At 34.6% G+C, this 60,948-nt stretch overlaps 10 protein-coding genes and 1 non-coding gene across 12 annotated transcripts; 6 read left to right on the forward strand and 5 right to left on the reverse strand.

The window, feature by feature from the left end:
• The first annotated feature begins 5,254 nt into the window (after positions 1–5,254).
• Positions 5,255–6,133, forward strand: LOC7461707 (auxin-responsive protein SAUR36). Its single transcript, XM_002301236.4, has one exon. The coding sequence runs from the start codon at positions 5,400–5,402 to the stop codon at positions 5,916–5,918; it is 519 nt and encodes a 172-aa protein (XP_002301272.2). The 5' UTR covers positions 5,255–5,399; the 3' UTR covers positions 5,919–6,133.
• A 5,784-nt stretch (positions 6,134–11,917) lies between these two features.
• Positions 11,918–15,970, forward strand: LOC7453959 (plasmodesmata-located protein 8). The gene is made up of 3 exons (XM_002301237.4): positions 11,918–12,831; positions 15,605–15,712; positions 15,800–15,970. Exons 1-3 carry the CDS (start codon positions 12,081–12,083, stop codon positions 15,802–15,804), a joined length of 864 nt encoding a protein of 287 aa, XP_002301273.2. The 5' UTR covers positions 11,918–12,080; the 3' UTR covers positions 15,805–15,970.
• Positions 15,971–16,648: 678 nt separating this feature from the next.
• On the reverse strand, positions 16,649–19,959 carry LOC7453960 (pectinesterase 2). The gene is made up of 2 exons (XM_002302490.4): positions 19,024–19,959; positions 16,649–17,565 (listed from the first exon to the last, which is right to left on the reverse strand). Exons 1-2 carry the CDS (start codon positions 19,877–19,879, stop codon positions 16,877–16,879), a joined length of 1,545 nt encoding a protein of 514 aa, XP_002302526.1. The 5' UTR covers positions 19,880–19,959; the 3' UTR covers positions 16,649–16,876.
• Positions 19,960–27,199: 7,240 nt separating this feature from the next.
• Positions 27,200–30,946, forward strand: LOC7453961 (probable pectinesterase/pectinesterase inhibitor 36). The gene is made up of 3 exons (XM_002301239.4): positions 27,200–29,417; positions 29,636–29,950; positions 30,112–30,946. Exons 1-3 carry the CDS (start codon positions 29,252–29,254, stop codon positions 30,798–30,800), a joined length of 1,170 nt encoding a protein of 389 aa, XP_002301275.3. The 5' UTR covers positions 27,200–29,251; the 3' UTR covers positions 30,801–30,946.
• Positions 30,947–31,774: 828 nt separating this feature from the next.
• On the reverse strand, positions 31,775–31,847 carry TRNAE-CUC (transfer RNA glutamic acid (anticodon CUC)). The gene has a single exon. It is a non-coding gene; the product is annotated as a tRNA-Glu (tRNA).
• A 1,734-nt stretch (positions 31,848–33,581) lies between these two features.
• On the reverse strand, positions 33,582–35,387 carry LOC7453962 (21 kDa protein). Its single transcript, XM_052450363.1, has 2 exons — positions 34,670–35,387; positions 33,582–34,378 (listed from the first exon to the last, which is right to left on the reverse strand). Exon 2 carries the CDS (start codon positions 34,365–34,367, stop codon positions 33,753–33,755), a length of 615 nt encoding a protein of 204 aa, XP_052306323.1. The 5' UTR covers positions 34,368–34,378; positions 34,670–35,387; the 3' UTR covers positions 33,582–33,752.
• A 147-nt stretch (positions 35,388–35,534) lies between these two features.
• On the reverse strand, positions 35,535–39,190 carry LOC7461709 (protein GRAVITROPIC IN THE LIGHT 1). Its single transcript, XM_002302492.4, has 3 exons — positions 39,025–39,190; positions 38,808–38,864; positions 35,535–37,017 (listed from the first exon to the last, which is right to left on the reverse strand). The coding sequence occupies exon 3, from the start codon at positions 36,950–36,952 to the stop codon at positions 35,684–35,686; it is 1,269 nt and encodes a 422-aa protein (XP_002302528.1). The 5' UTR covers positions 36,953–37,017; positions 38,808–38,864; positions 39,025–39,190; the 3' UTR covers positions 35,535–35,683.
• A 2,676-nt stretch (positions 39,191–41,866) lies between these two features.
• On the forward strand, positions 41,867–43,800 carry LOC7461710 (ycf20-like protein). 2 transcript variants are annotated; one of them, XM_002301240.4, is made up of 3 exons: positions 41,867–42,054; positions 42,264–42,471; positions 42,972–43,800. In XM_002301240.4, exons 2-3 carry the CDS (start codon positions 42,302–42,304, stop codon positions 43,444–43,446), a joined length of 645 nt encoding a protein of 214 aa, XP_002301276.2. In that variant the 5' UTR covers positions 41,867–42,054; positions 42,264–42,301; the 3' UTR covers positions 43,447–43,800. The 2 variants fall into 2 exon arrangements, with proteins under 2 accessions (XP_002301276.2, XP_024451536.1); XM_024595768.2 differs by having other exon boundaries at positions 41,868–42,054; positions 42,975–43,800.
• Positions 43,801–44,560: 760 nt separating this feature from the next.
• LOC7453963 (uncharacterized) lies at positions 44,561–47,925 on the reverse strand. The gene is made up of 3 exons (XM_002302493.4): positions 46,201–47,925; positions 45,436–45,625; positions 44,561–45,040 (listed from the first exon to the last, which is right to left on the reverse strand). The coding sequence occupies exons 1-3, from the start codon at positions 47,776–47,778 to the stop codon at positions 44,913–44,915; spliced, it is 1,896 nt and encodes a 631-aa protein (XP_002302529.2). The 5' UTR covers positions 47,779–47,925; the 3' UTR covers positions 44,561–44,912.
• Positions 47,926–50,138: 2,213 nt separating this feature from the next.
• Positions 50,139–52,679, forward strand: LOC7461711 (arginase 1, mitochondrial). The gene is made up of 7 exons (XM_002301241.4): positions 50,139–50,385; positions 50,469–50,611; positions 50,679–50,838; positions 51,035–51,168; positions 51,362–51,571; positions 51,938–52,048; positions 52,162–52,679. The coding sequence occupies exons 2-7, from the start codon at positions 50,471–50,473 to the stop codon at positions 52,420–52,422; spliced, it is 1,017 nt and encodes a 338-aa protein (XP_002301277.3). The 5' UTR covers positions 50,139–50,385; positions 50,469–50,470; the 3' UTR covers positions 52,423–52,679.
• Positions 52,680–56,573: 3,894 nt separating this feature from the next.
• On the forward strand, positions 56,574–60,377 carry LOC7453964 (transketolase, chloroplastic). Its single transcript, XM_002301242.4, has 7 exons — positions 56,574–57,131; positions 57,471–57,561; positions 57,667–57,772; positions 57,876–58,158; positions 58,378–58,526; positions 58,613–58,766; positions 59,055–60,377. The coding sequence occupies exons 1-7, from the start codon at positions 56,640–56,642 to the stop codon at positions 60,012–60,014; spliced, it is 2,235 nt and encodes a 744-aa protein (XP_002301278.2). The 5' UTR covers positions 56,574–56,639; the 3' UTR covers positions 60,015–60,377.
• The last annotated feature ends 571 nt before the right edge of the window (positions 60,378–60,948 follow it).

The following is a 60,948-nucleotide window of genomic DNA, read 5'->3' on the forward strand; positions in this document are numbered from 1 at the left end:
AAGATTAGTTGCGTATGCATTTTTTTAAAATAAAAATATTAATTATGTACCTACATATCAAATATATAGTACTAATCTTTTTTTTTTTTTCTTTTTTCTTAAGGGTGCGACATATTCAAATGAAAACTCTAATGAAAGCAATAGAGCTTGACCAAACAACATGTGATGAGTTTTAAAATCTAATATAATATGTATTGGACTAACATAAAATATAGATAGATTTGTGTGGAATTCGTGAAAAATCTTTGACGAGTATTGGATTTTGATCTATTAAAAATAAAAAGTAAATCTAGATATGTTGTCTGAATTGAAGTATATTGAACTCAAGGAAGGCATGATGGAGGTGCTAAAGTGAATGCTTAGCATCAAATGTGTCGAGTATGCATCTAATTGGATGTATTGAACATGTCAGAGCTCAATAAATGTTTTTATTAGCATATTTTGAATGTATTATTTTTATTTTTTTAAGGTGTTTTAAATCTATCTTATTTGAATTAATCTACTAAACAATGTCAATTTAGCGCAAGCCAATAATCTTTCTAATACATGCCTGCTCACAAATTAAGGATTGAGTATTTAATACTGCAAGGGATCGGAAGGGTAGTCGGACCATAAAAAAACAGCGATACATGTCTATTAGCAAGCCTGATCTTCTAGAAGGTAGGTTGACGTGGTCAAAAGTCAAGGCAGCAATCATTTAACTAAGATCGAAGAACGGTGGTCAGTGGGAAAGAACAAGTTTTGTATTGTACGATTATGGGATGCTCCTTAATTTAATATAAACACGAGAGGAAAGGACCCGTTAAAACATTAATTAATTAGCTAGCTGCTAATCAATAATAACATATGATTTCTTTTAACGAATCAGAATATGACGTTTCCATCTCTCTTTAGGGAAGAACGACACGAGTTTTTATTGAAAAAAGAATGAAATCTTTAAGCAAAATAGGATGGATGAATTAAATTGATTTGGGCGTAAGTAAATCTAATGTTCCTCCTCTATTTTATTTTTTTAAATAATGCTGCCTAGTTTTTCAATAATAATGCTCGTATTTTTTAAGCATATACATTAAAAAAATGTATCATGAGGCTCGTGGATAGGATTGGAGAAACCAAATTCTTCATGCTCACACCGAGTTCCGTACACAACCCTTTCAAATGCAACGTAATTGTTTGGTCTACATTGATTGTTCTGATAATCTGAAAGTTTAAATTCTTTCATGTACTTTATAAAATTAATCTTGGCTAAATATATCAAATTAAAAAGATATCAAAGACTGGCATTAAATTAAGCTCTCTAATCTGGTCAAACATAAATTATTTATATTGAAATTTTGAATTTTACTTCATGAGGATTAATTGCTTATAAAATAAAGAACGTTTGAGTCTTTTATTTTGAATTAAATAATTTGATATTTAAATTTTGGTGGTTGGGTAGGCATAGAATAACGACCCCTCAACTATATATATATATATATATATATATATAGACAGCCACTCGATTGCTAATATTACCAACCATGTACGTGGTTGTAATTTTTTTTTTCGACTACGCGTGGGGTTGGAAAAAAAAATCATGCACAACTAATTAATCAATTAATAATATAATTAACTAACTAATTAACAACATAAATAAAAATTTAATATTAATTTAAACCTAAATCATACACAACTAAACATATATACCAATATTTTGACACAAACTACAACTTAGTTTAAAACAATAATCACAACAGCTACACATACATTTTAAGTACTAAACATAACACATATTATAAATTTAATATTAAAAAAATACCTTAGAAATTTGAAAACAAAGTTGCTCTTTTTTTTTTGTCCTCCAAATTCTAGCATAAAAAATTATTTAAAACTGGCCAAAAAAATATTAAAATCCATAATAATAATAATAATAATAAATACATGTCATACACATAACACGTACGTCTAATTTTTTATTTTTTTTAAGTTACAGAAACGTGTATATGCAAGTGGAGAGCTCGAAGAAGATTAGGGAGGGAAAAAAAAAAAGAAGGAGAGAGGGCACACGTGTGGGGGTATAAAATCCAATTTCTTTTTATCACCAATGCCTCTCTCCTGGGTAAGCCATCGCCAATTCTGAATTTGCAACGGTTACCAACCGCATGAATACCAACAACAAAAGGCGGTTAGTAATTGGTTGGCGTAAAAAAACATCATTTTCTTTCTTGTCGACACTTTTACCAACCCCTTTGCAATAGAAATTTGTTCTTGCTAATCACTTTATTATTTTTTAATAAAAAATATATTAAAATAATATTTTTTTATTTTATATATCAATATACCACAATCATAAAAAAAAATTTAAAAATTTTAATTTAATATTTTAAAGTAAAAGACAGTATAAAAATCGCTTTCAAAAGACATTTCAACCAAAAAAACAAATACATCATGTCCACAACTTTTAAAGCACTTGCGATCATAGTTTTTAAATCCGGATTTCGGGTTTTGACCGGATCACCGAGTTTTGACTAGGTTGGCCGGGTCAATTTCTATTTTAAAAAAAATTCAAAACGGCGTCGTTTTAGCAAAAAAACAAAAGTCAAAGGGTTGCAATCAGGTTTTTGACCGGGTTTTGCCGGGTCATCGGTTCAATTTTCTGGGTCGGCCGGGTCACACCGGGTCATGACTTTTCTTATTTTTTTATCAACTCGATTCGGTTTCAGTTCTGGATCAGCCAGATTCTAGGTTAACCTGTCAGGCTGAACCGGGTTTCAAAACTATCATAGGGAAGATGAGGCCACCATTTTGAGAGTTTTTTTTTTTTTTTTAAGTTAACACAATAAGTTAAAATTCTTGAGAGAATAAAAATCATTTAAAATAGCACATAGGGGTAGCGTGTGGCAATTGCCCCATGTTCCCATCAGCTTTTGCTGTGGTTCGAGGAAGTACATACAGTGTACGGTGTACGGAGTTGTGGGCCTTTCAGCTTGACTGCTTCAAAGTTCAAACATACTACAAGTACCCTCCATGCACTGTTGTGGATTTTTCTCAAGCGGATAAGATTAGGGTGTGGCAGTTATGGACCTCAGTATATATATATATATATATATATATATATATGTAAATTTACGAAGGAGACTCGTGCCCGCTACAGCACTGTCTTACATCGTGAGTTAAACCTTCGATGGAGTGGTGCATGGTACTCCTGTGTTTTTTGTTTTTTTTTTAAGGATGTTTATGATTGTTTTTTAAATTATTTTTTATTTAAAATATATTAAAATAATTTTTTTAATTTTTAAAATTTATTTTTGATATTGAAACATTAAAATAAATTTAAAAAAAATCATGAAATACAAATTGCATAGTAACTCTAAAAAATCTCTCTAATGTAAAGAATGAATTGCCCTCTCTCCTCATTTTGCGGGTTGCCTGTACAACTCAGGTGATTCATTATATATGTATCCATAATTTATTTGATTTACACTTGAAGAATGTGAGATCCAATTCTCTACGAAAAAAAATCACTCGAGAAGGATCAATTCGATTAATATTATTTGTTCTTAATCGACATGCTAGCTTGAATGAGATTATTTATGCCTCCATGACTTGGATGTATTTGTAATAAATTTTTATAAACTAATTATTACATGGATTAGTCGTAGTTAGCTAAACCAATCAACTTAATAAATTCACTGCATTAAACAATATGTTTTTTCCTTACGTGTAGGTTTATTATTGGGTCATATATTTCAATGAATATATATATTTGAATTCTAAGCACCGAACAGACGTATCTTTTAATTAGTTTGATCATTTTTTAATAGAACTGGAAATTAATAAAAAATATCCTTGATCGTCAAGGACAAATCACGTCGCAGAATCCAACAATTTCTTGGAAGGAACCCCGGTAAACAATCCCACGGCTTAAAATGTCTGGACAAGTACAAATCAACGACCCACATCACCATTAATTGTTTCTTTATTTTCTAACGACTTTTTGTGTAAATCTAACCGAAGCCATCTCATCTGACCGTTCGTTTATCTGACCCTTGACTTCTCTCTCTCTCTAAATTTCAACACATATTGTTTTATGAATTTCTTCCAGGAATTCAGAATCGCGTGGCTGACCATTTCTCTTTGCTCCACTTTTGACTTGTTACAATTTTATGGCGGAAAAAAGAAAGAATGAAAAGAAGATCACTCCATATCCGTCCATATGAGTATGATTATTAGCAAATAAGTCCTCAATATTCAAACCTTTTGCCCTTCCTTTCTTGATTTAACTTTCCTACCTCTTGTTAATGTTTGTACGTTTCTTTTGTTAATGACAATGGGTAAAACACGTGCAACCGACCAAGAACAATCCACATTTTATAGAATCAAATTTTGTTGTTAGATCATTAAATTAGTTTTTAGATTTATTTGAGTTTTTATTTTAAGATTCGGTTTGTCAATCAATTAGGTGAGTCTTATATTAGGTATGAAGTAAGAGATTTCGAGCATGTTTGTGAGTATGATAAATATTATTTTTCAAAGTGTTTTTCGCCTGAAAATACATTAAAGTAATACTTTTTTATGGTATAAATTTTATTTTTGATATTAATATACAAATGATCTAAAAAATCTAATTTGAAACTAAAAAAATTCAAAAATGCGGTTGGACCAAATATCAGACGAGATCTTCATCTCAAATAATAAATAAATCATATTTTAAAGGATAATTGTCTCCATATATATAAGCAACAAACACATACATTTATAATTTGCAAATTTCCTTTTACACTAGAATCAAAGCAGGGCTAGGGGAAAAGCTAAAAAGATTTTAAGGTTAGTGGCTGAATCGAAACGTTGGCTCTCTTTCTTTATTTATATAAAGGGAGAGGGCTGCTTTGTAATTTACTGGAAAATAAAAGTCCCATGTCCTTTGCTTTGTACCTATGTATTTGTCTTTTCTAGTGGTAGATTCTTCTGTTGCATCCCTTTATATACAACCTCTCTTTAGTTCCCAATAGCTCTAGACCTGATCACCTCCACCTCCTCACAAGAATAACCAGAACCACCACAAAAATCACCACCTTCGTCCACCACCACGACCACCACCACAAGATTTGGCATCAAAGGCAATAACTGATACTTGAGGGCGAGGAGAAACGGTTCAGACAGGCAAGTGTTGCTACTCTTTGGAATGAAAGTCTCATTTTGTAGCATAATTTGAGATGTCCAACGTACCAACTTCTCTTTCTGAAGAGTGCCTTACCCTCTTCGGCTTAACCATGTCTGTAGCAGACCCATGGCCCTTTTCAATCCCCATCACACACTAACATAGCACCACGTTTACATCCTCAAAAAAATTCGTAAAACGCACACTTATACCCACAAAAACTCCTCTTTTGGTTTTTCTTGTACTCTTAATATATCAAATGATGAGAAAGAATAGAGGTTTCAAGATCGGCAAACGGTTTGTCCGGATCTCAACTTGGATCTTCAGTCGGACGCGGATCCACCCACCGGGTTGCAACTCCATAGGCCCATCAGAATCAACATGCAGTTCGAAGTCAAAGTCCTTATCGAAAATCATCAATTGGGGCCGTCGTTTAACAAAAGGAGCTAAATCAATTTGCAGTGCAAAACCCCGGTCGGGTTATATACCCGTGGGTCATGAACCGGTTTGTGATAAACCTGTTCCAGTACCAAAAGGGCATTTGGCTGTTTATGTGGGTCAAAAAGATGGTGAGTTTCATAGAGTTTTGGTGCCTTTGATTTATTTTAATCACCCTTTGTTTGGTGAATTATTAAGAGAAGCAGAAGAGGAATATGGTTTTAATCAACAAGGTGGGATTACCATTCCTTGCCGGTTTTCGGAGTTTGAGAGGGTCCAAACCCGGATTAAATCGGGGTCATGTGGAAGGAAGCTGACGTGGAAACGTAACCACCATTGAGGAAGGGTTTTTTTTTTCTTTAATGATGATGACGACGATGATATTGTTTAGATGGTGATTATGTTAGGAATTTTTATTTAGGCAGTGGTTTGCTCTTTTGTTTTTTCTTTTTCGTTTTTTACTATTGTTTTTTCTCTCTCTCTTTTTTCTTTCTTTTCTTACCAATACTTATTGTAATGGATATTTATACGTTTAAATTGATAGAGAGTTTGTCCTTCGATTGTTGCAATGAGTTGATGGAGATGATAACAATGGATAAAGTGATAGTAGAATGATGCTTGCTATTTTTGTTCCATTTGTTATGATTATTATATAATATAATATAATCCATCCACTTAAGAGTTAGTTTGGGCTGTGGGTAAACATGGTTTTTATAAAAATCTTGATTTTTTTAATTTTAAATTAATAGTTTTTAGTGTTTTAAATTGTTTTAATGTGTTTTATTAAAAATAAATTTTAAAAATTAATATAAAAATTATTTTAATACATTTTAAAATAAATTTTTTTTTTAAAAACAATCTTCACACGCTTACAGTGATAGAACTTTCGATGTTGAGAAAATGCTATATATGTTCAAATGTTAGTTGTTCGTGCAATTACTAGATGATTTGATCAATTTCATGCTTCAGTTGTAGTTTTGTTTGTGTATATGCCACGCAAACACGGAAACGATATTTTCTTCGTTATCAACAAAGATTGATTAGTTCTATTTAGGGCGAGCTCAAGTCACCTGTCTGAAGAATGAGACAGAAGTGTTGGTTGATTAACAGGCTCACACTGATTGCTGCCTAGAATGAAGATTTCTTAGTTTCCGATAACCTTTTCTTGTACGAGACAATGTTATTCATAGGTTAATAAGATGGATTTTGGCTGATAGGGATGGCTCAGTGCATTGAAGTTATGGTATTCCCTTGGGGCCATGAAACCTCAACAAAGTGGACACAGTAACGTGCTCGACTTGGGTGGCATGATGGGTTCATTTAACTCTGCAAATCTTAAGTCTTGATTCCTAATATTGTAGTTAAGATTTTGCAGCCATGAAAATCTTGCTGGGATCTAGAATAGAAATGTAAAGTATGAGAGGCTAAAGAATGCAAGAGATTATTCTGTTATGCAGGGCCTTCAAAGGTTCGTTTTCAGGTAGAATTTAGGTAAGGATGAATACCTAAATGCTACATGACTGGACAAAAGATCCGAGCAATTCTGTTTTTCCAATTTGCACCTGAAAGTTTAGTTTTGATTAAAAGGGAAAAATAGCAGCAATAGATAATCTGCCGTCCCTTCATTAATCACCATTGGTGTGTAGTGGAGAATCTTATGATCCAAATCAACTTGAGCGCTACGCATCACCCACCACAACTTTATGGGAAAATACAAGTACTTTTCCTGTGTCAAGGTCCACAGCTTAAATGGACCAAATGGTGTATTTGCTGTATATTGAAGCTTCGCCAATGGATGTGATTGACCCTTAGGGTAAAATTTATCAATTAGCAAGGAACTGTATCACGTTTCCAGGATGATAGTCATGTCGCAGAATCAATAAAAGAAAGGAGAAGCAGCAAGTCTACGAGGGAAGAAGTAGCTTAGCAAATAATACCAGGGGACCAAAAAAAGCCAGGATTGGAAGATTTTACTCTCGCGTATCTGTGATATCCACAACAAAATATCCATGATGACCAAAAAACTTCCTTGTGGTTTGGTTTCAGAAGGAGTGGCTCTCAGTTGTGGCGTGGATGGCCAGCATCAAGGGTCATAGTTGTCGAGGTTGATGAAAAAACTAGAATATTCAGCTCCCACCACTTGAAACCATTCCTAAGCAATAAATATCTTCAGCATTGCGTCTAGTATTCACATGCAATATTAGAAAGGAAACTCACAAATCTTTTTGTTGCCATGCTCAAGATTTGCCAATATCCGTAGGATTTGGAGCAATAGAAATAAAAGCAGGTTGTGATCCAATCCTATTCTAAGGGTACGTCCAAGCTTGGAAAGGTCCCTGCTTTTTCATGGAAATAGCCGCAGAAAGAGAGGTTGTGCTGTCATCTCAATATGCATGGGAATGGGTCAATCTGTCCATTCCAATGAAGTTTCAGCCCAAGGTTCTAAACTTAAGCAAATGCGAGTGTGGCAAGAGAAAGGCCGCTTGGTCAAGTTGTTGAACTGGTCAAATGGGCCAAGCGGAATTTACGAGGCCCTATATAAAGTAAGTCGTCGTTCCAGCAGTGGTCAGGAGGAGTATGTACGGGGTCGTGTTGGAATGAATTAAAGATTCTGGAGGATGAACGACGACTCATTCAAAGCGTTACGTTTTCAATGATTTTTTGAAATATTGTGGTGATACTAAGTGTGAATCTCAGATTGTGAAATACTGTGATGTGAGGTGTTTTTGAAAATAAATTTTGTTTTAAATATATTACAATGATTTCTTATTAGATATTTTTTAATTTCAACAATATTTTTGACCTAAAAATTAGCTAAAATTAACACCATCTAATAGACCCAAATTCAATATTAGATGAATAAAAAAAATTATTTTAGTTATGATTTGCTTTATTAGAATGATTAAAGGATAAAATCATATTTATTGAACTCTTCTCTCTAAAAGAATTCATTGAAACCAATATTTTTTTAGTCAAAATATTGTTGACCGAAACCTTTCTTTTTCTTCTATTTTCCCCCCCAATAAATTTCTCTCTTTTTTTCTCTCTATATTCCAGATTGAAATATAATAAAAATAAATTTTAATATTAAAAAATAAATATATAAAACTATAGAGATAAAATAAGTAAAAAATATAAAATTGAGAGGCCGTGTTATAATTTGATATGTCTAGATTTTGCAACATTAACGGCCTCAAATCTTTTAGTTTTGTTTATAATATAATTGTAATTATTATACCTTTATGTAGAAAAATACTCAAGAATAAACAAAGATGAGTATTTTTTTTTTTTATAAAGTTTCAAAAATTATTTTGAAAGATAATTATAAAATGGAGGTTTTGAGACTTTTGAGCACTACCTGTCACCAAATACTTTCGATACCACAACCACAACTAGAACAATCGTAACTAATAGCCCCAATGATATCCAAAATCACAGAGGATGTTCCTGTTAGTTTACTGATAGAACAACGTGCCATTGAGGGCATAGGGAAAACAAAATGAATTATTCTTTAATCCCTAGGTTTTGGATATAATTGTAACTTACTCCTTCATATTTGAAAAGTTATAACATTAACGTCTCCTACTCCTTTATATTTCAAAAATTATACAAATTATAGTTTTGTATCTACTTGGGCTTTGTATTTATAGAGTGATGATTTATTTTGTATTTTTAAAGCTGTGTGTTTATTTATTTACGTATCTCTTAGATTTTATATTTTAAAATGATGAGTAAAATTATCTTATTATGTGATTTATATGTGATTTTTGAGATTCATATCATCCTAATATAAAATCATAACTACCTTCAAGATATATATCTTTTAGATTTTATATTTTAAAATGATGAGCAAAATATCTTTTCATGTGATTTATATATGATTTTTGAGATTCATATCATCATAATATCAAATTATAACTACCTTTAAGACCCAATAACTACATAATAATTCAGTTAAGAATATATTAAAAAACTAAAATAAAAAATAAATGAGCTCATCAATCCATTTTGGATTGTGAGATAATTTCTTAGGGGTCGTGTTAGTTTTTTTTTTAGTTATTAATTTTTTTTTATTTTCACTTTATTCTTTTAATGTTGTGATGAGTAAGATTTTAAATTGATTTTATATACCTTTTTATATATGGTTATTGAAGTCTAAAAAAACAAGCTCACGTGAAAAAGATTTGATTTGATTGTTTTCAAGGAATTAAAAGTGAGGGAAACGGAAAGGAAAAATAGATTCCATTTTATTTTTTATGAAAAAGTATCAATTCTAGTTCTTTTTCTTTTTTTAGCTCTCTTGTCATCAATTATTTTTTTAATAGGACCCTTTAATGTTGGTTGATTGAAATTTGATGTTGATTATTTTTTTTTAATTTGCTTTCTTTTGGTTATATTGATTATAAAATAATATATTTTTAAAAGCATTTTGCAAATACATTTTAGTGTGCAATAATTTTGAAAATAGTCCCTTTTAGCATAGCTCTAGTTCAGGAAAATTGCATCTCTTAGCATTTTGAAGCTGTTTGTACAAGTCAAAACAAAAAACAAAAGAGTTGTGCAATACATTCGGAGTTTTACTTCCTCTCTCGCATGTCAATGAAATGAGGTGGATGAACATTGCATTGTTATGTGAAAGAAGGGTACAGACAATTCGGGTGTATCCGTGTATATTTGTTTCATGCATGACACATGATCAGTTTGTGCAAAGTTTTAATTATGCCTTGTTTCCTTCGTAAATGATGTCCCTTTACTTCGAGGAAGAAACTGGCAAAGCGTCTGTTCGTCAGATTTAATAATTGCCTGTTACATGAAAATTGGGTTTTGTAGAAAATTGAAATGCATACGGGAGTGAACCAATCGCGGCGTGAGGTTAGGTATAAGAAGTTTGAGATGCCTATGACTCATTGTCTAAGCTTTTGGATTATAGATTGTGCTCTTATCAATTTGTGTAGGCCCTCAAGTGTAAGTGAGCAGGCCCATGAAAAATCCTCAGTACAGATCTCCCAATAAGTTCCATACGTGCTTAATTATCATTTCCTTTTCCCCAGGAACTCATAATTGTTAATGGCCTTTGCGCTGCACCAAACTAATTTTCCATGCGATGCTATGGCAAAAACTTCATGATTTCAATGCTTTTGAAGTGTTTAGTTAATGCTGCATACTGTCTGTGTCTGTGGTCTCAAGTGACTTTTGTTTCCAGTGTCCAGTGCCAATACTAAGACTAAGAGATCCTTTCCCCTCTTACGTGCATCAAGTTTGATTTTTTTGACCTTTTTTGCGTTAGTTTAAGCGGTGAAAGATTTGCTCTTGTGGTGTTGCATCAACTATATATTAGAACTCTTATCTTTTCACCAAATTCGACAACATTTCTGATATGCCGACAATTGAATTGTCTTCCTTGGTGTTTTAAGGTTGCTTGTTCCTTTTTGCAGATGCGGTGAAGGAAATTCTTATGTTGATCTTACAAAATTCTCACTGACTGCAAAACTGTTAACCAGTTTGTTGTCATGTAATGGCAAAGATATGATTCTGAAACTATATATCAAGATTGGTTTTTAAGGAATCGAAGTTCATCTCTTTCTTATCCCGATAATGATGAAGTAGAATGAGTAACACTACATTTTGAAATAGGATTGCAGTTTTAATTATAAAAAAAATCAATATGTTTGTTCTCTTGTGATAGTTTTAGGACGTGGGAATCGAACTCACTACTTGAGTAGGGATGGTGGCATGATTTCTAATGTTGTTCAGCTCCAATTCTGAAAGGTCACTAACGCAGGCTGTTTTAGAGTTTCCCCAGAGGACTTCCATTCTAAGAAAGTTCCAATTATTTTTCCAAAAGAAATGATCGAGACAGATCAAATAAATCTACTCTGGTGCACATGGCAAGTCGGAAGTAATTAGACAAGCACAAGAACAAGAAAAGCTTAACAGGTAAATAAATGTCACATTTCGAGATAAAAAATGTTGTTCCTGCATAGATTCCCCTAATTTGGTTTTCTGATTCATGTGGAACTGATCATCGGGTGAGGTAAATGTTTGAGCACATTTCTGATACTAAAATTTGTTGCAGTTTCCATAGTTCAGATCTCTGCTAAGGTGTTGTGCCGTTAGTTAATAGCTTATGTAGCTAAGCAGAGTGTTTCCCAAGTCTGTAAGAAGGCATCATTTCAACCCGACTGGCTGCAGCATCAACTTTCCCACTATCAAATTAGAATAATACTGTTTAGAAACTTCTTTTTTAGGTCTTGGCAAGAATTAAAAGCAATGGTATATGCTGATCTTTATTGAGGATGAAGTAAAAAGTTGAAGATGTCATCTTACAAAAATAAATCACGAAGAACAAATGGGCACTTTTCTTGGTGGGAAAATAAGAATTCAGGGAAATCCAAAAGGCAACCACATTCACACTCCCTCACCATCTGAGCAAAGCACATAACAAAAACAAAAACAAAAGGAAGGAAGGAAGGACAACATAGAAAAAAACAAGATAAAAGAAATGTTGAGAAGGCTTCACTTATACTCCACTCACAAAACAATCCCGGCTCCGAGACTCACTTCACTCTTCTTTCTCTTCCTTTCTCTCAGTAGCTATGACAACTTTGTCAAAGCTCATATCTTCATCTATGCAGACTGCTCTCAAGAAACGTATGTGCCCAACTCTCCATTTGAAGAAAACCATAACTCCCTTCTAGCTTCAATTGTCAGCTCATCTTCTCAAGCTTCTTACAATAGCTTTGCCATTGGAAATGGAAGCTCATCACCCCCTGAAGGAATTTGCTATGGCTTGTATCAGTGCAGGGGTGATTTAAAGACTACCGATTGTTCAAGATGCATTGAAAGTGCTGTTAACCAGATAAGTTTGGTTTGTCCATACTCTTATGGTGCTGCTTTGCAACTTGAAGCTTGCTATGTAAGATATGAGCATATTGATTTCTTGGGAAGGCTTGATACGAACCTGAAATACAAAAGGTGCAGTAAAAGTGTAGACAATGATGTTGAGTTCTTTAGGCGTAGAGATGATGTTCTTGCTGACTTGCCAACAGCTATGGGATTTAAAGTTAGCTGTTCAGGTCCAGTAGAAGGTTATGCACAGTGTTTAGGAGATTTGAGCTCTAGTGATTGCTCTTCTTGTCTCGCGGATGCTGTTGGGCAGTTGAAGAATCTATGTGGATCTGCAGCAGCAGATGTGTACCTGGGTCAGTGTTATGCTCGCTACTGGGCATCTGGTTACTATGATCTCACTTCAGGTTTGATTCATGCTTACTTTTTTTCTTCATTAACAAATGCTAATTGAGGAGGAATTATACGTGCATCTAAATGGTGCGGGGAAACTATCCAAAGTGCATTCCTCTCTTCTTCTTCTTTTCATGTTTTTTTTTTTTTTTTTCACTTTTCTTTGCTAATTTTACTTTTTAAATATTGAGTTGGTTATAAATTTTACTTTGTAATTTTTTTTTTAAAATACTATGAATTGCTACGGTGTTTTCTCATATAGTTTTTCTATTTTATTTTTTAATTTTTTAAAATTATATATGTCGATTTTATTTTTTTATATTGAGCTGATTGAGATTTAGTTTTGTAATTTTTTTTCTTTAAAACATTGTTGATTGCTACAGTGTTTCTCCGCATGGTTTTTTTTTGTTTTTGTTTTTTTTTATGATTTTTTTCGAAATTATCTTTTTTTATTTTATTTTTTAATATTGAGCTGATTAAAATTACAGTTACAATATGTGAGGAAAGCACTGTAACTTTCCTCGCAAATTACAATGGATTGCTACAGTGTTTTTTCCCACATGGTTTTTTTTCTGTTTTGTTATGTTTTTCTCTAAAATTGTCTTTGTCAATTTTATTTTTTAAATATTAAGTTGGTTAAGAATTACAATTACAAGTAAATACAAGTTTTTCCTTACAAAACACTATGGATTGATACAGTTTTTCCTCACATGGTTTTTTTTCAGTTTCTTTTGTGTTTTCTTTATTTGTAATATTTTTTTCTAAAATTATCTTCATCGAATTTTATTTTTTAATATTGAGTTGGTGAGAATTTAACTTTGTAATAAAGTTTAATCATGTGGGGAAAATATTGTAGCTTTCCTCACAAAATATTGTTGAGAATTACAATTACAAATTTACAAGTCATTACAAATAAGGCTAAATCATGTGGGGAAGCACTGTAACTTTCATCACAAAACACTGTGAATTACTACAGTGTTTCCAACATAATTTCTTTTCCTTTTTTTTGGTGTTTTTTTTGTTATTTTTTTTTCTAAAATTGTCGCTGTCGATTTGATTTTTTTAATATTGAACTGATTAAGAATTTAGCTTTGTAATTTTTTTTTCTTTAAAACACTGTGAATTGTTGCAGTATTTTCCTATATAATTTTTTTATGATTTTTTTCAAAATTATCTTTGTCGATTTTTTTTTAATATTGAGTTGGTTAAGAATTATAATTACAATAAAGCTAAATCATATAGGGAAAGCATTGTAGTTTTTCTCACACAACATTATGGATTGCTACAGTATTTCTCTAAATGGTTAACGCGGTAATTGACATTGTTTTTTTAAAACTTATTTTCTTTTTAGTTTTGTGATTTTTTAAATTTTCTTTTCTACTGAGTTATCTCAATCTCATGATCGAGGCCACGAGTTTGGCAGGTTAACTTGGGTTGGCTCACCCCTTATCCCTCAAGTTACAAGCTTGTCATGATAACTTAATTGACTCGAGCTATTTTTTTTACCCAATTTTATCATTAGGTATTTAATGGGTTAAGATTCGAGCTCCATCGTTTGTCCTCTTTTACAAAAATGTTTTGTTTTGTCGGGTCATCGTTATTATTATTTTTTTAATTTGGTTTATTTTGTTGTTATTACTTTTTTTATTATTTAATTAAAATAAAACCAACTTATTTTATTCAAGTAAGGGATTTGTTTTTTAAAAAATCATTGTTTAATGAGCTAAGATATGAGCTCCATTGTTTGTCCTCTTTTACAAAAATATTTTGTTTTGTCAGGTTATTGTTATTTTTTTTTTAATTTGATCTATTTTATTGTTATTATTATTTTTTATTTAATTAAAATAAAACCAACTTATTCAGTTAAGTCACAGAATCATTGTTTAAAAAATCATTATTGCAACATTATTTTTAATGCAACATAGCACTGCTACACAGCCAATGTTATTCCAAAAGTAGTAAGGTGCCATTTTTCAGTAAAAACAAAGAACAAGAGCTTTTGTTTTTTATTCGTCAATCGTAGATTCAGGCTGCCTTCTCCCATGCCTTCGGTGTAAACCAGATACACAGTCCCTCTGTTAAAAAAAACGAAAGAAAAAGGCATTCAACCATTTGCAATGGTAATGAAAATGAGGGCAAAATTTGTTTTGTAAAAGTTTCAACTGGATAGTAATATTTGCTTGAGACTTCGTCTGCATCAATCAAATATTTACAATATGATCACGTAAAATAGCACAAAATGATCTATATAGCCTACCCCAACTAATTAATTTGATATCTGGAATTTGCTGTTGTTACTGTCGTCTCCTATGGCGGCACCATGCCTCAATGCTTTGTACTAAAAGCACTGTAGAACTTGCGTATGGTGACAATGTATTCCATTCCTGCCTTTATGTCATTTTGTGATCCGACTGAACATTCGTTGTGACAATGAAGACCTTTTGAATTCTTCCACAAGCAAGAAGTCAGCAAATATTGCTTTAATAAAGTAAATCATCAAGGTGTATGGGCACCTTGGTTGCTTTCTTTTAGGCCCTTCCTCTCTTCTATCCATGGTTAAACAGTCTGATGGATAGGAAGAAAGAGTGTTTGTGTTCCATTATTTCTCAGTGATTAGGCCAACTCAACACTGTTGAGGTAGAATAGATTCCCTTTAAAGGAATCTATTACACATGGTAGAATAGATTCCTTTAAAGGGAACAATGTCATGAGGTAGTGGCAGCTTTATCTAGTCTCCTGCCAAGCCGTTTGCAGAGGACTAATTCTATTGCTTTTGGTTTCGTATAGATTCCTCCAACGAGGATGATGAGGGAAAAACAGTAGCCATTGTTGTTGGAATACTAGCAGGTGTAGCCATCCTAATCGTTCTCCTCTCTTTTTGCAGAAGAGTAATGGGTATTTTCTTCTCCGTCTTTCAAATTCATGTCGTTTTTATCTTCATTTTAAGTATAAATGATATTGGATATTGGATCTTTAATGCAGATTAAGAAGAACACGACATACGGTATCTTACAAACATTATTGAAGGGTGATCATGTGGTGGCTAAGTCCTTGTTGTTTGTTTTAATAAATCTGTGAGAGAGAGATTGGTTTTCTACTTTTCTCTATTTAAATAGACTGATTTTTTACACAAAAGGAGTTGGTGTTATCTTCTGGTAGCTAAGTCCTTCTGTGTTAGCTGCTGGATTCCCTTCTCTTCATGCTGTCCAACAAAAACCCACCAGTATTCCTCGACTACTTGCTTATTTACAAAGCCATGCATTTCTAGATCAGCTCTAGAAGATGTTGATGTGTGGAAACTGATCCAAATTAAGATCATCTCTAACCCTGACAGATTAATTATTTCAGTAAGACTGACTAAGATGGACCTGTTTTGACTATTCAGTTTGCATTTCTTCAAATTCTGAAACAATTTATCTTGAGGTTTTGGAAGCATGCATGAAAAAACAGAACAGAGTAATTTCGGAGTCTCTGTTCATTAACACCTTGATCTGTTTGATGCCTACGAGGCCTCAACAATGGAATCAAGAATAACGATCTCGAACATTTTGTGGGTATCCTTGCTCCTGAGTCAGAAGCCAACTCCACGCATGCCGCCATCCCATGTTGATAAAAATCTTGGATGATCGATGACAATTCAGTTTCTGCACGATGGGCCCAATATGGATCTCATTTGTTTTTTATAAAGTTTACTCTCAATCAATCCGTATTTGGGTCATTCTGACGGCCCACTTTCTATAAACATTTATAGCAAATCTGGATCACTTCTTCTGTTTTTTAATGCAACTTACTCTTAAAAAAGATTAAAAAAAGAAGAAGAAGACAACAGGATAAAATCCAAAACTCTGCAATACAGATTTACAATGATTACATGAATGAAAAATCATAATTATTTCTTTACTGAAATCTCCACAAAGAATGAAAACTAGAGGCTGAATATGAACCAGACACTGGCAATTTATTTTCTTTTGTACCAGAAGAAACTCAAATTAGTACGCCAAGAAACAACATATCTAAATAACAATCCCTATATAGATATATAATAATTCGAAAGAATAATTAAAGGCCGGCGGTGAATGGTACGTTGGTGGCCGGCAACCAATTATTCCCGGAAATGAAGCTGCCCACGGTGAATTGTGATGCTACGGTTGAACTAGTGATGACGCGGTAGCCTTTCCAATTAACTCTATTGGCAGTAGATGATCCAGGGCCAGTATTCATGTATTCTCCATAATATAGAGTATCGAGAGCAAAATTACCATTCCATGGCGACCAACCAGCTGGGTTAATCAAGCTATCAAGGAAGGTTTTCATAAAAACAGTCCTCGAGTACTGTTTCCACGGCCTACCAAGGTATGTCTTAACGGAGCCTTGGACCGGCTTTAGATCGGAAGCAGCAGTAACCCTACAGTTGTGAATCGAGATTCCTGTGTTTTGGTTAGGGTCAGTTCTACCTTGAGCAGTAATCGTAATTATCTTGTTTGGAGGGCTTCGAGCATAGATGTTACAGTTCTGGAAAACAACTGCAGCATTGCCAAATATGAAGTCAACGGTACCATAGATGTCACATTCTCTATAGAATTGTCTCTGAGAATAGACATAGAGAGTGTCCTGGTATCCTTCAAAGCTGCACTTGTAGAACACTGAGAAATCGGAGCCCGAACGCAAGGCAACTGCCTGGTGATTCTTGGCACCAGCTGTGTTTCTAAATGTCATGTCCCGAGCAATAAAATTATCTCCGACCACGGCTGAGAATATCCAAAATGATACTTAGAATGTTTCGTAGATTACTTTCATTAATATTGAAAACATACAAGGATGACTAAATCGTTCGTTATGATGGTCTAATTAGCATATTTGATGAGCAAATTATGGTTGCGAAATTGCAATTAAACTTTTTTAATTTTATTCTACCATGGAGATCAATATCATGACCAAGTAAAACCCACTACTTTCTTAAAAGCATCATGATGGTACGTAAACGTACATGCAATTTGTGCAAAGCTTAACTCAGGACACGTACATGAAGTGCTTGACTAACTCATAATTAGTGGAGTTAAATCACTGTGATTAAAATATATCATGAACCAAATTTTCTGGGCAATCTCTATCTGGGATTTCTAAAGAAAGTTTCCAAATCATTAAAAAATCGAGTAGCATTGAAGTTTCAGTATCAGTCTGAAGAAGCCAGCTCTAGCTCTATATTGTAAATTAATAAACAATCTTAAGATATGATGATTGATGGCAGAAGATAATGTTTGTTTTTTTTATATGGGCAATCTCTGCTGGCCCCTAGGCTTGCCCCTATCAAAAGCATAAGACTTTCCAAGTAGAGGAACCAGCTAGCTTAGACTTCGAGGATTTGATATTGCTTAAAATATTTGTGTTTCTTCCTCTCAAGCAATTCAGAGCCTATTGGCTACGTACCTCTTGGAATCAAGGACCATCCAAACCTATGTAGATACCTATGTATACGGTCCCTAGTATGATAGACAGGCTCCAAAAAGTTATCCATTTTGTCGCTTTCGAGATGACATCCGCAAGACTAAATATGTTTCAAAGGTCATGTTCTCTATATTCAAAAACTTTTCGAGGTATTTCATGGGTGTGAAATGTTAGTAAAATAATATTTTACTTGTGTGTTAGGTAACGACGAGGTAAGATTTTTTTAAAAAAATAATTTTTTAAAAATTTTTTATTTTGTTTTTTACATCAATACATAAAAAAAAATATTAAAAATAATATCAATTAAATATTTTTTTCAAGTTAAACAAACCCAAATACTTATTCAATCTAAAAATTTTATATTCCTCCATTTTGGTTTTTTCTTTTTATTTTTAGTCAAATGAGAGTTATATTATACAATAGGGATAATCATAATTCTTGATTTCCCTCTACTTTTTTTTTTCTAGGATTGACCTTAAGAACGCTAAGTATAAAATCCCAATAATTAGTTGCTAAAGCTTTGTTCTACAATTTTTTCCTACTTAATTAGCAAGGATATATATATATATTATACATCCAAGTTCAAAACTTGCCCCCAGTTAACCCTTTTTTTTTTGCCTCCGTGTCACCTTAACTAGAAGCAATATCTATGTAACAAAGCTTTCCAGCTATATATATAGTCAGATCCATTAATTCCCAGCATGGTTGAATTAAAATCTTAATTAATTTATTAAGCAAATTAATTGATTAGGGATACTCACCAAAAGTAGCTGACTTGAAAGTTGTAGTACCTCCTCCAGCGCTTTTGCTACCGGTGACAATTGTCTTCCCTATACCGTCACCAACAAACATAACATTCTTCACCTTTTTTCCCACCTCAACGTTTTCATTGTATGTCCCTGCTTTCACATATATTACATACCTCCCTGACCCTGACCTTTTGGATGCCGCATCTATGGCCTCCTTGATGGTCTTGACGTTCCCTGACCCATCTGTTGCCACCACAATGTTTGCCTGAGAAGCTGGTGAAGATGATTGCAAGAGTTTCCGGTCACCAGGTCTGACCCAGGAAGGAAACCCTTCTTTGTAACTAGGTTCACTGTATGGTACCTTGTTAATAGCCAAAGTGTTGCTAATTAACTTGGACACATTATTACTCATCAAAGGCAAAATAAAGTCAGTCATCCCGAATTCAGTGAACCCGGTTCGGCACGTTTCTAGGTTGGTTAGAGCCGTGCTGAGCCATGTTTGTGCATCATAGTCTGTGCACTTGCTGCTAGTGGTTTTGGTGAGCCAAAGAATGCTGTCTTCATAGAGCTCAAGGCAATCTTCCCATGCAGCCTTTTCAAGCCCATTTCTACATTTCGAGCCTAGGGAATAAGTGTTGACTTTACCTTGCATGGCACGGTCTAAGGCTAGTTGCATAGAGATTTTGAGAAAATCGGACTCATGTGTAATGGGGGTATTTCTATGGTCATGGCTTAAAAAATACTCACATGGTTGTGGGTTAGGTGTCTTGCTACACCAAGACATTACCTCATCGGAATTATACCCCACAATGGTTGAGGAGAGTAGAAAAGGCACAAGAAAATACGTTAGCACAATCCGAGCAGCCATAGAAATGGCTTATTGAAGTTATTGGGTGGCAAGTTTAGAAGGTTTAGGGCTTATGAGTTTGTGTGGATTCGTGTTCTAAATTAACTGCCTTATATAGAAGCTGAGTGTTGGCTTGGTCGCGTAATAACCAATGGGTACAGCCTTCTTTCTTGACAAAATATCCTTGTATCCGTGAACCTAATTAATTTCGACGAGGAAAAAATATGGATGATATGGAAGCAACAGACTGTTAATATAGAATAAGTCCTAAAGAATAAAATGTAAGTATAAATTGATGAGGATTGGTATACCGGTCCCTGTCGTCCCTCCTGTGAATTTTTAGTTTGTGTTTGACTAGACAAAAAACGCGTTATTGAAAATTTCTTTTGCATGCAGTGCTCATTATTCAAACGAAGTAAAGTATAAACCAGTGTAAATCCTCCGCTACTGTTTGGTAATAATTTTGAAGAATAAATAAAGAAAGAGATATCCATGCACAAGGACGGCTCACTCAAGGAAATGAACTTGGCTGGTCTTGGTTGGTATCTCGTCCTCCTCGTATTCTTGTAAGGAGTGATCAGATGTTAGGTCCCAAACACATCAAATTCATACATTTCTTTCGAATTAATATATAACGCATATATTTGGGTTTTCATGAGCTCATTATGAGATCCAGTGATTAATTTCACACAGAGAGAGTAGAAAAGAGAAGAACACCAGCTCGTGAATTCGGTGTTCTCCTACGCGGATGGAGATAAGGAGATAGGCCGGAGATGCAGTTACCATTTGAGATGGCTCATACTGTCCCTTACTAGTCAACGATTCTGCCCATCCTTTTCAAGATTAATTAACTATATATATTATATATGCATTAATTAATTTGGGTAAACAAATCAAAACGGTGGCTTGTTAGAATAGTTTTGCTAGCTGCTTTAAACCATGGGTTAGGGGGCCGAAGTTGCAAGTTGCAACGTACAGTCCTCTCAGCATTTAATTATTGTAATTATGTTGCAAGAAGAAAAATAAAAAGGATCTTTTTATGGTTTCTTGAAAGCCCACAGTGTAATTATAAAGCTTTTAAATTTATGTAATAATAAAACAAGATTATGATACATTAAGTATATTAATAATAAATTTATGATCATTTAATTAAAAACTAGTTATGCGTTTTTTATTAGGAAGCATAATGGTAAATATTGATCAGAAACGGGTGGTGGACTAACATGAATTTTTCTAATTCCTTCCCCAGCCAACTTAAATGATTGATAAGAGAGAATGAAAATAGTTTTAATTTTAATTTTCAAGATAAAAATATAATTTTCAGGATCAAAATACGAGGGAGTGAACAATGAATCCACAAAAAAACACCCCATTATTTTAGTATATTATTTTTTTGGAAGAAGTTATTTTAGTATATTAATTATATATTCTGTAATTATTATCCTTCATTTTTATTTTCTTGTTATAACACTTTGAAACATAGTTTTAACATCTGGTCCCGTGGCCGGCCCGGTCCAAGGCCTGGGTTTCAGGTCTTGACCGGATCACCTGGTCAGCTGGGTTAGTTTTTGTTTTAAAAAATCAAAACGATGTTGTTTTAGTAAAACAAAAAAACAAAAGTCAACAGGTTTGCAACCGGGTCTTACCGGGTCGCCGGCTCAACCCGTCGGGTCAGCCGGGTCACACCGGGTTTTTCTTTCCCTTGTTTTTCTTCAACCTGGTCCGATTTCAGCCCCAGATCGGCCGGGTTCCGGATCGACCCGCCGGACTGGGTTTCAAAACTATGTTTTGAAACCAGGCTAGAAAGATATATTTATCATCTTCTTCTTCTTTTAACGTGAAAGAGGACTCTTTCAATAACGAAAGTCTTGAAGGTGGAGATATAATAACTATCATCCGATGCTCAATAATTTTGGCGGTTGTTCACGTTATTAAAATAAGAAATTTTTTATGTGCAATTTGCAAATATATTATTTTGGTTTGAAATCTTCTGTCAAAATTAATAATTAAGCTGATTTCTGAATGATTTGTAGTGATCATCCTTGGTTCAAAAGGGAATAAATGTGGTGTGAGTTTCATCATCATCCTTTTTGTCTGTATACACACAGGGAAATGGGGATGTTTAAATATTTCAATAATATGCTTAACTAAATCATTTTATTAAAAAAATCAAGGACTGTGAGCTTAGCTCTTTGTGCGAACACGAGAGTCACTTTCCTTGCAATTATATATATATATATATATATATATATATATATATATATATATATATATATTCCTGCGTCCTTTTTTAAAAAATTACATGCTTTTCTCTCCATAGCGACTAGACGATGCAGCCAGAGATATACAAATACAAGCAGAACTCTCTTGTCTTGATGAGCTACGATTGTCGTTTTAAGGGGGGAATATAGTGCATTGACTGCATGATTACGTAAGTTGGAACATCATAATCTCCATGATGAAAAAACAGTGTCAACGACTTAAACATTATTAATGGAGTTTGACTTCCTGATCATCATCCTTATCCATAGACAGGAACAGCATCATCATTCAAAACTCGGCAGCGCCACAGATCTAAACCATGGATGATCATACATCAATTAGTTAGTCATCAAATTCATATTGAATTGCTACGCTTTACCCTTTTTGACCAACAAATTCTCTCAGCAAACCCTTTAATTCGTTGCGAATTATTTCCTTGACCACTTAATTTTACAAGTTAGAATTTCGTACTGAATTAAGAGCTCCCTCCAGCACTAAACGTATAATTGCACAAGAAACAAGTTCATTTATGTCCATCAGATTAGAGTTTCATGTATTCAAAGACTGGTGCAAAAGAATACTAGTGAAGTACATGTCAAAACGAAAGGAGAGAAGGAAAACTTTTTATTATTATGTATTATTTTCCAATGAATATAGTAATGCAAATGCAACTGCGATAGCTCTGTGATTTCTCCATTTATTTCTACAAGGGAAAATTATTACAAACTAAAACTATACTAAATAGATGGTACCCGCAGTCGATTGACCATGCTAAGAAATTACAAGTGTGTGTGTGTGTGTGTGATGTAGTTGTAGGGGTGAGTAAAAAAACCAAAAAACTGAGAAAACTGGAAAAAAAAAATAACCGAAAAAACCGAACCGTGAAAAAAAAACCGATTAAAATTTTGAAAAAACCGACCGTTTCGGTTCGGTTTTATAAGCCTAAAACTGAAAAAACCGAACCGAACCCAAACCGGAAAAAACCGAGCCAAACTGAAAAAACCGAGCCAAACCGGTTTGAACTGGTTTTTGTCCTAAAAAACCTAACCGAAACCGGTCGGTTTGAACCGGTTTCGGTTTTTTTAAAAAAAATTCGATTTAATTTTTTTTTTTTTATAAAAACAGAACCGAACCGAAAATGATCAGCGCTATGTAGTCGTGATAGAAATTGGGGAATTGAAGCAGTAATGTGAGATATATCATAGCTAGATAATCTGCTACAAACAAATTTCTTGAATTGCCTAGCAAATTAAGTAATTAATTATGGAGTACATAAACCTGGAAGATCAAAGCCATACCACACATTCACAACTTCTGGTCACACTTTGTTTTCCAAAACCATCAACCATATGGTTTGCCTCACACATAAAGATTTAATTTGGAAGAGGTTTTATTTAGAATTTGATTAAAGAAAATTATTTTACTATTAACAAATATACTAAACCGTGTGGGGGATTCACTGTTCCCCCACACACAAAACACTATGGATTACAACAGTAATCCATAGTGTTTTTCCTTTTTTTTTTTTTTTTTGCTAACTTTTCCTCTCTTTTTTTTTGCAAAATTATTTTTTTTCAACTTTCTTATTTTTTCTTATTTTTTTATTTTTTTCCAAAATTATTTTTTGTTGATTTTACCTTTTAAATATTGACCTGGTTTAAATTTTTACTTTGTAATTTTTTTTAAATACTGTGGATTGCTGCGATGTTTTTCCACTTAGTTTTTCTATTTTATTTCTTTATTTTTCAAAATTATATTTGTCGATTTTTTTTTAATGTTGAGCTGATTGAGAATTTGGTTTTGTAATTTTTTTCTTTGAAACATTGTTGATTGCTATAGTGTTTCTCCGCATGGTTTTTTTCCCTCCAAAATTATCTTTATTTTATTTTATTTTTTAATATTGAGCTGGTTAAAAATTACAGTTACAATATGCGAGGAAAGTACTATAACTTTTTTGAAAATTACTGTCAATTGCTACGGTGTTTTTTCCCATATGGTTTTTTTTATAATTTTTTTTCAAATTATCCTTTTTAATTATTTTTTTTAATATTGAGTTGTTTGTGAATTACAATTACAAGTCATTACAAATAAGGCTAAATCATGTGGGGAAGCACTGTAGCTTTTATCACAAAACACTGTGAATTGCTACAGTGTTTCCAACATGATTTTTTTTTCTTTTTTTTGGTGTTTGTTTTGTTATTTTTTTTAAATTGTCTCTATCAATTTTTTTTAATATTGAGCTGATTAAGAATTTAACTTTGTAATTTTTCTTCTTTAAAACACTGTGAATTGTTGCAGTGTTTTCCCATGTGATTTTTTTATGATTTTTTCCAAAATTATCTTTGTCGATTTCTTTTTTTAATATTGAGTTGGTTAAGAATTATAATTACAATAAAACTAAATCATATGAGGAAAGCGTTGTAGTTTTTCTCACAAAACACTATGGATTGTTACAATGTTTCTCTAAATGTTTTTTTATTTTATTTTATTGGGAAAAGTGTTATAGTTTTCCTCCCAAAACATTGTCAATTGCTACAACGTTTTTTCTCATGGGTTTTTTTCCTTCCAAAATTATCTTTGTTGGTTTTTTTTTTAATATTAAGTTGGTATAGAATTTAGCTTTGTAATTCTTTTTATTAACTGAAAAGCTAAATCATGTGGCGAAAGCACTGTATCTTTCATCACAAAACACTGTGAATTGCTATAAATCATTTTGTTCAGTCTCTAAATTTTGGATCGCCAACACAACTTTTTTTTCGTCATGAAATATTTGTTCCATCATACCTTTAATTGCTATTACTTATCTAGCGCTGGTTCACAATTATAACACTATCAAGTGCATTTGTTTTATAAGCCTGCGGCAGCGCGCGGGCATGTCATCTCGTGTGTATATATATATATATATATATATATATATATATAGCTGGTTGATTATGTGCTCACAATAAACAAATGATTTACTCCCAATATTTATCTGCAGGCTGACAGCCCATTCAAGTTTTTCTTTCCTTTTTTATTAGTGGGACCACTCTGAGAAAATAGAATCTCGTTTCTTTTCTTTTTAATTACCAGAACCCACTTTGAGGGCACATTTGGAAGGATAGTATCACTTCCAATGACGTCACACAAAATAAAAAAACAAGGTCGCGCAAGTCATATTGGCGCAACAAAATTGCACCGATCCGAGCTGGTCGAACACAATTTTTTTTTTTTAAAAAAAAAGGTTGCGCCATTAAATTTGTTTAAGATTTGCAACCTTTCAAAATATTAATTTTTAAAAAAGCTTTTCACCTACAGGTTGAGAATATATTATTATCCTTGTATGCTTTTATCTTAACTGTGAATTGGGACTATAGTCGTCGTCTACAGGGGTGACTACAGATTCCCAAAACCTCCATTCCTCCTAGTGTGGAAGGGGGTAGGTGTCACCTTGTGATTGGATTTTCTCCATGAGGCACACGAGTCATGTACGATAATCATGTGGTTTCACCCCATTGGCCAAATGGGTCCATTTCATTACTGGGGTTCATCCTATTTTGCATGAGGGTAAGGTCAAAATTAACCGAAGGAATCCGAAGGTTCAGAGATGGTTTATGCACAAAGAGGCAACCTGTCTCGCAGCTAGTTGGATCACTCCACAATTCCAACACCTTGTCCATAACTTTTATGCAGGGTACTGACTAAATCTTCATTACGGGGGCTCGATGATTAAAACACAGAACTGAAAGACAAGGTGAAAACATTGTTCATCCCTATATATATAATTATTATTATAATTTTAAAATTTAACTTAAGATAAGGTACTGGTGAATTCAAGATCTTTTCAATGGAAATCCCAAGGGTGGAATGGGAGAAGAAGTGTAACTGTGTTAGTGAACACTAAGAGCTCTCTTAAGTATGGGTGTTTTATTCTCTTTCTTATGGGTAGTATGCTAGCTTGGAATGTATGTGGTCTGGGTGGTAGGGACAAGAGGAGAGTTTTGAGAAATGTAATTAGAAAGAATAATATCGACTTTATTTGTGTTTTGGAGACTAAATTAGAAATCGTGGATGAGAAAATTGTTAATGCTGTTTGGGGACGAGAACATAGGTCTTGGTATATATATATGTTGTACCTTCGTTGGGTTTATCTGGAGGAGTTCTGTGCATATGGAATCATTCTAATTTTTGTGTCAACTCGTCTTATGTAGAGTTCAATGGTGCAAACTTGGGGATAGAAACACAAAATCTTTTCATTTATCTGCAGCTATGAGAAGGGAGAAGAATGTTATTCTCTCTTTATCTATTAATGGAAGAACTGTCTCAAAGCCATTGGAGATGAAGAAGGAAGTGGCAATGTTCTACAAAAGTCTTTGTTGTCATGAAAAAAGGATCAGACCATCATGCTCAAATCTGTTGTTCAAGAAGCTGTCACCACAATATGTTGCTGCTCTTGAGAACCCTTTCTCTTTTGAGGAAGTTAAAGATGCTATCTTATCTGGGAATGTGATGGCGATAAAGCACCTGCACCTGATGGAATCATTTTCTTTTTTTTTATTAAGAAAGCGTGGGATACAATCGGTAATGACATTTACAGCATGGTGCTGATTTCTACACATCAGGCCTGTTACCAAAAGGCATAAACAACCCCTTCATCACTCTTATTCCTAAAGTTGCTAGGTCAAATTAGAATGCTTTTATCAGGGGAGGACAGATACTGGATAGTGCGCTCATTGCTAATGAAGTTACAAGTTATTTAAATAAATAAAAAAAGGTTAAAGAGCTACCTCTTCAAAACCGACTTTCATAAGGCTTTTGATTCTGTAATTTGGGAATACCTGGATGAATTTATGGCTTGTATAGGTTTTGGTTCTAGATGAAGGGGCTGGATTAATCCATATGTCTCGACAGTTGAGCTCTCAGTACTAGTGAATGGCTCTCCTTCTGAGGAATTCAAGATGGGAAAAGGTTTGAGACAGGGTGATTCTCTATCACCTTTTCTTTTCAATATTCTATGTGAAAACCTGTAATCAGTAGAATCATCTCAGGGCCTTATGCTTGGAAAGGAAGACACTTGTCAATTGGTGGGAGGGTGTGTCTCTTTAAATATGTTTTAAACAACCTGCTCATATATTATCTGTCTTTATTCCCTATTCCTTTAAAGATTTTAGCTAAAATTGAAAGACAGATTCGATTCTTTTTGTGGTCTGGGAAGGAGGGGGGTACAGAAATGTGTAGTGTCAAATGGGCTTCGGTGGTACTTTCAAAATGTCAGGGTGGTCTTGGGATATGTTCCATTTTGGATAAAAATAAAGCTTTGTTGTTCAAGTGGCTTTGGAGATATAGGAGTTCTGATACAGGATTATGGAAAGATAAGGTCTCTAGTATTCATAAATTGAAAATGACTTTTAATCTACCCATGGAGTCATGGACAAGGTTAAGGCTAGAGGTAGTCTCTGGTTAGAAATTCTCAACAGAATCAACGCCGAAGGGGTTAATTTTAGCTAGAAGGGGCATTGGTGGTGTTGTGGATGCAGTTTGTCCAGTTCGTCTTCTGTCAGAAGAGTCTGTGGAACATCTCCTTATACATTTTCATAGTCGCTGGAGAATTTGGGCTAAATTCATTGAATGGTGGGGTTTATCCTAGTGTTGTCCAAATAGCTTATCTGACTTGCTACAACAATGGGAAGTCCTCGTTGAAGGGAAATTTCAGAAGAAGGTATGGTTCATGTTATTTTTTGCTACTGTCGGGTCATTATGGCTTTCCCGAAATGAATTGATTTTTAATCTAAAAGAGCAAGATTTTGGTTCTTTATTTCTTCTTATTTTAACCAGACTCTATGTGTGGTTAAAAGCTCTCTCTCCTGACTTTCCTTATTGTGCCCTGGATTTGCTTTTATCTACTGATGGATTGGTTAGATGGACAAATCTTAAGGGTCTTAGACCTCTTGTTACGTGGTCTCCACCTGCTTTTCATGGCCTTAAATGGAATGTGAATGGATCTTCTATTGGAAAGCCTGGACCTGCTGGCGTTGAGGTGTTCTTCATGATCATAAGGGTGTGGTGCAATGTATGTTTTCTATGTCTGTTGGAATAAAAGAATCTAATGAAACTGAGCTGCTTGAGTTGATTAAAGCACTGGAACTATCATCCACCAGAGAAGAGTTTATAGGGAAGAGTATTATAATTGAATCAGACTCAGCTAATGCGATTGATTGGATGTCTAATGAATCCAACACCCCGTGGAGAAACTGCATCAGCTCTTCATACTTGCCGTTAGATTTTCTTTAGTTTTGGGTTTTGTAAAATACTCGCACACTACGACGGAGGGTAACCATATGGCAGATGCACTCGCTAAATAAGGTGTTAACGGAGCTTCCGAATTGGTGGGTCGGCTTCGACAACTTACTCCCTCCAAGAATAAAAATAATTGAGTGTTTATTGTTTGATACTGATTAAATCTTCATGGAGATTTCCATGCCTCAGGACTCTGTTATGTGGGGACAAGATGCATTGAAATTCAGAGGGATATAAAGTCTATGGATAAAGAAAATCATCTTTGGATGCGTACCTGTGGAAGGCTTTGGCAAGGGATAGATCTCTACTTATTGCTAATTTCTGCTGTGGGGTTATGTTCGTGCCCTTGCATGACAATTTTGTTTATGTTATATCAGCTTTTCTCTGACCCTTTTGGGTTGTTAGTTTTTCCTTCTTCATGCTTTAATGTATTTGCCTATCAAAAACAAAATCACTTAGTTGTTTCCTTGAGAACTCATTATGATGAGTTAGACTTTCTAAGAAAAATCTGTGAAGAGTTTCTTGATTTTTTACACTAAAAGTCATAGTTCATGAGAGAGAGCAATAACTTCAAGATTTATCAGGAAATTCATCGCTTGTTAACATCTGGATGTCTGTATCTTTCAATTTAGCTCTTCCGTTTGTTTAAGATCTTAATTAATTCATTTAGTTTAGCAAAACTTTTAGGAACCTCTTTACCTCTCTTCTGCTTTTATTATCTGTAATTAATCTAAATAAATATCATAATTAATATTAAAATGTTACGATAAAAAAAAAAGCAACATGTTTGCTTCTTCCCCTAGCTGTATATATATATGCATCACATATATAGATCGATCTTCAAATTAAACAAAAATGTCTAGTGCTAGTACTGCCACCATTTTCCTCCTTCTGGTCATAGCAGCCACCACTACCTTTTGCCATCAAGAATTGGAGAAATCAGAAAACTTCCGAAGCCAAACTGATCAAGCTAGTGAAGCTCTAGCTTTCAATGTGAAGTCCGGTAAAGGGCTGAAAAGGAGTAAGTATATCTTAATATGGCTATTTCACTTGTATAAGGCCCCGTTCACAGAACTTTTTTTTCTTTTTTAATGATAATTAAGGTTCCTAATTAACAAATACCTCATTTATTTTATTGTTATACTCTATGCCAAAAGCAATTTCAAAAGACGCCAAAATTCTCCCAAGTTCCAAAAATTTTGCTGGGGATTAAATTTCTTTTCTGATTTTGCATTTCAGGAAAACCAAACGGGAAACTTCTGACATCATGGAATCCAGCAAATTCGAAGGCGGACTACGTGGTGGCACAGGATGGCTCTGGTACACACAAAACAATCAATGATGCCCTTGCTGCACTTGACAAAACGGGTGGTAACCGGAGAAACCAAAGGGTGATAGTCTACGTTAAAGCAGGGGTGTACAATGAGAAAGTGGTAATTAAGAAAAACATGGAAAAATTGATGTTTGTGGGCGATGGCATTGATAGAACCATTGTCACAGGCAACAGAAATGCTAAACGCGATGGATATGCCACGCACGAGACAGCTACATTCGGTAAGATCATTGAAAGCGGAGCATATATTTCAGATTGTGCAATTTGTTGTTGTTTTTTGTCTTTTCAAGCGCTGAGAGTTGAGATCGAGCCCTGTTTCAACAATAATATAGATATCAAATTTTAAGATTTTAATTACTAATGGATCTCCTATTTTGTGCAGGTGTACATGCAGATGGGTTTTGGGCTAGAGACATGACATTTGAAAACACAGCAGGCCCCGACGGACGCCAAGCAGTGGCACTAATGGTGAGTTCAGAGCAGTCGGTTGTTTATCGTTGTAGCTTCAAGGGTTACCAAAACACACTCTATGTACGATCCAAAAGGCAATTTTATCGCGACTGCCATATATATGGCACTATCGATTTCATATTTGGCAATGCTGCGGTGGTTTTGCAAAATTGCGACATCTTCGTAAGAAAACCAAATGAAAACCAAAAGAACGTGATAGTTGCACAGGGAAGAAAAGGCCCTGATGAAAACACAGGGATTTCTATTCAAGGATCGCGTATTAGGCCGGCCCCGGATTTTATTGGCGTCAAAAACATCCCTACTTTCCTAGGCAGGCCATGGAGAAAGTATTCCAGGACAGTGATTTTTGAGACGGACATTGATGGCTTTATTGATCCAGCAGGGTGGTTGCCATGGGACGGCAGTGTTCATCTTAATACATTGTTTTATGCAGAGTATAACAACATAGGCTGTGGTGCATCTACAGAACACAGGGCAAAATGGCCTGGCTTTCACGTGTTTAAAAGTTGGAAGGAGGCTAGCCCTTTTACCGTGAATAAGTTCATAAAGGGGAGCTCATGGATTTCTCAGACAGGCGTGTCCTATAAGTTGGGAGTCTGAAGGCCTCTCTTTTCGTCCTAGTAATGTGGAGTTCGCCATAATAGTGGTTTCAATTAGCATCAAAAGTGTCCTGTAATGGTGAAAGCACAAGTTCATTGCAGAGTTCTATATTGTTAATGTTATATAAATTCAGTAAAAACACTCAATACAGGAACTTCTTGGATAATAGCTCTACGAAATTGAAGATAATCTGTTGTTACAAAAAAAGTAAACTCAATCTTAATAAAAATTAAAGCCGATAAGCTCTCCCCACTCTTGATTTATTGCCGTCGTCTCTGCCCCTCGACGAACTCTGCTTCTTCGTTGAGACCACCAGGATAAGCTCCGTCGCCTTCTTCGCAGTAGCCTTTACATCATTTTCTTATCACTACTACTATACCAACTAACTAACTGATTCTGTTACGATACTTAACTATTTTTATTCACGTGTGCTGCCGTCTCTGGTAATGCCATTTCTGTATTTGGTGAAGAGTAACCATACATAGCCTGAAAATGGCTCATTATAATACTGGAATGATAATTGGAATTGTAACACCATTTTATTATATGGGTAATATAATAGATAAAAAAAATTATTATGAATTTTATTTAAAAAAAATAGATAAAAATTTCTCTTGTTTTCAAGTTCAAATAAATACAGAATCAAAGAGGAAGAAGAGGAGTACAATGAAGCGGGTCTTGTGGACGGAAGAGAGATCGGAGAGTTGTTGATTAGAAACGATGTCGTCAAGGAGAGATTTGACGAGTTTCCATTCTTGTAAGAATTGTTTTCGGAGAAATCTCTCTTTCGAGTCGTGTTCATCTTCCGTTGGGGCAGGCATTAGAAAAATTGAAGAGAGGGGGTGAGAAAGGAATGCTCGCTTGCTTGCTTGGTTCTGGGATTGAAATTGAATTCCCGCCTGGATTTATTTAGCACTCCTTTTCTAAATTCTGAATGGACCCCACTGAGGCTCGAGATGGAATTTAAAAAACGTTTCCGTTGCCGGGACTTGAACCCGGGTCGCTCGGGTGAGAGCCGAGTATCCTAACCAACTAGACTACAACGGATTTCTTGGTTTGATGCAGCAGCATATTTAATTTATATATTTTATTAATTATCGACCAAACTAGTTTTTTCAACAACTTGAATAGTGGATGTGGAGGATATGCGTTCTAGTCCAACGAAAAGCATAATATACAAACCAGGCCTTTGGGTGAACTTATAAAATGTTTACTCAATGCCTAGCTTGCTTTACGATCTCCACGTTATAGCCTCAAGTTTTGCTTCTTTTCTTTTTTTTTACTAAAAATGAGCTTTAAAAACTATCGTTTTAAGACATTAAAAGCGTCACCATTTGAAAGCAAGCAATCTAAACAAGATAGTTAATATAGTTTACTCAGATGACTAAATGCATATGAGATTCATAAAAAGTGCAGGTTGGATGTCCAAAAGCTACTAAAATCCCATGTTACCTATTTCTAGTCTAAGTAGATATAGTATTTCCTTACATGCATCATGTACTATGCTGCAAATCAGATTTATATATATATATATATATATATATAGATGTTGTTGATAGGTTGTTTTAGCATAAAAAGATTAAAATTATATGACGATTGATCTAATTGACTTGACAAGTCCAAGAAAAACTCGAGTGATTGATAAAAATATAGTTTGATTAAAAAAAATCAAGACAATAACTTTTTTTAAATATTAAAACGACAATATATTAGATAAACTCAAGTTAACCTGTCAAATTCATTACTCGGGTCATGAAACCCTGATAACCCTATAAAAAAAATTCTTATTTAACCTAATGTTGAAGAATGAAAATTAAAAACAAAATTCAACTAAAAATTAAGCCAAGTCAAATGGCTTGAATAACTAAACTGAATGCATTTGCCTCCATATTCTAACATGCGATCAAATAACCTCATAATACATAAATCAAAATAAAATATAAAACTTGATTTTCAATCAACTTAATATTAAATAATGAAATTGAAAAAAAAATCAATTGTAAGAGGACAAAAAATACACAAGTTTACCGGCCTAACCCGCGACTTGGGTTATAAGACCATGATAACTCTATAGAAAGCAAATTAAAACAAAAAATATGAAACTTAATTATCAATCAACCCAGTGTTGAAAGATTAAATTAAAAAAATATAAAAACAATAACTCTAGTTAACACGAATTAACTAACCATATCCAAGTCAAGAGAACATAATAACTTTATAGAAAGTAAATCGAAAAAAAAATTATAAAGTTCAATTCTCAATTAACTAAATGTTGAAGAATGAAATTGAAAAAAATATTTAATTAAAAAAAGATAAAAAAAAACATTTGTTAAGTGTTGCTAACATGTTTTTTAATAAAAAAAAAATTAAACCATATAATAATTAATTTGATGTGAACTGATCAACTTGTAGATATAAAAAAATAATATGAACGAATCCAAATTAATTTAATAAATTCATAATCTCAATCATGACAGTGGAATAAACAAAACCATAAAGCGATTAAAAAAAACAGCATGTGCAGAGCAATAGTTAATCCCCCTCCTCATTTATTCTGTTAATAATAATAATAATTAATAAGAAGCGGAGGTTAGACGCATCTTTTAGAGGGATCAGGGGGGCTCATAATGAGGTTTAAGGCTTAGACAACCCGCTCTCTCAACTATAATGTCTTTAAAGAAAGAACTTAGATTTAAGCAAGACTTGCTATTTTAAACCGTGTAGGATGCAGGCAAAAACTTTCTTACACGAAACGGAAAAACAAATGATAATGTCAACATCTTACGCAAAAGGATGAGATTACTATTCAGTTATTACTGATTCTTAAAGGTGCTTTGTTCACTTTGTATACAATTGTACAGGAAACTGACAGAACCTCAAAACCAGTACACAGTAAGAAATCTTGAACTGCAAAGTTTGATTCAGAAACACAAGCAAGGTTTACATGTAGCCTTATGGCTTGTGCTTTGCAGCGTACCGCTGAAACAAGGCTAGTGCATTGCTAGCAGTCTGTGCCACATTCAAAACCTTGGCCTTGATTACAGCCTTTAACTTGTTCATATCCTTCCCCGGTAACTCATCCACACAAGTACTGGCATCAGTCATGGCAGAGCTTACCCAGGTCTCGAAATTACTTACGTGCCAAAAGACGTCACCGCCACCCGCAGCACCTGGATGTTCCAAGCGATGGAGCTCTCTAACTGATTGGCTAAGTTGATCCACGCTATCACCAATTTGATCCAAGCAGTCCTTCACAGCCTGGTAATCCTTAGATTTCATTGCCTTGAGCTCCTTGACCACTTTCAACATGAATGTTCTTGTTTGGAGGGCCTTGTATAGGCTCACGGATAAGGCAGCTTGGGCTAGTTGTTGAGGGGTTTGTATTGTTGAGTTTGCAAAGACTGATAGGTATTGGGTGCATAGGGATGGATAAAGGGTCTTCGTGCACGCAGTCTCGATATAGGCCCGAGGCCGGGAATGTCTGGCAAACCTTGCCGGTTCCACTGTGCCTGAAAAGCAAAATATGGATAGCAGCAGTAGCGGTATGGAAAGGCTGAGACGATTCATTCTTGTTGAAGCTAGTAGAATTGAAGGAAAGGAAATGTGTCAAACACAGAAATGAACTTTCCGTTGAGAGCAGAGGAGTAGGGTAAGGCTGTATATATAAAGAGGCTGTCACAGGCTAAAACTTCATAAACTTGGATCTATCTTGCACTTTACTCGTATTAATCACAAATAATACTCAATTATTAGTCCTTGAAAGAAGCCTGAATAGAAAATAGGATTATGCCTATCCGGGTTAGTTAAATGATTAACCCTAAACCTGCATTATCGAGAGTATCTCGGATCTGCAGTAATGAAAAACAAACCTTGGCACGAAGATGATGGTTATCCGAACCTTCATTTTACCATAAAACACTGGCAGGGTTTCTCGGGAAGGGGCACGCACGTGCATTTTGATGGTCAACATTTTAGGTTCTTTATGTTTCTTAATGACTCAGAGAGTTGGATCCATTATACAGTAGTGGCGAACTGCCGATTCCTTCCATGATAAATCAAATTGGTAAATCACGTTAACTTTTTACCAGTAACGACCAGAATTCGTGGGATCAACGGATTATTAGTTTCCTGCCGTTGGATCGGTTGCACTGGAGAGGGTTCAGCGATGCCCGTGGCGACCTGTCCATAAACATGGCAATAGCTGTTAATTCCTGATAAACAGTCTGGTCAAAATTATCTTTAAAAAATAAAGTTTTTTTAAAAAACAATCTTTCAAAATATTTTTTACAATATATTAAAAAAATATTTATTATTATTATTTTTAAAATTTTATTTTTGAATTAATTTAACATAAAAAATAATTAAATTTTATAAAAATCACGGTTGGACAGCAGAGACAAGCCGTCTCCCAATTTGACACCTCGCAAATCATGTGCTTCTGAACCTGAGTGATCTTTAAGCAAGGATCAGCCACAATCTCTATCAAATCCTCTAATCCTCTTTTTTTATGATCCTGTGGATCGTTGAGCATATCTTGCATTGTTCTCCAGTAACATGATTTGTCTTGCATATTATTCAAGCCAAGCATCTATATCCTCCCAGAGATTATACCACAATTCCAAGCGAGATGCACCTTCACATGAGTAAATGGCACTGATTTTCTCGGTAACAATTTACCGATTTGCTATCTGGAACATACAAACCCAGGCAAGATCATGAAGCAGAGACACAGAGTGGGGCAGAGAAGATATGAAAGCTCATCTCTTCTCATCTCATTCAACGAGAAAGACAATTACATAAATTACAACATTATAAAGGAAACACAAATTGAATCCAAACACACCACATAAACAACACAGCAAATATTTGTTCAGGTTTGGTAATCATTCGGCAACCTTCACACCTGAGAGATAAACACGGCTCTGAATCACACTGCCTCCTATCCAAAACCCAGGCATAACCATTAGACCAACCCTAGGTTTTGGATCATTTTCATCTAATATCAGGTTTTTTACAACACTTTCCATATAAACCTCTGAGAACTCATTTCCTCTCTTAACCTGGAAGACCTTAACATTTGGATCAAAGGAATAAGCCAGCCTGTGCAAAAGCCAGATCGACTTGGCCAGTTTCAAGAACACCTGGTAGAAGGGCGTTCTTGGATGCCCTCCCCCATTTATATAATTTCGCTGATCTAAATTTCCAAAGAATGAAGCCTCCATCTTTGGGTGAACCACCACCAGGTACTTGCTCCTGCAAAATTTCCCAAAAGCAGAATCTGGGTTCTGACCTAGCATGTCCAAAGGATCCATTTCCCTCATAGAAAGAAATTGGTGGAAGAAAGTCTCCTTTGAAACTGCCCCACTGTCAACTTTAATTGAGAAGTTCTCGTGCTGAAACCCACTGAACATTCTTTGACATATATGAGACTCAAATGCGTACTTTTTGTGGGCTCTCTTTGCATAAACAACGTTGGATTCAATGGAGTTAGCTGCAGCATCAAGATCCCACCCGGCTGCTTTCATCATGTTGATCAATGGTTTAGAAAAATCATGAATGGCTTTGAAAGCAGTTTCCACGGCAGATATGAAGAGATCCGGGGTTAGATCCACAGAATAAAAACCACTTTCATCTCCAGAACCCTCTGATTCTTTGGTTGACAAGCCCCTGAGTTTAAGATTCTTTTCCAGTTTTGCTCTTTTCTGGTTTGCCTCCTCAATCATCTGCTGCAACTGAAGAATCTCAGAATCTTTATTCTGAATTTCAGATTGGAATTTCTTCACCATAACCTCGTATGTTTTGAGCAGGCTCTGCTGTTCTTGGATCTCTGCAGCTAACCGAGAGTCCTGAGGAGAAACACATATTGGCTTGGGGTTGTTTTCCCTGTAGAAATGCTTGAGCTCGGATAGATTTTTCAGCTCGGAAATTACATCTTTGTCAGCAGCTTGTATCTTATCAGGATCGTAGGGAGTATGAGCAGATTGGAGCTGGATGTAAGCTGACTTCAGAGAGGAGATGTTGGTAAATATTTTGGATATCAAGGCTTCCAAAGCTTCTGGATTTTGATTTGCAGAATCTTCCATGGGTTGAGGGTGGACCTTTTGATTGTTGCTCTCGCGGGGTTGATTATCTTTCAACCCAGTGGGTAGCATATCTACTTTCAAAGGATGGGCAATCTAGTTGGATTCCTTCCGAAAATACAACAGTGTGGCACAACCTGAAAAATCTCATAAAAGTATTAATGACATCCAAGACTATCAGCAATGCAAGAAGCCACAACTCAAGCAATTCCCAGTAATATTTCACACATGCTAAATCCAAAATAAGCCTAAACTACGTCCACATTACAAAGCAATATTTTCAGATATTGGTCGCATTTCTAAACTGATCTCAATTCTGGCTCATGCACCATTGAGCAACCAGGATGAAGAATGTCGTGTGTGCACATAATGCAAGAGCAATCTTGTGAACAGTGATCATTTCGCTCCAGAGAGCTTATGAAAAATGATAAAAATGTTTGATGAATAGATTCGAAAATAGAAAACACTGCTTCCTGTTACTTAATATACTCCACACTTACAAGGTCATAACCCAAACATTGTTAATGAAAATTTTAGGGGGGGAGGGGTGTCCATAAAAGCAACTAGTAACAAAGGACTGAAGAAACCACACCAAAGATGTCATAAGGCATATATCAACATGATCCCAACAAGGCAAGAGAGTCACAATGCCAGTATACCACAATCAATCACTTCTTTTTTTAGTAAAAAATTGCACTGGAAGGATTTGTACCAAAAACTCATTCTGGCCAAAGCCCTGATTGATTGGAGACAAATCCCTTTAGCACTTGGACAAGAACCTAATGACCTCTCAATCACCAAAATGATTGGAGGGAAATCATTCTATGCTCGACAGGTGAGCCCATAAAGCCAGGAGCCCAGAGACAGCACTCCAGCTAAAACCTTAATATGGTTAGAGAATAACGAGAACTACATAAGTCAGGGATTGACCTAGATCACAACAAGGCTTAATGATGTATGAAAGATCTAGCACCAGCTCAGTTATTAAACACTCAATCTGATTGCAGGACCTTATTTTGGCACAACCAACTGAAAATATAAGAATTTTTAGGGCTAGTTTGCAGAAAAACAAATATTAGCTCTCTGAGTTTGAAAGCAAAGGTAAGGCTGACAAAAAGGTAGAAGTGAGTAGAAGAAGAAGAAGAAAAGACTACCAAGCATCAATCCAAAAGGTTCTTTATCATAAAAGATATGCTGTTGACTGCCACATTATAGCATCTGAAGAGAAATTCTCAAAGTGAGTCCACCTTGAAAACAGACCAATTTTAAATAATTTCCTCAAACTTATTTTTTTTCCAAAACCCCAGATTTGATCGCTTTTTATCATCAAGCCCTAAAATGAAATAACTCAATTGACTAAAGTCGATCCTAGGTAGAAACTTGGAGTGAAGTGAAGATTCAAACTTTACATATATGTGAGCTTCTGATAACTCACTTAACTGATGTGAAATCTCAGTAGAAACTTGAATAGAAAAGACAAATTCAAACTCTTACGTATATCATGCGCTTGCTGCAAAGACTTGTCTAAGACTCCATACATGACATATACTCCCAGATTATACTCAGTGACACCACTTATCAGCACGTCAACCATGCGCATATGATACAGTGATCAACTTGATTCGGAAAAAGGCAAGTCACAGCATGGAACAGCAGTTGAATCATCCAAAGATCAAGCTTCGAGAAGATGTAGAAGAAGCCAAAAAAGAAAAATACACGAATAACCAGTATGATAAGGTCATAAATCTAGCGGTTTCACTCTTTCTGTAGCCAAAACAAAATCAAAACTAAAACTCTTCAAAAACATTCATATAAGTTCAAGTTTCTGTGCCGTAGAATTATATTCCTTCTCACTTGATAGCTTATTTAGAAAACGAATAAGAAAAGGTTCATCCGAACCATAAACCACTTTGAGCTGGTTGCTTACCTATAAAGATCAGAAGGCACCCTCAGAATGCACCCAGCTAACATAATACCCGTCAACCTAAAATTAAAAAACAAAACACAACCAGTTCATTGTCATCGAATCTTGAAAGTTCTATCAAAACCCTAAAAGTAAAGCACAAAAGATTCCAAATTCAGTACCCATCCAGTTTAATTGGGCGTACAGGAAGTTAGATTGGGGGGCGAAAGAAGATAAATACCTGATCGGAGATGTTTCCGGGGAGTGACCGGAGGCTTGAATGGCAAGGAGTCGGTGAATGTAATGGAGAGTTTGGTAAAGTTGAGGTTTCAACAAAAATATACCTATCTCGGGAACTCTCTTAGTTGCTTTACTAACTTTCTAATTCTGTGTTTTTTTTTTATTTTTTATCCGTGGGTTTTTAATAAATAAATAGATAAAATCGTTGTCTTTATTTTGAAGAGAAGAGGAAAGTGTAGGTAGCACCGTGCTTTTTTAAAATTTAAAATAATTTTATTTAAAAATAACTTTTTTATTATTTTAATGTATTAATATTAAAAATAATTTTTAAAAAATAAAAAATATATATTATTATAATATATTTTTAAAAATAATTATTATTATATTTTCAAATATCACCGTAAATGACGAGTCATCAAAACATCCAATCTTATTTGTTTGCATCCCCGTAATAACAATTATTGAAGATTCACTATTTCATAATGATTCACCATAATCACTTGTATCCCATGCTTTCTTTTTCTTAACTCTTTCATCTTGCTTAGAAGATTTTTTTTTCAATTAAAAAAGAATTGAAAACATAAAGGTATTCATTGGTATCACTGTGGTTTCTGGGTTTTCTGTTTTTTATTTTTTATTTTTAAAAAAAAAAGAGAGTTTTATTATATAATGTCAAGGTCGAACCATGTGCAGCATAAATAAAGGAAGGTTTAATATGGACAGTTGTATTGATTATTTTTTTATTTAGTTCATAGCTTATGTGATAAAAATCGGACTGTGGTGAGTTGTAAAATACATGACTGATGTCGTTTGTTTTATGCGAATCTCCATTTCTAACCAAAATTTACTTCATTTTCTTGTAGAGAAAACTAGATAGGTGGTAATGCTACGTAACATGCTGTACCAAAAATTTTATGAACATAAGAAATATAATAGAATTATGGAGAATTTTTTTGATGGGTAGTGAGTCAATAATGAAATCTCTCGATTTAATTTCTTACTTAGTTTAAATTTTAAATTAAACTATTTAATAGATATCTCGATTTAGCTCAATCAATTTAGCAAAATATTGGACGACTAGTGGAACGTGTTCTGGCTTTAAAAGAAAATTCAACATAACATAATTTTTTAAAAAAAATTAGATGATGGCATATTAAATAGATTAGGGTTACATGACCTAACTCATCAAATCCACGACCTGGATTATATACTATGCTGGGTTTAAAAATATAGACTATTTTTTATTTAATTATATGATAACAAAAATAGTCATTCGAAAAATCAAACATCAACTCAATATCATGATGTTTATTCGAAATTATAATAGTCTAATGAAAAGCAAATCGAAACAAATTCCAAAGCTTGATTTCTAATCAATCAAAGTTAACTTGTTAAAACTGTGACTTGGGTTACGGGATCCACTAAGCTCAATGATTTTTTTCAAATTCATATTTAATTATATGATAACAAAAATAGATACTCGCAAAATCAAACATTAATTCATTGTTAGGTTTATTTTGCTCCCCTCATTTCTTATTCCCTACTAGCAATAAAATTATTATTTTTTTATAAAATTAAGCATCATCTCAAAACTAGGATTTTTTTTTTAGACTATGAAGACCATATAAAAGATAAATTAAAATAAATCATTTACTCTAAATATCAAACAACACAACATCAATAGTGACACTAACATCCTAATTTATCAATGAAAAGGTTGTTGAGAAAGAAGAAGAGAAAAGGATTCTAATCAATCACATTCTAGTTTTAAAAAAGCATATTCTTAATCTTGATGAGTTTGTCTTGATGAGATTAGTTCAATTAAGATGGTGTAATTTTCTAATAATTTTAAACAAAAGTATATTAGAGTCGGGAGAGAATGGTGTGGTTCATTTTGATTTTTATCGATTAAAGTGTATCTTGTATTTAAAAAAAATTGAGGTTATTGAGGTTCTAAATATATATTTTGAGAGTTTTTGGGTGAAGAAGTATTTAAAAATTAGTTTTTAGAATCCAAAAACTTGTATTTTAATTTTTCAAACATCAAAGATAATTAAAAATTATTATAGTGTTCAACATGTTGTTGGTTTCTTTTTTTTTGAAAAAAAAAAAAAACAAGTGCATGACATATTCCCTTAAAAAATAAAAAAATTAGGCACATGAACTTTACCTACCGGGCACAAACACATCTAACTTCTTTTTTTAAAAGGTTCGATGCGTGCAAACCCGGGCAAGCCTAGAACATTCTTTGAAGTTTGAACCCTCCTCTTCTTTTTAAAACAAAACCCTATTTATATAAATAATAACAATACGAACAATATTTGAAAAAAATCATTCAACTATACTCATGGTTTTTAAATAAAATTATAGTTTTGTAGGATAATATGTGCAAATTACTTTGAATTATTATGTATGAAACTATATGAACAATTTCTCAATGAAAATTAAAAAAAAATATTTATTATTTATTATTTATGGTTCTTTATTTTTTTTTCCTGTATTAATTATTCTTTAATTTTCTCAAGCAATCATAGTTGAAAATTGCTTTACCAATGGTTGCAAGTTTTTATTTGAAATTGTTTTTCATCAAAGTAGAAAAGAAACTAATAAGTAACAAAAAAGAAAGTTACGAATAAAGAAATAAATTTATTTATTTTTTATAAATATTTTTTATAAATTTTTTAAGTTTTTTATTCAAATATAAATAAATGTATTGTTAATTAAAAAAATGATTTCACCGAGATAAAAAATATAATTTTTTCAGGAATTTAAATCATTATAATTCTTATAAATAATTGTTTTTATTATATAAAAATGCATAAAAAACTCCAATTTTAAAAGAAGGAACCAGTGCCTTCCAAACCAAAAGCAAATGGGAAAAAATGGACATAATTCTTTTTCTATCTTGATTCTTATGGAGTTCAACTCCAAAAACTATTAAATTCCACAGGAGAGGAGAGATAGAGAGAAAGAACGGTACCGTACCACAATCTTCCACCTCTTGTCCACCATTGTCAAATTCTCTTCCACCGTAAGTTTCTTTCTTTTCGCTTTCAAATCAATTACTTGTTTGTCTCCTTAATTACTTGCTTAATTAAGCAATCTAATTAGGCATTTCAGAAAATTATAATGACTGTGCTGTATTGCAAATGAGTTAATTTTGGGTTAGTAAATGACTCGTTCGATTTGTACTGAACCAGACTCACTCAGCAATCCTATGATGGGATTTTTTTTTTGCAGGTTTACACTGTTGGGTTCCACCATTTATTTTTGCGGTAATGGCAACTACTATGACGTTGCCTAATAATCCGATAAAATCTAAGCTTTCGACTACACAGTGTTTGAAAACAGTAGGATTTCATAGAACTGCGTGTGCTTCTGGCCGGAAATTATATTCTCAGTGTTCTTTTGTCCATGTGGCTGAACCCTATTTGGCCAAGAATTTTCGGTAAGCATCCACCACAATTGTTTTTTAAGTTAATTATTAATGTTGTTTGTGCTGCTCGGCTAAGGTGCTTAAAAATGACGCTTTTATTTATGGTTTAATGAGTTTATAGAGAAAAGGTGCTTCGAGTGGAATCGAAAGTTGAATGCCATATTTAGACTAGACGATCACTTTGTTCATGTCTAGGTTTTGGTAGATTTCTCTGAGCAGCGTATTTATTGATAGGATCCTTAGAGTAATTGAGGCGCCTATGATTGATTTTACTTGCATGGGCAATCAAAGAAGTATCCTCAATTTCTAACAAATTACTTGTTGCTAACTCATAGTTTCATGTGAATTGCACAATTGTTAGCAAAATTGCTGTAGTTTCTTTGCAACAACAAGTAATGTTCACATTATGTTTTGGTGTTATGAGGTGTGTTTAAGGTAGTGAAATTAATCAGGGTCATATTGTTCACATTTGTCTCTTGATGTTGTTAAGAGCTTCTCTTTGAATCGTTAAGCAGGAGGGCTTGGCAGATTAAGAGCAGTGTGGATGGTAGTGGATTGGATCCTTCTTCCTCGAGCAGTGGTGGTGGTGGTGGAACACGATTAGTTAGGGCAATTCAAGCTTTCCAGACCAGGCTGGGTGTTAGAATCCGGGAGATAAGGAAAAATCTTCCCATGAAATTACTCTTTTTCTTGGTGGGATTTTATTGTGCAACTGCCTTTGCTACGGTTATTGGTCAGACAGGTGATTGGGACATCTTATCTGCTGCCTTGGCGGTGGTGGTTGTGGAGGGGATTGGAGCCCTTATGTACAGGGCTTCTTTTCCCTTTGTCAAAAGTATTCGGAGCATTGTCAGCGTGTTTAATTACTGGAAAGCTGGTCTTACTCTTGGTCTGTTCTTGGATTCATTTAAATATGAAATTGACAAGATTATGAGCTTCAGTAACTTGTTCGATTTTGAAATGGATATCTTCTCTCTGTTTTTGTGAAAGTTGTCCATTTCAGATTCTATCGGTCAATATAGTTTGCACCTAAGCATTATGAGATGACTGTACATACAAGTCAGGACTTGATTGCACACATGCGCTTCGCAAGTGGAAAGCTCTGCAGGGTCAACAGCGCTTGGGTTGAGGCATACCTTCCTTGTGGGATCCCTTGTCTGCCTTCCAAGTTCCATCAATAGTAAGCGTGATGAGTTGATTACCTGAAGATGGTGTTCAGCAATTTACCTTGAGCCATGCGATCCTCATATAGTTTTGATTGGTTGTACGCCATTAACATATGGCTTCTGTAGATACATAGATTTATATTATGGCTGCAAATATAGATTTTTTATTCGTTCAGTGCCTTGCATCTGACTATTATCTCTTTCTGCTGTGGAAGTTGCTTTTAAGTATGGAGGATACAATTGGATCTGATTTAATTTCAGGATTTCTGGATAGCAAGGCTTCCCCACTTGAAATGGGCTATAGTTTTAAATAGAGTTGTGTTCATGCCTGTGGCTAAGCAACTGAGAGTAAGGGTACTTATTTCACACCAGGATGGCTATAACATGAAGATTTTCCATTTGACAGAACACTGTGATTCACTGTAGTTTAGTTTATAAGAATTGATCAGTGCAGATAATACTCAAATGCTTTGGTGAATCAACTCTTAAGGAGAATATTTTAGATGCAAAAGTGGCAGTCCCATTGTGCCAATATTGTTTTCTCCTCTAACTCAGCCATGGAATTCAGGTTGAGATGGTAGCTCAAAAAGGACACTGGGTCTAGCAGTTACGCATTTAATCGAAACGCTGCACGCCCAGATTGCTACCAGTCGTCAGGCCCTGGTCCACCCGCCTCTTCATACGTTTCATTGGTGCTGGATGAATTGTTTATGCAAATTGATTCGAGCCCATGCCTTGTCTCTTAGTAGCATGAAATACGTGCAGAGGGCAGAGCTGTGATTTGCCTGGTGTTTCATTGATTCGTGTTCTGTATTCCGTTATATTTCCCCTTCTGTGCGAAAAATACCAATCCCGTGGTGATACTTCTCCGGAACATTTCTATTCAACTTCCCTTCCAATCCAAGCACTTCTATCTATTTACACTTGAAATACAGTTTATGGCACGATCAAAGATATCTATTATGTAACTCATTATTGAAGTCTGAGTTGCACTTTACAACATATAAAACAAACCTTGATCCAGCCAATGAAAGAACATTGAGCACACTCTTGGCCTGTCTCTAGCTCCCCTCCCCCGCCCCAGACAGCCAAACCCGGAAAAAAAAAAAAAGCACAGAGGAAGAAATTATGAAGTTAATGTCACGCTGGGGACTTGTATAAACCTAAGAATACAAATTATATTCTCGTATGAAGTTGTAACTCTTCAAAATCTATTCTGTATGTACTTGTCTTGGTGACAAAAGGCAGCTGACAGAAGCCCTGAGTGTTGCGGCAAACATATTGCAATCATGCATCAGTGCTCGGGCCAGGATAAGCTGGCAGATTCATTATCCGCTTGTCCAAGACAGGGCCTCCAACAGTGAAGTGATACAGACTCTGAAAGTTTGATCCCCTTAATCCAAGAATTTCATGCACTGCAACAGAATAACAACAGGAAAAGTTTCAAGTTTACAATCTCAGGACATAAAATGCAAGAATGCTACAACGGGGTTCGTGAACATAACACAAAGGAGAATTACTCAAATTATATTATGGTTTAACAATCTTTGATCTAGAATATCCTGATAGCAGCGAGGTACTTCCTAGAACCTAGCTAAAAGACTTGAGAACAGGCTGCTCTGCAATGATCTTCTCTACTAACTAAAGAATGCTGTCATGCAGTACAACCCAAATGATCTTCTTTTTGAAGAAATTCTTGATATGAAAGCCATTCACAATTAACAACATTTCAACTGAGCGCCAGGATAATACATATGGTGCCAGAGAACTGGAGACCAAGGCGAAAAGAAGGTGAAAAGGAGAAACATACCAGGATCATCAAAGAAACAACCAATCCCAGTAGCAGAAATGCCAACTGCATGCGCTTCAAGGTACAAAACCTGGCCAAGAACTCCAGTCTCCCAAAACAATCTAGGATACATCCATGCACCCTTGCTGTGCAAAGTAGGCTCAAAATGAGCCACCATACCAAGGCTGAAGCAGCCATCACTAGCAATGTCCTGCATGAAAGGAATTTGGTATTTCAGCTTCAATTTAGCAAGAATTGGATTGTTTCAGGCCACTCACATCAGATTTTGGTATTTCAGCTTCAAAATGAGAAAATCAATACACAGAAGTGACTGAAACCTCAGAATTGTTCTCAGGTTATTGAAATACATATTTGTTTGCTGGTGATACCGGAGACAAATTACTGAAGTCCTTTGAATAGATGATAATTCAAGTTTTTTACAGTAGTTTTGATGGTTGGAACTTGCAACAATAATTTCTTAACTGTTTAGGGAAGCTATTAGTTGATTTCAAAGATGTGTAAATTTTGTTAAAAACACCTTTTCTCTTTTGATAAGTGAAAAATGCAAGGTGATCAACTTTTTTATTCATTGAAACACACCAAGGTGCTTTTATTAATCCACAAAAAGATGATGCCTCATTTAAATCTGTTGTCCTTTCCAAATTCATGTTCATAATCTAGGATTATTTGTTGAGCACCAATTTCAGTTTCATAATCACATGCTTGCCTAGCAATCTACTGATAATATTAAGAAATTGGAATGGAAAAGGTTAAGTAATGGCACACCTGATGGCATGAGAGCTGTTTAGCAATCTGCTGGCAATCACTCCTAGCAAGTTCATACAAGGGCAAGTCAACAGGACATCCCTCTGGTTTCTCCCACTTAAACTCAGCCCTTGTGGATTTCTTAAGCTCATCCAAGTGATCTTCATTCCTCACCAAGAAATACAACCCTTTAGGCAACCCAACCACTCTATGCACAAACAAAACTGCATGCACCTCCGCATCCCATGAAAGTGCCCGAAATGGCAATGCCAATTGCCTCTTCTGCTTCTCTCCACTTCCACAACCAGAAGGAAGACAATGCAACATAATCTGATAAAATGTATCTCTCTCAATTTTAGTAACTCCATCCATATCTACCGCACTCCTCCTCTTCCTAATAATTTCCCTAGCGCTAAAACCCTTATAAGACCCTTCACTACAAACCCCACTGCTCTGAAATTTATCAACTAAAAACCTATCATCTATCTTTAAGGGCTTTTTAACAGCTTCTGCAGTTGAATAAATTACATCCCAGCAAACATGCTTTTTGCTAAGCGAATTCGGATTCCCTATCCACTCTAAATTCCCAAACTCCATTATCGCCAAGCTCAATTCCTTATAATTCACATTAAAATCATTGACACCATTAGGAAAAACAACAAGCACACAATCTGGATGCTCAAATTCAATCTCAGGAAACTTACCTTTAATTGGCTTATCCGGGATTCGAAACCCCTGATAAATTCCGAGCCCCATTAGCCTCTCTAACTCCTTAGACCCTAACCCATCAAGCAACTTCACATCCCAACCAAGCTCAGCTGCAGCCAATGAAATAGCAGCAATAGCATGACCCACATCATGATTACAATACCTAAACGCCCTCTCTCCATATTTCCACGCCTCCCGCCAAAAAATGGACGAAACCCCTATCAAAAAAGCATTACTTGGAAAAAAACTAGGCAAAAAAGTATCTGGAATTTTCGCTCTAAGTTCCAAAGAATGCTCTTTTGGTGCATAATGTGCTACAAAAGCAGAATCACAAACAGAATCAACCGCTGGGCTAATAATATAAGCCTCTGTGGGATGCAAATTGCCACTACTGGGATTAACCCTGAGAGACCAGGTAGAAAAGCCAGTTGTTTTCCAAGCAGACAAGGCTAAAGAATCATAAAACAACTGAGAAATTGAGGATTTAGAAATGGGTTTTGGAGATGGAAGTGAATTGAAAAGAGAATGATACAAAGGAGCAGAAACAGAAGTCGAATCTTGATTATTTTCAACGGGGAAGTGAAGGAGGGAGAGAAGTGGAGAAGAAACGTAACGTCTAAATGGATTAGGTTGGTTAGCCCAGTCAAGACCATGAGGGCCTCTAGCATAGTTAGTAAAGAAGTGTTTGGTTTGGTTGTGGTATTTTAAGACTTGGGCTATTAGGTTTTCAGGGTCTTTGTGTTCTTTGGGGTTGTTTGATATTGATGGTGATGGTGAAGATGAGAGGGACATGGTGATTGCGGTGGTGGAGATTGGTCTTTTCGAGGTGGTGAGATTTATGAGAGGAAACGATGGAGAAGAAAACCTTGAAGGCAGGTGTAGTGATGGCATGATATACTTTCGATGTCTTTTTAGGTAGGATTTTTAATGGAACAGAAGAGTTTTTAAGTTATGCTGCTTTCTTAATTCTTCTAGTAGAATCTGTTGTTTTTCCATGGATTTTGGAGAGCAGCCGTTTGTGAGTCTGTGACGGTAAGTGGTACCAGGGATGTTCACGGTAAGATGGTTTGGGCCAAAAAAATATGACCAATCACACTGAAAACCGGTTTAAACCGAACGAATTTGATTTGGTCCAAATCAGCTTTTTTGGTATTAAAAACTGAAAAAACTGTAAATTAGCTTGTTTTGTTTTTTCAAATGAGGCTTTTATTAAATTTAACCTTCACAATTTATTGTTGAGTTTAATTTTTTATATAGGTTTTTAAATTAAATATTTTTAGTAGGTCTTTTTTTAACAAAAGCTAGCACAATTAGAAAATGAATCTCCAGTAACCCAATTAAAGAGTGTAATTGAAATTTTAATTATTTTTTAAAGTGATTTTCACTCTGAAATACATTAAAATAATATTTTTTTATTTTTAAAAAATTATTTTTAATATTAGCGCATCAAAATAATCTAAAAATATTAAAAAAATATTAATTTTAAATAAAAAAATAATTTTTTAAAAAAATATAGAGTCGGCTCCAAACTGTTCCTAAATATTATTAAATTTGCTTCTTTTTATATATATATAATTTTTAATGATCACCTTTGTCTCTATCTTCATTACTAAAGTAGTTGGCTAATACAAAGTGCTTGAAACGTGATATTTATTTAAATAATAAAATTTATAATCATGACATTTAAATAGATATTGTATTCTTCAATTGTTATATTAATTAAAAATCACGGTTCAAAACCATCGTATCTAAAAATATATTTTTTTACCAAAAATTATTTTAATGATGAGTTAATTTATATTTTTTATTTTACATGCTAAAAGTACAATTTATCTGCTTTTAGGCAACATATAGGGATGCGTGAGGCACTCCGTCGCGCAATTAATTTCTAGTCGCGAAAAAAGGTGACGCCATCTTCTACTTTTTGTGATTGTTGGTTCGTTCGTGGATTTGCCTCGTGACTCGGCAAAATCACCCTCTTGGACGACTGGCGTCATCACCCCGTCTCCCTCGGAAAATTGTTTTTGCTCCACCTTCCTTTTGATAGGAGCGCTCCTTTTTTCACTCAAATAGACGTATCTACCCTTCATATCCTTTTATTATTATTTTAAATTCCAAAATTCTGCTAAGATATTGATAAATACACATTTTATGACATTGCCAGTGATAGATATTGTTTCACTTGATAGTTATGATTAGTTTAATCTACTCGTGCTTATGAGTATATTTTATTTAGAAAAAAATACATCATATTGTCAAATGAATTCTTTAAGCTAAAAAATTATTATAATAAACTTCTTTAAATTCACATCCTAATAATCATTTTCATAAGAAAACCTAGGAATCTTCAACCTTTTGATGCATTGAAAAAATATTTGATAAATTAATACTTTGTTTATTTGTCAAAAAAACATTTTTGGAAAGTGAATTATTTTTTTATGTTTGGAAATGTCGTGGAAAATAAATTGAAAAATATTTTCTAGAATTTTATCATGTCATAAAAAATAAATTGAAAAATTATTTATTATTATTATTTTTTCAAGTTTATTTAATATATACAAAATATTAAATGTAACTATTTGACCACTTACAATAAAAACAAATGAGATGTAAAAAAGTATAATAGTAGTTTTTTTATATCATATATATATATATATTATTTTATAAATTATAACTATACATATAATATAATTTTTTTAAATATAATATTATAGAAATATAGTCTTGATAAATATTTTTCAATTAAAATCTGTTAATAATATTTTTTTTCCATTTTAAACCTTGTTAGATATTTTTTTAAGTAAATTCTATTAACATGTCTAGTTGTATAATACAAAATTAGTTGAAAATTATTTTCTAATCTTTGGACATATCAAAGAAAATAAGTTAAAAAATAATAAATTTTGAGTTATTTTTTTTTAAATAGTAAAATTTTTATTTTTATCAAATAGTTTTTGGTGCCTAGAAAACACAGAGAATAAATTTATTTACTATGATTTCTTAATTTTATAAAATAATTTATATGATTTGATAATAATGTATATCAGCAGTTAAATAAATATTTTTATATTATTCTTCATCAATTAAATAAAACCCAAATATAATATACCTTTAACAAGCACAAATATATGTTAATCTCTTATTTTATTTCCTACTGTTCTAGGACAGCAGCAAGCACGCACTTGCTCAAGGATAAGAGCGTCTTTTTCACTGTAACAAAGGGCGTGTGTCATAAACTCTTTTTAAATTTTCCTCGTAGTTAGAAAAGACGAGAGGGCGAATCACTGGAGCAAACCAAAATGCCCATTCTCAGACACGGCCATTAATTAATCAAATCATCATTATCCAGAATCCAGCACAGCTTTCTTCCCTCCCTCTAAAACGGCCACTCCTCTTTATGCGAGCGCCAATTCCCTTTCACCGTTCAATCGCTAATTGCTGTTCCCTCCCTCCGTCTGCTGTTCATCTAACCCCTCACTCTCTCTTTCTCTCTACAAGGTAACCAAAAACCTCGACGTTTTCTTTCTTTTTCTTTTTATTTATCTTTGAAGTCTAATTATGATTATCATTATTTGTTGCAGATATGTCAATTATAGGGAAGAGAGGGATTCATTACTTGCAAAAACTAAAAACTGCAAATATCTCTCCCGAATTGCTAGAAAAAGGCCAAAATCGCGTTATCGATGCTTCTCTCACGCTTATTCGCGAGCGTGCTAAGCTTAAGGTATATTCATCGTAATCGCATTTAAATTGCCAATTATTATCATTTTCTTATTAATTTGTTTTTGCAGGGAGAGCTTTTGCGCGCATTAGGAGGTGTTAAAGCATCCACAACGCTTCTTGGAGTTCCTTTGGGACACAATTCATCGTTTCTTCAAGGACCGGCGTTTGCTCCTCCGCGTATCAGGGAAGCGATTTGGTGTGGCAGCACGAATTCGAGCACGGAAGAAGGTGGTGCCTAGCGAGAATATTTTTTTATTATTATTATTAGTTTAGACTATTTTGTTTGTTAATTGGATTTTAACAAACTAATTACCGATAGTTATAGCTTTTGAAGGCTCCCATTTCGTATGCTTTGGTGCCTGGATCAACGATGATCTAAATTAGTGCTTGCACATGCTCATGTATGATGCTTGGCTGCTTGCAGGTAAAGAATTAAATGATCCACGAGTGCTAACTGATGTTGGTGATGTTCCGGTTCAAGAAATTCGAGATTGTGGTGTGGATGATGATAGACTGATGAATGTTATTAGTGAATCAGTCAAGCTCGTGATGGAAGAGGTGATTGCTGTGTTTTTTTTTCCTTCTAATTTTGCAGTTCATCGGTTGTTCTGAATTTTTTTTTCTGCATTTAATTTGACTTAAATTGTAGTTTCAGCGAATCTGAAAAGAGATTCTGCATGATTTTTTTTTCTGGCTAGGAGTTTTAAGTTCTTTAAATATTGGAGGCTAAGAAAATGTCTGCTATCTACAGGATCCATTGCGTCCGTTAGTCTTAGGTGGTGACCACTCAATATCTTTTCCTGTGGTTAGAGCTGTCTCTGAGAAGCTTGGGGGTCCTGTAGATATTCTTCATCTAGATGCCCATCCTGACATCTATCATTGCTTTGAAGGAAATAAGTATTCTCATGCATCTTCGTTTGCCCGAATTATGGAGGGTGGTTATGCTCGGCGGCTTTTGCAAGTATGTTTTCATCTTTCAATATACTTTTTCTGTATCTCTGATGTCTTTGTGGTTAATTTCGTATATATTTCTGCTTTCAAACCATGACATTAACTTTCTTTTGTCATCTAATTTATGGCAAGAAGTTAGAACAGACTATGATATGTATAAAAATCCTATCCAAAAGGTGTAGATTGGTGATATCCCTTCAGTGATTGTATTACAAAATCTTCTGGTTATCTTAAGTTGAGGGAAACCATATGCTGTTCAGCTCATTGTTTCAGAGTATATGACTGCATCTATTGTTTGCACCCAAGATTTTGAGGTGTGAAGATAGCTGGTAATTTCTTAAATGTTATATTGATCAGCTTGAATGTTGGCTTTTAGGTGGGTATCAGATCAATAACAAAAGAAGGGCGTGAGCAAGGTAAACGTTTTGGAGTAGAGCAATATGAAATGCGAACCTTCTCAAGGGATCGGCAGCAATTGGAAAATCTGGTCTCTCTCTCTCTCTTCTCCTCGCAGACACACACGCATGCACACAGCATACATGTGTATAGCTTGGTTTAGGGATTTTAACACATTTTTATTTATGGCCTGTTCTTGGACAGAAACTAGGGGAAGGTGTAAAAGGTGTGTATATCTCGATAGATGTGGACTGCCTTGATCCTGCCTTTGCTCCTGGCGTATCACATATTGAGCCAGGTGGTCTTTCTTTCCGTAATGTTCTCGACATTCTTCACAACCTTCAAGCTGATGTTGTTGCGGCCGATGTGGTTGAATTCAATCCACAACGTGACACTGTTGATGGAATGACTGCAATGGTTGCTGCTAAGCTGGTGAGGGAACTGACTGCAAAAATCTCAAAATGATGTTACAGTTCCCTATCAAGACATTCTAATGTTACGAAGTCCTTGGTGGTCAGCCGTAAAGTTTGAGCAAATGGCCTTCCAACATAAAAATTTGCTTGAGCGGAAGGCTGCAATTACCATGGATACTATACCAATTGCAAACCCAGTCCCTATTCTTTGTAGTTCACTGGGAGTTTAAGGTTGTCATTTTGTATTTTAATGAACAGAGGAAGAATTTGCTTGTCATGGAGTATAATGAAAGCAGATGTGCCTAACAATGTCGAATACTGTCATGCTGGCCGGAGGAGTGTGGAACTCGGAGATTCTTGTGTCCATGGCAGCTCCTTGTTCCACGAGAGAGAGCATTTATATGAACACCAAAGAGGGCAAGTTCAGGAAACCTAAATTGGCAATAGCCTCAATATTGACACAACTTATAGCAGAAAAAATAGAGATAGGATTTTCAAACCCTAATTTTACCATCCTAAACTTTAAAAATTATAAAGAAAATTTTAATATATTCTGAAGCATCAATAATTCATAAACTTCTCTACTAAAAAATAGCATGCAAGGCTGTTTAAATACAAAAAAAAAAAAAAAAACTTTTTAACAAAGTGACTTAATCTCAACCTATTCATTAACTTCATATTGTCCTTTGATTTCACCTCAACTTCATATTTATTTGGTTTTTCAGTATATTTAATGACTTTAGGTTGTTCCTACAAGCATCCTTTGCTTCATTTACATTTTTACCTTTTATTCTCACAAGTGGTACGACATGAAACTGACATGGAGGAGGGATGTCTCAAGGTGGAGGCTTTTGTTGATTTTTATTTTTGCTATGTTGACGTGACTGGACTAGAAGAATGATTAACAAAGTGAGCTCACACTATTTATAACTATTTACAACTACGACCTGCTTACCAAATTAGAGATTATTTGTGTCAGCTCACACTTCATGTTCTTCTGCAGTTTAGTTGTCTCCGAGGTTGAAAGGAAAGCTTAAACTATGGTTTTTTATTTAATGTGGAAACCTGCTTACCACATTAAAGATTCTGTGTCTGTTCACACTTCATGCTATTATGCAGTTTAGTTGAGTCCAAGGTTGAATTGGAAAAGCATAAACTAAAAAATAAAGATGCAATTATCATTTTGAACTTTGAATCTTAGCTCCTAGAAATAAGATGAATTTAATATATGATGTGGTTGGTGAGCATGTGAACTTGAAGTGGTTGGTCAGCATGTGAATTAGAAGTGTTGCTAGATTATTGGTATGTGATATGTTGCGGATCATATTATAAATTTTTAAATGAAAAAAAAATTTAAGTGTTGCTATTGTTTTATCTAGTAGAAAAAAATTATACCAAGTGGAGTTGACTCGATTCACTTGACGGATCCAAAAACAACTCGTGCGAACAATAAAAAAACATAGTTTGACTTAAAAAAATTCAGGTCGACACCTTTTTTTTAATATTAGAATGATAAAATATTGAATTGACTCAAGTTTAACCTGTCAAATCTGGAACCCTAATAATAAGACCAAGATAAACCTATAGAAATCAAATCGAAATAAATTTTGAAGTCTAATTCTCAATAAACTCAATGTTGAATGATGAAATAAAAAAATTAATAAAAAAAAATGATATAAAAAAGTGACCAGAGTCAACTTGGGTTAACCTGTCAAACTCATAGCATTGATCATGAGACCAAGATAATATCATAAAAAGCGAATGAGAAAGACAAACATGAAGAAAGAAATTAAAAATCTAAAAAAATAATAATTGAAAAACAAGTCTAATTCCCAATTGAAAATTAACTCAATGTTAGAGAGAAAAAATTGAAAAACATATTAAAAACACAATTCTCCATCAAACCAATGTTAGAGAAAGAAATTGAAAGAAAAAAATCAACAAAAAAAAACATGAGTCAACTTGGGTTAACACGCAATACTCGTGTCTCGGGTTATAAGATTGAGATAACCTCATAGAAAGTAAATCAAAACAAATCATGAAGTCTAATTTCCAGTCAATAAAATGTTCAATGATGATTTCTTTTTAAAAAATATCAACTAAAAAAAGGGAAGAGAGAAACCCGAGTAAATCAAGTTAACTAATCAAACTCGTGATCCAGGTCATGAGACTCGGGTAACCTTATTGAATGATTAAATTGAAAAAAAAAATAACAAAGCATTATTGAAATAAATAGTGTTTTATGAGGTAGTGCACAATTATATATATAAAAACAAATCATAAAATTTAATAAAAAAATTAAATTAAATTTTTTAAAAAAATTACCATTACTATGTAAGGTGATGCACAATCACTTTCGTTAACTAATGTTAATATGCAGTAAATTATAAGTTTGTACCACATTGGTAAGCATGTGGGTCTGCTTAAATAGCAATAAAAATCATGGTGGGATTGCATATTTTGAACCAAATTTCAACACAAAGTAATTTACTTGCTAATCTTGATGCCATCCACCGAACCATCTCAACTTTTTATTGCCAACAACCCCCCGACTGCTAAATAAAACTTTACACGAACTCCATGTCTTACATGATTGCTATTTTGTTGATGCTTTTAAGTTTTCCAAATATAAATATTGAAATGACAATTTTTTTAAAAAAAAAATGTAATAACATGAAATGTATAAATGCGTATAAATTGTTATACGTATAAACCTATAAATACTTAAATATTTTTTGTATACTATTTATAAATACATGTGAATTGTTACATGTACAACAACATTTATAATACAAACTACTTTCCTTGAAGTAATTGCCTTAGAAAAGAGAATACAAGAATTCCAAATTGTTGCATTTCCTTCTTAACCGATTGAATTTAATTAATTGCCATGAAAATTATTTAATCTAACCACTATAATTAAATGGCTAATCATATCGTGTTCCTCTCACCGAACTTCCTTTTATTAATTTTGTGGTTGCTCTTACCCCACAAATCAAGCATTGTCCAAAAGCCGCATTTGAGGTTATGGTCCAACGGTAGAAGGGATTTATTTTCTTTTTTTTAACCAGGGTTCAAGCCTTACTGTGCATGTTTGTCATCTCCGCGGTGCCTTACATGCTCACTGAGCTTGCAGGATATTCAGTGAGCCCGGAAATTAGTTGTGATGCGTGTAAACTAGTCCGAACACCTCGGGTTAAAAAAAAAAAAAACAGTATCCAAAAGCCAACATAATTTTAATTTGTTGGAAGCAGTAAGCAGAGTCCTTCAATAAAACGAAACTAGTTTGTTGGTGGCGAGTATAAAATATTTTTCTGTAAATACATAAGTGTTTTTTTAATATAAAAAAATATTTAATTAAAAATTAAAAAGATAATACATATATTTAATTAAATAAATCAAGAACCATATATATCAATAAAAAAAATATAAATACTAACTAAAAACTAAATTTAAAAATTAAGAGAAATTATATACATTATACTAAACCAATCTAAGTACCCACAATCCACCTCAAATAAGAAATAAAATTATTATTTTCTAAAATATTTTTTATTCTGAAAAAAAAAAAACGAAAGGTAGAGCATTTTCCAAACTCCTACCCATAGTCAATGGCGTAGATTTTCTCTCTTTCCACGTCCTTGTGAATCCAATGGTCAAGAAAAGAGGAGAAAATGGAAGGCAGATAATTTCCCATTCCCTACCCATACTCATCGGTCTAGATCACAGCCTCTTCCAAAGTTTACGTTAAAAGATCGACAAAACTTGTTGTCTCTTTGTACCTTGCGAGAAGTTCAAAGATAAGTAAAAATATTGATTATTTATTTAGTCCTTGATTTGTTTATATAGTTATAAATTAATCCTTCATGTTTAAAAACATATAGCTTAGTCATTAATTCTTGCTGACTGTTTTTCCAGTGATACAACTGTTGGGTTCTTATTAAAATAAAAAAAAATCCAATCTCATCCTTTGATAATTCTAAATTCTTGGCTTGGAGAAAAACGAATTCGTGAAGATTTGGAGAAAATTAAGATATTTTAATAAGAGAATGGCTAATTCGAGTCAAAGGGCTAAATTAAAAAGTTTTAAAAAGAAGTTATTAAGTTATAGTTATACCCAAACATTAGGAACTAAAATATACTTTGTGTTAACTAAGAGTTGCAGTCCCTTGCCTCTTTCATTCTCAAATAAATTTAACTCTCTCTGTAATATCGACAATACTCAACAAAAACCAGAGAGAGAGACTGAGAGTGTTTCAGAATTCAGGAATGGCTTCCACTTCTTCTCTAACTCTCTCTCAAGCCCTTTTGGCTAGAGCCGTCTCTCACAATGCCATTGACAACCTCCGTGACAGCCGTCTCTCTCTCGTCTCCCTTCCTGCTTTCTCCGGCCTCAAATCCACCACCTGTACAGCCACACGCGCCACAACAACAACTAGCCGCCGCCGCCGCGTGTCTTCCCGACAAGTAAGGGCGGCGGCAGTGGAGACACTGGATGCGACAACAGAGACTTCATTGGTGGAGAAGTCGGTTAATACGATTAGATTTCTCGCTATTGATGCTGTCGAAAAGGCTAATTCAGGTCACCCTGGTTTGCCTATGGGGTGTGCTCCGATGGGTCATATTTTGTACGATGAGGTCATGAGGTACAATCCGAAGAACCCATATTGGTTCAATCGTGACCGGTTTGTTTTGTCTGCTGGCCATGGCTGTATGTTGCAATATGCTCTGCTTCACCTTGCTGGATATGATAGTGTCAAGGTTGGTGATTTCTTTCTTCTTGTTGCTTAAAATATTTTTTTTATAGAAACTTTGAGTTTCTTAAGTTTTTTTTTTTTGTTGTGTGTTTTTCTGAGATGGATCTGGAATTCCTTGATCAAGGAACCAAAAAGATTATTAAAGAAGACCCAACATGTTATTATTTTGATGCTATTGAGTGGTTTTCAAGTTTATTAATTATAAATATTTTATTGCATGTAGAAGATCAAGCTTGAATTATGCAAATGGAGCTAAAGTATACCGCTGTTATTGTTTATTTGTACGTTTGATTATTGGTATTGTTGAAGTTAACCGAACATTCTGATTTGGTTGAATTAACAGGAAGAAGACTTGAAGAGTTTCCGCCAGTGGGGAAGCAGGACACCTGGACATCCTGAGAACTTTGAGACTCCTGGTGTTGAAGTCACAACTGGTCAGATTAAAGTTTCTACTTTTTTTGACCAGTTTTATCTATTATCTGCATGTTTTTACGTGCTTACCTGAATTCGAAACTTAAACTTTCTATTTTCTTCTGCAGGTCCTCTTGGACAGGGTATTGCCAATGCTGTTGGTTTGGCACTTGCAGAGAAGCACTTGGCTGCTCGCTACAACAAACCAGACAATGAGATTGTTGACCACTACACGTATGATACTGTCTCAGTCTTTTGTATTTTGTTAATTGTTCTTCTATATAAACTTATTGAGCCTTGTCTTCTGTGGCTACGTCTTTTCATTTGTTTCGTGTAGATATGTTATATTGGGAGATGGTTGTCAAATGGAGGGTATTTCAAACGAGGCTTGTTCGTTGGCCGCACACTGGGGACTTGGAAAGCTGATTGCTTTCTATGATGACAACCATATCTCTATTGATGGTGACACTGAGATTGCATTCACTGAGGATGTTGACAAACGTTTTGAGGGTCTTGGGTGGCATGTTATCTGGGTGAAGAATGGAAACACTGGATATGATGAGATTCGTGCTGCCATTAAGGAGGCTAAGTCTGTGAAGGACAAACCCACTTTGATAAAGGTTAGATATTTCATCTCTCATAGACGTGGCGTGTTTTGAAGATGAGCTGGCAAAATATTTGTTAGGATGATGAAATCATATGGGAAGTCTTCTGATTAGGCACTGATAAATCAATGTAGGGGTACACTGGAGACAATGTTGAAGTTGCAGTTTTAAAAAAATTATACGTTAATTGGATGGTATGCTCTAAACTTGCTATGCATTTTCTTTTCTTTGAAGGTGACTACAACCATTGGTTATGGATCTCCAAACAAAGCAAACTCTTACAGTGTACATGGGAGTGCATTGGGTGCCAAGGAAGTTGATGCTACCAGGCAGAACCTTGGATGGCCATATGAGCCTTTCCATGTTCCAGAGGATGTTAAGCAGTAAGTGAAGCAAGATTATGTTTCTACCTATTTATCGCCGTACTTTAGTTGATTTGATATTCATAAACTGTCTGGGTTTTTCTTAGGCACTGGAGCCGCCACACCCCAGCTGGTGCAGCTTTTGAAGCCGAATGGAATGCCAAGTTTGCCGAGTATGAGAAGAAGTACAGTGAAGAAGCTGCAGAGTTGAAGTCTATTGCCAATGGTGAACTGCCTGCTGGTTGGGAGAAAGCACTTCCTGTGAGTAAATTCAATTGTGTTTTCTACTGATCTTTCCGGGAGGACCTCTTTGTTGATTCTATATTTGCATCTTTTAATATGAGCCTTTTCATACTGTCGTAAATTATGGATTCTGGGCATCATGCCCCGCAATTTTGTGAACTCAATAAACCTCACCCACCCCTCAATGATAAACACATTATCGGCAGGGTGTGGATTTTGCGTGCAAAATTACGAATCTATAGATATTTCATTTGGAGTAAAGGTCATCTTTTTCATCCTTTATATTTTTAAATTGCAATGTTGCAGACATATACTCCGGAGAGCCCAGCAGATGCCACCAGAAATCTATCTCAGCAAAACCTAAATGCACTTGCAAAAGTGCTCCCTGGTCTTCTTGGTGGCAGCGCAGATCTTGCCTCTTCCAACATGACCTTGTTAAAAATGTTTGGGGACTTCCAAAAGGACACCCCTGAGGAACGCAATGTCAGGTTTGGTGTCAGAGAGCATGGAATGGGAGCCATCTGCAATGGCATTGCACTTCACTGTCCTGGCTTGATCCCCTACTGTGCTACTTTCTTTGTTTTCACAGATTACATGAGAGCTGCTATGAGGATTTCTGCTTTGAGTGAGGCTGGAGTCATATATGTCATGACCCATGATTCCATTGGTCTTGGAGAGGATGGACCAACCCATCAACCAATTGAGCACTTGGCAAGCTTCCGTGCAATGCCCAACATTTTGATGTTACGCCCAGCTGATGGAAATGAAACTGCTGGCGCATACAAGGTTGCTGTCCTCAACAGAAAGAGACCCTCTATCCTAGCCCTCTCCAGGCAAAAGCTACCCCAACTTCCTGGAACCTCCATTGAGGGAGTTGAAAAGGGTGGCTACATCATTTCAGATAACTCCTCTAGTAATAAGCCTGATGTTATCTTGATTGGTACTGGTTCAGAGCTGGAAATTGCTGCTAAAGCTGCCGAGGAACTTAGAAAGGAAGGCAAGGCTGTAAGAGTTGTTTCCTTTGTTTCATGGGAGCTTTTTGATGAACAATCAGATGCCTACAAGGAAAGTGTTTTGCCAGCAGCTGTAGAAGCTAGGGTTAGCATCGAAGCTGGATCAACATTTGGATGGGAGAAGATTGTTGGAGACAAAGGAAAGGCTATTGGAATTGACCGGTTTGGAGCAAGTGCACCAGCAGGTAAAATATACAAGGAGTACGGTATTACTACAGAGGCTGTTATCGCAGCTGCCAAAGAAGTCAGCTAGGTGGATCAATTCACTCACAACATCTTGTTAAATGCGCATCTGTGGTTTGGGTTAGAGAATAGAATGGAGAGGCTATTCCGGGAGACCTGTTTCATTACTTGGCCTCTTTTGTTTCAATAAAAGACTGAGATGAATCCTTCTTCTTTTGCTTGTAAGTGGTAAGTTGAGCAAAGCTGGATCAAAGAGAGAGTTGGCTTTATGATATCTTTGAATTTGTAACTGTGTTGCATCTCATCTCTCTTGAGTTTTGTAGTGTTCTTTGGTAACTTGTAATGAGTTGAAGATGAATTATTATTATTTCTCCTTCATGTTATTAAGAAGAAGAAAGATACATTGCTTTAATTCTAAGATCTCTTTTGCTTTTCTGTTGTGAGTTCGAAGAGGATCGTATTGCTGACTCTCAGGTAATTTGTTTCTTTAACTGTTTCCCCTACCAACCCCCAAATAATATCATCACGAACAGCCAAATAAATAAAAATGACGGGTTGTTGAAATTTGAAAGGTGGTTTTCCACGATCCCCCCAAGAACAAGGATAGAAAGATACTCATTCCTGTAATGTACTCTTGAGGTTTGCACAAGGGTTTGCTCTGGCTTTGAATATAAGAGAGATCATAAGAATGAACGGGGAGGTGATTTGATATATGATTGTGCAGAATAACCGAAATAATTCCCTCGTAAAAGAATAGTTTGTGACCAAGGCTTCATCGTGGTTACATGAGTTAGATATGTGAGTGTGTGTATACAGATGCATAGCTCGACCATGTAAGAAAAAATCATTTCAACTTTCTAAATTATATGGAGTGAGACTTCTGGGGTCCACTTATGGGTGTAGAAGGATGGGAGACCTTGTCCAATCGCCGATTTGTGGTTGTTGGAGCTCATAATCTCAGCCTCTTATCCAGACATCATCCTCTGCCACCAAAAGCTCCTTTC

The sequence above is a fragment of the Populus trichocarpa genome, chromosome 2 (assembly GCF_000002775.5).
Source record: "Populus trichocarpa isolate Nisqually-1 chromosome 2, P.trichocarpa_v4.1, whole genome shotgun sequence".
In the NCBI taxonomy this organism is placed as follows: Eukaryota; Viridiplantae; Streptophyta; class Magnoliopsida; order Malpighiales; family Salicaceae; genus Populus; species Populus trichocarpa.

What these genes read in the sequence shown, in the direction of transcription:
- LOC7461709 (XM_002302492.4), bottom strand. Translation starts at nt 36,952, where the DNA reads ATGCTACCCACTGGGTTGAAAGATAATCAACCCCGCGAGAGCAACAAT.
- LOC7453962 (XM_052450363.1), bottom strand. Translation starts at nt 34,367, where the DNA reads ATGAATCGTCTCAGCCTTTCCATACCGCTACTGCTGCTATCCATATTT.
- LOC7453964 (XM_002301242.4), top strand. Translation starts at nt 56,640, where the DNA reads ATGGCTTCCACTTCTTCTCTAACTCTCTCTCAAGCCCTTTTGGCTAGA. An exon ending in CTGGATATGATAGTGTCAAG is followed by an intron (nt 57,132 to 57,470) that starts GTTGGTGATTTC and finishes TTGAATTAACAG; the next exon opens with GAAGAAGACTTGAAGAGTTT. An exon ending in ACAAACCCACTTTGATAAAG is followed by an intron (nt 58,159 to 58,377) that starts GTTAGATATTTC and finishes TTTTCTTTGAAG; the next exon opens with GTGACTACAACCATTGGTTA.
- LOC7461707 (XM_002301236.4), top strand. Translation starts at nt 5,400, where the DNA reads ATGATGAGAAAGAATAGAGGTTTCAAGATCGGCAAACGGTTTGTCCGG.
- LOC7453963 (XM_002302493.4), bottom strand. Translation starts at nt 47,778, where the DNA reads ATGCCATCACTACACCTGCCTTCAAGGTTTTCTTCTCCATCGTTTCCT. An exon ending in AACAGCTCTCATGCCATCAG is followed by an intron (nt 45,626 to 46,200) that starts GTGTGCCATTAC and finishes CCTTTCATGCAG; the next exon opens with GACATTGCTAGTGATGGCTG. An exon ending in TTGTTTCTTTGATGATCCTG is followed by an intron (nt 45,041 to 45,435) that starts GTATGTTTCTCC and finishes ATTCTGTTGCAG; the next exon opens with TGCATGAAATTCTTGGATTA.
- LOC7461711 (XM_002301241.4), top strand. Translation starts at nt 50,471, where the DNA reads ATGTCAATTATAGGGAAGAGAGGGATTCATTACTTGCAAAAACTAAAA. An exon ending in GCGAGCGTGCTAAGCTTAAG is followed by an intron (nt 50,612 to 50,678) that starts GTATATTCATCG and finishes TTGTTTTTGCAG; the next exon opens with GGAGAGCTTTTGCGCGCATT. An exon ending in TCAAGCTCGTGATGGAAGAG is followed by an intron (nt 51,169 to 51,361) that starts GTGATTGCTGTG and finishes TGCTATCTACAG; the next exon opens with GATCCATTGCGTCCGTTAGT.
- LOC7453960 (XM_002302490.4), bottom strand. Translation starts at nt 19,879, where the DNA reads ATGGCTGCTCGGATTGTGCTAACGTATTTTCTTGTGCCTTTTCTACTC. An exon ending in TTTCAAGTCAGCTACTTTTG is followed by an intron (nt 17,566 to 19,023) that starts GTGAGTATCCCT and finishes GGATATTCTCAG; the next exon opens with CCGTGGTCGGAGATAATTTT.
- LOC7453959 (XM_002301237.4), top strand. Translation starts at nt 12,081, where the DNA reads ATGTTGAGAAGGCTTCACTTATACTCCACTCACAAAACAATCCCGGCT. An exon ending in TTACTATGATCTCACTTCAG is followed by an intron (nt 12,832 to 15,604) that starts GTTTGATTCATG and finishes GGTTTCGTATAG; the next exon opens with ATTCCTCCAACGAGGATGAT.
- LOC7453961 (XM_002301239.4), top strand. Translation starts at nt 29,252, where the DNA reads ATGTCTAGTGCTAGTACTGCCACCATTTTCCTCCTTCTGGTCATAGCA. An exon ending in CGGTAAAGGGCTGAAAAGGA is followed by an intron (nt 29,418 to 29,635) that starts GTAAGTATATCT and finishes TTTGCATTTCAG; the next exon opens with GAAAACCAAACGGGAAACTT. An exon ending in GCACGAGACAGCTACATTCG is followed by an intron (nt 29,951 to 30,111) that starts GTAAGATCATTG and finishes TATTTTGTGCAG; the next exon opens with GTGTACATGCAGATGGGTTT.
- LOC7461710 (XM_002301240.4), top strand. Translation starts at nt 42,302, where the DNA reads ATGGCAACTACTATGACGTTGCCTAATAATCCGATAAAATCTAAGCTT. An exon ending in TATTTGGCCAAGAATTTTCG is followed by an intron (nt 42,472 to 42,971) that starts GTAAGCATCCAC and finishes TGAATCGTTAAG; the next exon opens with CAGGAGGGCTTGGCAGATTA.